This window comes from Humulus lupulus, chromosome 8 (genome assembly GCF_963169125.1).
Source record: "Humulus lupulus chromosome 8, drHumLupu1.1, whole genome shotgun sequence".
Classification (NCBI taxonomy): Eukaryota; Viridiplantae; Streptophyta; class Magnoliopsida; order Rosales; family Cannabaceae; genus Humulus; species Humulus lupulus.
The window spans coordinates 91,416,462-91,486,910 of record NC_084800.1 but is presented as its reverse complement, the minus strand read 5'-3'; the positions used below and the strand labels follow the sequence as shown (position 1 = coordinate 91,486,910).

The following is a 70,449-nucleotide window of genomic DNA, read 5'->3' as shown; positions in this document are numbered from 1 at the left end:
TCTACAAATCTCCGAGAATAGTCTGCTAGCCCGAGAAAACTTCTAACCTCTGACACATTCTTAGGTCTTGGCCAATCCTTCACAGCCTCTACCTTAGTTGGGTTTACAGTGACTCCATCTTTGGATACTATGTGGCTGAGGAACGCTACTTGTGATAGCCAAAATTCGCACTTCTTGAACTTGGCATAAAGTTGATGCTCCTTTAGTCACAGCATAGTCAATCTCAAATGTTCCTCGTGCTTGACTTCGTCCTTGGAGTACACCAAAATATTTTCAATGAACACTACGATGAATTTATCCAAGTAATCCTTGAAGACCCAATTCATTAGGTCCATAAATGCGCCTGGAGCGTTGGTAAGACCAAAAGACATAACTAGGAACACGTAATGTCTGTATTGAGTCCTAAAATTTGTCTTTGGTATATCTTCTTCCCTTACCTTGAGCTGGTGATAACCGGACCATAGATAAATTTTTGAAAATACAGTCGCTCCTCGAAGTTGATCAAATAAGTCGTCGATCTAAGGTAGCGGGAACTTATTCTTAATTTTCACCTTCTTAAGCTCACGATAATTGATACACATCTGCATGCTTCCATCCTTCTTCTTCCCAAATAGAACCGGTGCTCCTCGTGGAGAATGGCTCGGTCTGATGAAACCCAAATCTAAGAGCTCTTGTAACTGCATTTTCAACTACTTGAGTTCGGTAAGTGCCATCCGGTATGGTTCCTTTGAGATAGGCTTGGTTCCCGGTACTAGTTCGATTGTGAAGTCAATTTCCAGAGTAGGGATAACCCTGGTAAGTCATCAGGAAATATCTCTAGAAATTCCTTTATAATGTAGATGTCTCCAACCTTTAATGGTGTTTCCTGTGCCACATTCGTGACACTTGCTAAGAATGTGTGACATCCTTTCTCTATCATCCTCTGAGCTTTGAGAGATGAGATAAGCAGTGTCCGTAGTCCTGAAACATTTCCCATAAAACATACATACATCATAACACATAAAATCTAACCTATTTTCCTTACCAAAAACCAGAGTATTGGAGACAAGAGCGGGATTGGAAACTCCTAAAACCAAACAGTAAGATCCATAAGTTTTCTAAAGAAATGAGGATGAAAAGAAGATCTAAACCATCGAGACAAGAACTTACTGAAAACCTTAAGTTTCAAGAAACTTAAACACCTAACCAAAAGCCATTCCAACAAGTTAGGATTTGGAAGAAAATGAAAAGAATAAGATGAACTATAATGAACTAAACATGAGGATACAGAAAACCTTGGATAGATTAGAACTTCGATCTATACCTCAATATCGAAATATCACTCTATCTTACTTCCCAAGTGTTTAGAAAAGCTTAGAGTGGAAAGCGTTTAACCCCAAATCCCTGGTGTTTCTCTCTAGAACAAACTTAGCAACTTGGAGGCTCTGAAAGATGCTTGAATGATGAAGCAAATGGTTGAGTAAAATGTCCTATTTATAGAGTTCAAGGAGTAAAACTAACTCCTTTTAAAATGAATGTATAATTGAATAAAATTTGAATTTTCTGCTCAACAGATGCCAGAACTCAGTCAAAAATATTCAAGAGCAAGTCCAAGTTGTTGAGGGATGTTCCTTGCTCGGATTCCACGAATTTTCAAAAATTCCAAAGGGAGTGATATATCACCCCCTATAGGTGATATATCGCCTGCCCCATAATCCCAAGCCTCTGTGGTTTCATTCGTGCGAAGTTGACGTATTTTCCGTATCAATCATATGCGATATATCGGCCCCTATAGCTGCGATATATCAACATACATTGATATATCAAAAATGTTTTTGTACACTTTCAGTACACTTGAATTTGTTTAAACCACTTTGACTGAGTAAAATATGATCCTAACAGCTGAGGGAAGGTTCTAGACTTCCTATCTTTTATTAATTTATTCACCTAAAATCCTTAAATCCTTAATAAACATACATGTGACAAGTGTCACGTTCTTAATTATTTCATCTAAACCTTAGGTTATAGTAAATATCATTTCTAGGACCAGCTATATTAATAAAACCTTATGATAAAATCAATATTTCTAAACTATAGGCTAAGCTTATAAAATCCATAATTATCTCTATGAGTTTCCAACTAAATCCCGGCTTGAACCAATAACCACGAAAACTAAAAGACTAAGCTACTACTACTACTATCTAGCTACGTAAAACTATGAGATGCTACAGTAGTTCAGAAGACCAATGAGGCTATCGAGAAGATCAGAGCTCGGATGCTTGCATCACAGAGTAGACAAATGAGTTATGCAGATCTGAAGCGTAGGAACATGGAGTTCCATGTGGGATACTATGTCTTCCTTAAAGTCTCACCACTGAAGAGGGTGAGGAGGTTTGGGAAAAAGGGCAAGTTGAGCCCTAGGTTTGTAGGACCTTTTGAAATCTTAGAAAGGATCAATCAGGTGGCCTATAGATTGGCCTTACCTCTGGCATTGTCGGTCGTGCACAATGTGTTCCATATTTCGATGTTGCGGAAGTATGTATCTGATGAGACTCATGTACTTAGCTATGAAGATCTAGAGCTGCAAGCAAACTTATCCTTTGAGGAGCAGCCAGTCCATATATTAGACAGGAAGGACAAGGTCCTGAGGAACAAAACCATACCTTTAGTTAAGGTATTATGGAGGAACAGCAAGGTCAAGGAGGCGACCTGGGAGTTGGAATCAACCATGTGGGACCAATATCCCGACCTATTTAGGTAAAATTTTGAGGACGAAATTCCTGTAAGGAGGGGATAATTGTAATGCCCCAAATTCCCTAATATGGCTTAGTGCCTGGATTAGGGGTCCAGGAGGCAATAATTGAATTAATTGAGTGCTTATGTGTTATGGGCATGTTATTATGTGAATTATGTGAATTTTAATATGATATAATTATGCTTGCATGGTTAGGTGTATTAAATATGCATGTGGGCACGTTTCTTCTTAGAAGGACATTTCTTAATTTTGACTCGTTAAGGGTATAATTGTAAATATGTGTGATATATGATTGCGACCACATTATTATGTGGATATATTTTAGTTACTCGGCACGTGATCCTAGAGAGCTAGTTAGCAGAAAAGTCACAACGGGGCAAAATACCCGACTCGAGGTGAGCTTAGAGGTATTTTGGCAATTTGGTAAATTAACGGAAATTAATCGATGGATATTTTGGTTTGATAGATTATTTGGGATTGTATGAGATGATTGAGATTAGCAAGAATTATGCCAAATGACTAAAGTGCCCTTGGGTATGCCTGGGGCTAAATTTGGTGATAAGGGTAAATTGGTCTTTTGACCACCTAGCTAGTGTACTGAAAGGCCAAAGCTGAAGGGGAGGCTCATTCACGTTCAAGCATTTCTTTGGTTGGGAGCATTTTTTAGAAGAGCTCACTCAAGACACTCCAAGGCAAGGCTATGTATAGAATTTGTGGAAATTAAAGGCAATCTTAGAGGAGTGGAAGCTTGGGATTTGGTTTAGAAGCAGCTAAGATCATCCTCATCCCTAGGAATTCGAAATCAGAGGTGAGGTTTCCTCTGTTTTGGTATGTAAGCTGTGTTCTTGAGTTTTTTATGATTTTAATTCCTAGTTTAGTGTCTAGGGGTGTTTGGGTGGTTTGATTAGTGGGTTTTATTGCCTGGACTTATTAAATAGTTTCTATAGCTAGAGTTTTGTTAAAACCATCTGTATTGGTCAAAATTAGGGTCTGAAATTGCTGGAAATCGCTGGATTTGCGATTTGGGGAAGAACATCAATTCTGGGCATATTTTCGGGTTCTGGGGACCTAGCGCGACCGCACTAGGTTATAGCGAGACCGCACTAGTGTCCCAGAAAGAGGGAAATTAGATTTAATTTAGGGGCCTCGAGCTGAGGGGTGTGACTGCGCCAATGGTCCAAAAGCCCCAGTGTGACAGTCAGAATCCCATGATCCGTAGGGGGGAAGACCGGGTAAAAGCTGTGTAATCCCACACCGCTTGGGGAAGATCAAGTGTGATGATTCTAAGACTGTGTAGGTATGGGACTACACAGCTGAAGAGGGCTTAAATGGATTGATGGGTACTATCTATGCCAACAAGATGCATCTTCTTTGGGGTAGCCCATCACTTGAGAACTCAAAAGTTAAGAGTGCTTGACCTGGAGTAGTCTCATGATGGGTGACCTCCTAGGAAGTTTTCCCAGGAAGCGTGTGAGTGAGGACAAAGCACGCCGGAAAGAATCATGTGGTTTGTAGGGCCAATTGTCATTCCGGGAAGCAACCATAGTGACGTGGGGCATTACACCCAGATTTTTCTATGGGCGCAATCGCGCCAAAGCCCCAAAATGCTTGTTTTCTAATTTTTAGGGCTAGGCCTGGGGGGGCTCGGGAATTTGATTTGGGAGCTTGCTTGGGTACTCAGTGGAAATTTTTAGTGCCCCGTTAATTGAGAACCATGGTTTTAAGATTTGGAGTTTGGTTTGGAACTCGGGTTCTAGGGTTAAGTCCTGATGAACATATCCTTGTGTTGTGACTAGGGTTTCCGTCAGGCTCGAGTCAGGATCAGCGCTCGGAGTCATCCCATTGTTGGCACGAAGATCGAAGTAAGAAAACTGTACCTGATACGTGAAATGTATGATTGGGGCTTGGCCCAACTATTAATGTGATATGATTAGGGCTTCACCTGTTTGTTAAATGTAAATGTGATTAGGGCTCGGGCCCAACTAATGAGCAAGATTATAATTGTGCATGTGCATATCTACTTAGTATACTGTAATGCATTGTATCTACATGTATGATGAATGTATTATGTGGATGTTTGTTATGGCTAGGAGGATCAGTTTATTAGATGAGAATCTGTTTGTTGTATATGATTAAAGCTTGACGTCCTAGTCAAGGGTATATTTGGTTAAAAGGGGGCTCGGCTTATAAGTCGAGGGTTTCCAAGGCTTGACTTAGAAGTCAAGGATCTGTAAGGCTCGGCTTATAAGCCGTGATTGTCGTTATGCATGTTGAGTGCAAGCCGTTATGGCTAGGGAACCCAGGGATTGCCTCATGCACTTGACTAGCTCTGATGCCATATGAATAAATGGGAGTGCGACACGCGCTTGTGTGACCCTGTGGTCACTTTACTGTACATAGTGTATGCTTGGTTCCAATTATTACTGTTAAGCATGCTGTTATATTATGTGAATTGCCTGAATATGTTTTCTTGCTGAGTCTTTTGGCTCACGGGTTCTTTGTGGTGCAGGCAAGGGTAAGGAGAAGCTTGGCCATCCATGAGTTGGAGAGCGATAGCGGTGATGTGTACATATGCAGTCCGCTCGACCACCACGGCCGAGATATCACAGGGGAGCTAAGGTTGGACCCTGTTTTGCCGCTTAGGCCGGCTTATTTTGTAATCTCTAGGTTGTAACCAACTTTTAAACTTGTATTTTGGGATCCCATGTAAAGACTAACGTTTTGTTTAATGGAAATGTTCATGTCTTGACCAAAATTTTTAATACCTGAACCCTTAGTGGCTTAATCACATGATTTAGTCCAAATGACATGTTTAACGAGTCCAACAGTAATTTTAAACACATGTGGTAACAAACCCTTATTAGAAGGGCGTTACAATATGTTTCTTCGAAGCGCGTCTCAACTATATCGCAATGAAACTTTTCAAGAGAGCTTAACTTTTGAGCGACACTCTTCTGCTTAGGCATTTGAACAATTGACTAAGTTATTGAATCACTATCAATACCTCACGATAAAGCTCAACCTTTAATGACAAACAAAGCAACCCCAAAGATTAACAAACGAACCTAAGATGCCAACCCAAACTGCCTTATGATCTGACCAAAATTGTAACGTCCCAAATTACCTAATAAGGCTTAGGGCCTTGATTAGGGGGCCAGGATGACAAATTATGAAAAATTATGTGTTTATGTGATATATGTGTATCATTGTATGATTATGTGAGTTATATTATAATATGACTAGATATGCATGTTTAGGTGTATTAAATATACATGTGGGCCTGTTTCTTATTAGAAGGGCATTTTTTATAATTTGGCATGTTACGGGTATATTTGGAGTATATGTGATATATATGTGAGACCACATAATTATGTGGATATATTTGGGTTACTCGGCACAAGGCGATCCTAGGAAGTAAGTTAGCAGGAAAGTCACAATGGGACCAATACTTGACTCGGGGTGAGTCAAGGGGTATTTTTGGGTATTTAGTACATTACCAGGATATTGGGTAATGGGAATGAATATTCGAGGATATATTCAGTGTTAGTGAGATTAGGAGGGAGTTTTGGGGATTTTGACCATTTTACCCTCAGGGATGTTTTTGGGTACCCCGAGCCTTGGGGTTAGCTTAAGGTTACTTGAACCCTAAGTAACTTGTCATAAATAGAAAATGTGTTCAACACTCTCATTCTCTCTCCCATTCTCTCACTTGACGCTCGTTAGCGTTTTCAAAGGAAACTCGAGTTTTAGGGCTCGGATTCAAGCGAGGTTAGAGTCATAATGATTATAGGGAAGATTAGAAGCTTGATAACTCAGGGATTTAGCTAGAAACAACTTAATCAAAGGTAATTTAAGCTTTAAGTTTATGATTTTTGCTTTCCTTGAGTTTCGTAAGCTTTGATTAGATTTTCTGGTTTGATCAGTTTTTAATATGTTTGAAAGTTAAGTTTTGTTGCCTGGGATATACCGATGATGTTTTGGGATTGAATTGTGGGTTTGGTACGGTTTTCGGGTGAGTTTTGGGAGGATTTGGTTAGGAGAAAGCTGGGTTCGTGGGGCCGCACCGCGGCCCTGTTCTTGGGCGGCGCCGCCCTCATGAACCCAGGGGCCTGGGTGGTTCTCTGAACCGCTATTGCGCTACGTCACTTGTGGAGTAGCGTCACGGCCCGTATCCAGAGTGATTTGGGTTGGGCTCTCTATTTGTGGAGAGACGCAACTCTAACTGTGGGGCACCGTAGTGCAAATAGAGGATTTTTCCCAAAGAGGGTTTTGAGTTCTAGAACTCAAACCTAAGGGCTCGAGATCGATCCTACTACCCGATTTAGTAAAATTCGACATCCCAGAGGCTAGGACTCAATTCTGAAGCCTTTATTTGCTCATTATTTATGGGATTCTATACTTTGTTGTGACTAGGTTATCGCTAGGGGCTCGGAATTAGGTTTGTGCTCGAGGGTCTTTCTTATTATACATTACACTCGGACCTGAGATAAGAAAACTGCACCCTATACATGATGTACGTGATTAGGGTTTGGCCCGATTATTGAATATAGTCTTGATTAGGGCATGGGCCCCTGTAACTGTGCATGATTATGATTATGCCTGAAATTTTTTGATTGAGCATGTTGAATGCTCTGTATCTAGATATTTTCTATATGATATATGTGTGTCTGCATAATCTAACTCAAAAGACTTGACTTATGAATCAAGAACGGCAATAGTGCGCTGAGCATTGGTCCAAAGCATTGACTTATAAGTCAAGGGCAGCAATAGCACATTGAGCGCTGGTTGATATGGTTAGACCTAATCAGCAACGCATCATACACTTGTCCGACCCAATGGTTGTGGAAAAATTAAGGGCCAGGTATGTTGGCCCAACTCTAAGGCAGGTTATACAGAGGATAGGGCAATGGGACCTGGGGTGACTTATTAGTCCCATATCCTAGGGCTGGGCCCCAATATGATTCATCAATCATGTATTTTGGGCAACAGGCCCCGTTATGATTCATCAATCATTTAATTAGGGCAACTAGCCCCATATGATGTTGTAGTTATTATATGAATGGTATGCATGCATGAGTAGGGTTATTACTGCTAAACATGCTTATTATGATTTGGTAACGTGTTATTAACTGCTTATGAGCTGATTAAGTTTTCTCGCTGAGCCTTGGCTCATGGGTGCTATGTGGTGCAGGTAAGGGAAAAGGAAAGCTAGACCAACCATGAGTTGGAGAGCTTCGATGGCGACGTGTACATATGCAGTTGCTCGACCACAACGGTTGGGGTTTCTCAGAGGAACTAGGGTTAAACCCTATTTTTGCCGCTTAGGTCGACTGGTTGTAACTTTTGAGTTGTAATTACCCCTTTGGAACTGTAAACATTTATTATGGGATCCCATGTACAACTTAACATTTTACAAAATAATTATTCCTTTTATCTGAATTTTTTAACCCTAAATCGTTAATCACGTTTAGTTTCATGTTTATGGCCAAATGACTCGATAAGCGAGCCTAGCACTATTTAAAATACACAGTGTAACGGTCTTGGCTATCCAGGGCATTACAAAAATATCCCTAAAATTATAGTCTCAACTCTGACAAAAAGCAAACCTCGTATATCGATTAAGAAAGCAATACCACAAATAAACCCAGAAACAACTCACAAATTGCTCTCCATTAGGTGCTCAAACTCATACCAAATAGAGATCACAAAGAATACAACTCAAAATCTTGAGCAAATGAACTCAAAAATGAGAAACCCAGCAAGAAGAGTAGAGTATACCTTAAAGAGCCCTTGATGATAATGAATTGGCACAACATGTGCTAGATATAATGGTCGGACTAGTAGATGCATAATGATTCATGAAAAAATGTGGGAGCGGATGAGATGGGGATAGACTATGGGATGTCGGTTGATTGAGGCGGAGCTGGGCTCTTATGAAAGACGAAGGCAGAGCTGTCCTCGGGGTGACTAGATTTCTTGGGGTGTGTGCAGGGAGCGGGGTGAAGGCAGCCGTGAGATGGCAAAATCAGAGCTGGGGGAGGTCGAGCTTTAGGGAAGTCGGTAGTGCAACTGGGTGTTTGGGGTGGTAATGGGGCTTGGTTGCGGCTGGGCTCTTGCGAGGATGGGCACGCTCCCCTTTTGAATCATAAAACTTGGATTGTTTTTTATTCGCAATAAGTAGTAGCAATTGGGCTTCTAGATTTTCTATTCTATTATACGTAGGGTCATGTTATGCTATGGGGATCTGACCGAGTTTATTTTGTGCCATAAGTGTGTGGGCCCTGATAGGTGCCACGTATAGGTTAAGATCCATCTGAGTTGATCCTCGATTATTGTGGAGGTTCCCATCATGGTTATAAGCCAGCTCCTCCATATAATACGAACCTTTGAGTCTGTTATTCTAACATCCTCTTTGAGCATTCAAATGTTCGTGGTCCGTTATTTTGACATCCTCTTTGAGCATTCAAATGTTCATAGAGGTCTAGGGCAGCCTTGTAATTATTAGCTCGCCCCTATTCAAGTGATCCCATAGGTTGGGTTCCTATTGCTCGTTGGGGTAATTGTCATAGTAACGGGGCTCGATATTATATACACTAACCGACTTGCTGAGAGCTCGACTATCCATTTAGTAACTTCCTTCTATGAAACTTACAATATGTTACTGTCGTGGATTGCTGTCCACGTGAACCCTAATACTAGTTGCTCGGGACCTAGAAAGGTAACTAGCTTCCTGATGTGGCACATTTTGGTAAGGTTGGGGGTTCTCATCTGGTTGTGCCCCCTATCGAGCCAAATTCCTTTGTCTCCGAGTATCAGGTCTGAGATTACTAGGGAGATTAGTGTTGGACCTTCTTTCATCCTGAGCCACTCTTTGGGAATTGTCAACTCTCATTCTTCTTCCGTATTGCCTCAAGTTTTTTTGCGAGTTGTTAACTCTTGGATTTTGGAGGATGTTCTCGAGCTGAAGATGGGTGACGATAGATGTCATATAGGAGATAAGGGTTGTTGGACATTGTTATGTCCTACACCTTGAGTATTCCCCTGAGGTGCCTCTGGATGTGCGTCCTGAAGTGCTTATGGGTGCGTATCTTAAGGAGCTTGGGTTGGTGGCACATTCTCGCGGATTTCCCTAACATGGATGGTAGGTTCAATAGTCATGTTTTTAGGCCTATTTTGCTTTCAAGATGTTTTTTTTATTATTCCCGATGTTACCAATCATCTGAGTCGACCCTGTGTTCAAGTTTGTTGTGAAGTGCCTGGTATATAAGTGTTTCCAAGGCAATTGGCAAATGGCATTATTGCCAAGATTTCCTCATTTTTCTTATTATCCTCGACAAGTTGTGCCTGAAGTTGCCAGTTCTCCAATTCAGCTGCAAGGACATATCTAGTAGATCATATTGTTGAGGACCAGGTCGTTGGGGAGGTGTTGATAAACTCCCTTGATTATCACCTTGTTTTCCCTCAATCTACGGTCTCTTTTTTGCCCAGCACAATGTTCCCTCTTTAGTTGGGTTGAATAGAATGTACTCCTCGAGCATAGTCTATAAAGTTTGATTTCCTCCTTGAGGAGTAATCAGGTTTTCAGTGTTCGCAAATAATGGCACGGAATGTGTTTTTAGGAAGAAAAAGAAACGGAGTGAGTACTGCTTAATGCTCTCAATGAAAGCACAAAACCATTGACACAAATTTTCATTAACTTAGAAAAGAAGAGATATTAAGCAATAAAATAAACAAATAATGAACACTAAGAATTTTTTATGTAGTTAAGTAGTTAAAATCTACCTAATTCACTAGTCATTTTTATTAAGTGATTGATGTTACAACCATGAAGCTATTTTCCCAAACTTTTAGTATATTAATTTGTGCCTAAAATATAAATAATGATGGCTAGTCCTACTTATAGAAGACTTGGGTCAGATTCTTCTCCCATCTTCATGGGAGGAAAATACAAGATATTTGTTAAAAATACAAATAAGTAAGATTTAAATAAATATCAACTTAAAAAGTGGAATTAATTTGTGATGCAAAAGAGATATTTATTTCAGTATTTCTCTTCTGTTATGCGTATTCGAGTTGATTTATACGTGTAAGCTCTTTCCGAGCTGAAGTAATAGATACATTTTGAGCTAATTATTCATTGACTAAATGACAAATATTGACTAATGCCAGTGAGTTGTTATCTTGCCTTTACCGAGCTGTATAGTCACCATAACCCACAAGTTGAAGTTCTAAGGATTTTTCGTTGAGCTGATGATGTAGGAATAAATTATGAGTTGATTATTCTTCTCAAAAATCGGGTATAATAGAACATATCAACTACATGTAATCAATTGATGATAGGTAAGAATAGAGAAACAAAAATAAATTAGTGACATGTATTTTATCATTAAAGTATTTATATATTTTTGTGTAATTTTTAGGATAGTTAATTTTATTGAAATTATAATTAGTAATTATTTATAAAATTGCAGAGACAGAAGATAATTTTCACTATAGTGTCAAATTTATTGTATATTTATTGAATATTATTAAAAAAATTTGCTTTCAAATAGTATTGCTACATGTTATGCTAAATACATTTTTTTTTTCTTTTCAAATTTAACGTTGATATTGACATTAGAGTTGAAGAAGTCTTAAAATAAAGTTAATTGGTAGGAGTGAGGTTTCTTGTTAAAATTTTGAGGTGATATGGGAATCATATAGTTGTTTAAACGACACCACATTTGTTTAAACGACATTTTTTAGCAGAAGCGAGAAAGACAAGTAACGAGAACAAAACAATAACAATAATTATTTATTGTACTATAAAGTATGAGTCTACCGGAGAGAGCTAGCTTTCGTCGTCGTCTGGAGCCAAATAGCGAGATATTGGGTCTCTGTGTCTGCGATCGGACAAAGGTGTGCCCTCTTGAATTTTCCAATGGGTTCTTGAAACCCAATTCTCCATTATTTTCCTGAATGTTCTTTTCGTTATATGTATTCACAAATACATATCATTATCAACTTTTATGTATTTCTCTTCTACCCATTTGGGTTTTTCGTGGAAAAACTTATTTGCGATCTTTATCGTTTTCTTGGATAGAGCTTTTGAAGGGCTTGATTTGGATGTAGCTCTTGTAGTTTGGTGATTAGCTTTAATTTATTTGTTCTCGATTTATGATAATCGTGACAATAATGTTATTCTGAAATAGAAAAAAAGGAACAGTTTCTTTGTTTTGATGTAGCCTAATTTTCCCAACTTTTGTCTTCGATAGAGAAGGATTATGATGCATTGAAATAAAATGATTAGAATCAACGAACATTTTAATGGCGCAAATCACCAATCCCTACTGTTTTTTTTAGTTTTCTTTTACTTGTTAATTGCGCCCCCTCCCCTCCTTTAATGTAGAAGTTTAGATTTTGTATTAGTTTTAAGTAAAAATAATCCATGGAGTTTTGACAAATGGACGTTAGGCATTTGGTTTAAAAATTGGGAAAGGGATTCTGTCTTTTACGTAATTTATCATCTGGGCCTGGCGAAAAGGTTGCTCACAGTTAAGGGATAAAACTTGGATGAATTTTATGTCATTGACTTGTATGTGACGGTTAAAGTGGAGGTAACTGTTTGCTGGAGGAGGGTAAAGCATTATGGTCCTTCCAATGTTGGTTGAATATATAAAGAGGCTGACATTGGTTGATATTGCTCATTTTCCATGATTTTTCAATGTGGATAGCTTCATACTATTGTGGATTTTGGCATTGGTGGAGCATTATGTATATTAGGTTCTTGTTTGAATTATTATCTTCTCTTTGTTTTGTATTGTTTTTTTATTTTTATTTTGTTATAGGGACCACTTCATTTCCTTTTTGCAACTGTCAAGTTGAGTGGCTTATTTTCTACTTGTACTTCAGTTCAGAACCATGAACAAAACTTTATTTATCAGCCCAGTTGTTTTTATTTTCGGTATATAAAATTTATAACTGCTTCTTTGAGCGCCTAGGCTTCTTGTTAGAAACACTTGAGGTGCTATTTTTTTTTTAACGTGCTTATTTTTGCTGGCAGTAGCTGGATTCATCCACGCTAATACTTTCTCTTCTCTTTAAAGAGTTAGAAGTTGAATTTCCGAATTAAACTTGTGATTTGTTATCTTTGCTTATCACTGACCTATAATTTCACATGATTTTTTATTGCAGTAACTGCTGACAACTGTGTGTTCTTCCCACATGAGTTCAACTGTTTCAACATCTAGGGGAATACTTCCTCCAACAAGGGTTGGGACATATGAATCCCCAGAAAGAGGGCCTTCAGGTTCTCTTAGCCAACTTGAACCAGAGCTGAATGACAATAATGAGACAGAATTGCTCTCAGTATCCTGGAACCAGGATTATGGTTGCTTTGCTGCTGGGACAAGCCACGGTTTTCGCATATACAACTGTGATCCTTTTAAGGAAACTTTCAGGCGTGATTTAAAAAGTGGTGGATTTAAGATTGTTGAGATGCTATTTCGTTGCAACATTCTTGCACTTGTTGGTGGAGGAGCTAATGCCCAGTATCCCCCTAATAAAGTTATAATTTGGGATGATCATCAAAGCCGCTGCATTGGCGAATTTGCATTTAGGTCTGAGGTTCGTGCAGTGAAATTAAGGCAGGATCGCATTGTTGTTGTTCTAGAGCATAAGATATATGTTTACAACTTTATGGATCTGAAACTGCTTCACCAGATTGAGACTCTGGCAAATCCAAGAGGACTATGTTGCTTGTCTCATCATTCAAATACATCTGTGTTGGTGTGCCCAGGCCTTCAACGAGGACATGTTCGAATTGAACACTTTGGGTTGAATATGACAAAGTTAATTAATGCTCATGATTCTCATATTGCATGTTTTACATTAACAATGGATGGTCTGCTTCTTGCTACTGCTAGTGCAAAGGGTACTTTGATTAGAATCTTCAACACTATGGATGGGACTCGTTTACAAGAGGTAGTTTGTTTCACCCTGGATTTTCATTATTGTGAATATTGATTCTTACTCTAATTTATATCTTTTTGTTAGTTTGCCTTTTCTACACAGTTTATGTTTTCATGAGTTCTCCAAGTTTATGTTCTTTCATGGCACTTAATTTGTATTTTTCCCTTCTCTCTCTCTCTTTTCCCGCCCTGGTTATAATCACTAACAAAAACATTCCATAGCCCTTTTTACCCACTGGAACCAATAATATCTCATATTTGTACGAGCTTATCAAAGTTTTAAGAGTTTTAAAATGATGACGATTTCTATACAATTAGTTTCTTCAAGAGGTGTTGATAATTTTTGAAGAAGTCCTGTATTGATCTATTGCCTTCATGTAGGTACGTAGAGGGGTGGACAGGGCAGAAATTTATGGTATTACTCTCTCCCCAAATGTCCAGTGGTTAGCAACATCAAGTGACAAAGGTACTGTACACATATTCCGCCTAAGAGTTCGAGTTGTTGGGGGGGATTCATATGCCAATTCAAGTGGCCCCCAAGCGCAACATCTGGATCACCAGAATTCTTCAACTTCCCTTGATGCTCTTATTTCGTCAAACACTGGTGCCAATCCTGGTTCATCGCTGTCTTTTATGAGAGGTTAAATTGAAGTATCATCATATAGTTTCAAATACTCAAATGAATGCCACTATTTTATTGTATCATTTATGCTAATCTAATCTTCCAATATTTTTCCAGGGGTCTTACCAAAATATTTCAGCTCTGAATGGTCATTTGCTCGGTTCCACTTACCAGAAGACACTCAATTCATTGCAGCATTTGGATCTCAGAATACCGTCATCATTGTTGGCATGGATGGAAGGTATGGAGCTGTCCTGTTCTCTTTTGTGTACTCTTTTTATTGTGGTTGTTCCAGCTCTCCTACTTTGCCTGGTAACTAAAAAGTATTTTCCAATGCATTATAAGAAATCGTCCTGGAAGGCTTCTTAGGATTTGTAGATGAGATCATGTTGTGAGAATCTTTTAACTTAGTCTCTAGATTTGTGTCTACTAACAATTTTAGAAGCCACTTTCTTTCCTATTGGGCAGTTAAAACAGGAAAAATAAAAAAGTGAGAACACTTTCTCAGTTCACTCTCTTTTTGATATGGGAAACATCAAAGTTTCCAACCCTGCGCTGAAAGCAATGTTCTTATATTTATTCTTCTCATGTTGATGTTTAGGTTGTTGCTAGTTTAGATCTATCTCACCCGTTTTCCCATTGTTCTCAGTTTCTATCGGTGCAGTTTTGATCCTGTAAATGGAGGGGATATGTTGCAGCAAGAACACATTCGATTTCTGAGGACTGACAGTAGACCCAGATAGACATGTTCTCAAAACTGATTGACCTCTGCATTCTTCTCCTTCTCTGTGTATATATGTAATCTGAATTGAAGGCGTAAGTAATTGTAAAGATTACACAGTCTTTTTACTTTCGGTACCACTTTTCTGCTTACATGAAGGGTTTGTCTTCCCCATGCAAATTATTTTGCGGCCTTGCTCTTATCATCATTTTGTATAAAACTAAAAATGTAATAAAATTCAAACTGAACAATTTATCAATGCATTGTAAATGCTTTCGACTTTATTAACTTTGAAATGTGCACATAGAGTGCAAACAACCATTTATTTGTCAAAACACTTGAGTTACAGACAGTACACACAACTATCTAGGCAACAATTTTTAAGTTTTCCTCTTGCTATAAACTTACTACAAACACAAGAAAACTTAAAATTGCCTTTACGGTATATATAAGTGCACACCCCTCCTTCCCAATTTTATTTCTGATCAGCTCAAAGCTTAGATGTTATTGTTCTTCCGCCATCCATAACGATCATCACCTTTCCAATTACTTTCCTGTCTCGGATAGCAGAAAAGGCAAGGCTAGCCTGGTAAAACAAGAAATTGGGCAATTAGATAATTAGATAAAATCTCTCAGAGAAATTAAAATCTTTGCAGTAATAATGCATTCCTTTCTATTCAGATGGTCTTACTTTCATCACAGGCTATATTCACGCAAAATATCAAGTATGCTACTATTCCAACCAAAATAAAACCTAGGATAAGAGGCAGACATCCCTAATGCGATACCAAAGGCCATTTCAAAATGACAGACATCTCTGTTGCATCTCTTCTGAGTTGGCTTAGGTGCAAACAAGTGTTTACAACTGCTTTCAACGATGAAAACATGTTTGCTAAGTGAGTTATGCCTTGAAACGGAAACTACTTCTTTGCCAATCATTATGAAAGATGACAGAGAAGAAAAGGAAAACATTTTTTCACTAAAAAATGGGGGGTAATGCAATTCTTCTTTTCATAGTAAGACCTAGTTGGGAGGAAAATTATTATATATCAATGAGACTACGCCCAGTTCAAAATTTCCATTGTTGACCATTTACATAGCTGTTATGTTATCAATAAAGTTAAAAGGAGGGTAGAACCGAACAGAGTGATGCTGCTTTCATCATTCACGTACTTGCATTGTGATTAAAAGCCTAAAGCTTAAAATTGGGTTGGGGTTGGATTCCTTTCATCCTTTGCATCTCTAATTCTAAGGCTAAGCTTGTTATTCACCATAAACATCAGCAGTCCAACTCACCAAACGTGAAGTTCCAATGTTAAAATTTGGGGCACGACAATGTGTGGAGAACATGTTTGGAACAAAATTAAAGTTTCACTCATAGAAGAACAAAAATAGAGCAAATGAGAAGACATAGCATATGAAGAGTTCCAGACCTCTGATAGGCTGTAAGCATGAGAAATGTGGATTTTGATCAAGCCTCTCACTACCCAGGATAGTAGCTCCTTAATGGAATCTTCAAGAACACCTGGTCGATGTATTCTGTAGCTACCCCAGTAAAGTCCATGCACTGTCCAGTTCTGGTGTGGTGATAAACATAAATGGCATTAGACTGACAATGAAAGATGCAACGATTTAAATGAAAACAATTACACGTGATTACTAGCTTATAGCTTATTACGAGCTTAGACGGCAACTAAAAACATGCGGAACACATTCTTCTCTCAACATCACAAATTAAATTATCAGACTTGATTGCGCCTTTATTTTTTTATGAACAAACTTGACTATGTCATAAACCCTTCAATACCCTATTTGTACTCGGATTTCTTCTGCACTTGTTTTTCCCTATGCTTAAAAAGTTAACACAAAATTTTTGTAGAACAGGATACTAAATCAAGAGATAATTTTGGGATTTGAAATAAACCTTAACAAGAGCAATATTTGCAGGGATGAGAGGGACTTCTCCACTGGCAAAGCCTATGATCAAAATGTTTGCCCCCCAGTTTAACAGTTTTAAACTTTCTTTAGTAAGCTTGCCTCCAACAGGATCATACAAAACATCAACCCCTTTTAGCTTTCTGGCCTTGAGGAATTCCTTGACACTCTGAATAACATTCTCCTTACCCGAGTCCACTACATGATCAACACCCAGTGCTTTCAAATACTCCACCTTTTGAGCTCCCCTGGAAAACCACAGAGAACTCAAGTCTATGATTGAAGGTAAAATAGCCAGTTACCAAAACCCAAATGAGAAAATATTAGATTATGTGTAGTAATACTACTAGTACCTACCTAGCCACAGCTATAACAACGGCGCCACAAACCTTGCCAATCTGTACAGCTGCCAGACCAACACCCCCAGCTGCGCCAAGAACCAGCAACACCTAGAATACCTCATGCCATCACCACCTTTTCACTCTAAAAGCATACGCAATATAACACAATGGCTAAACTGTTGAAGTACCTGGCCAGCCGTCAAATTTGCCCTGTGAACAATTGCAACATGGGAGGTCCCAAACGCAACAGGCAAAGCTCCAGCTTCAATTAGATCACATCCCTCCGGCACCCCAATCCTTTTTCAAGAGATACATTCAACAAAATGATATATATACATGCCTATATATATTAACATGAAAAGTGGAACTGGGGTTTAAAAGTAAGCGAAACTCACAGATGGTTCTGATCAACGACGATAAACTGGGAGAAGGTGCCGAGGTTGGCGAAGCTACAAACTGGGTCACCCACTTTGAACTTGGAAACACCATGTCCGACGGCATCTACGACACCGGAGTAATCAGAGCCTGGGATGAAGGGGAGCGGAGGCTTCTCCTGGTACTTACCCAATATCTGGAGATAATTGGCATAGTTCAAGCTGGTGGCTTTGATCCTGACCCTCACCGCTGTTGGGGAGTCCAATTCTGGGATAGGATACTTCTTTTCCAATACAATTGGGCTATTGAGATCTCCTTCTTGCACCGTTGGGTCACCCAATTTCTTGCACAAGAGAGCATCCATCAGTACTGCCAAATATCGTATTCATTGGTAAGGAGAAGCCATTATTTAAATACACAGAAAGTTCTTGGAAACGATGTCGTTTAAACGAAGTAAATGACGGACCATATGCAATATATTATATATCTTCGGTCAATCGATTACTTATATGTGTTTTTGGCAAAATAAATAAATAAATAATAGATAACTTATCTGTTCGTGCAGCTTGGTTGTGCTGAATAAAATTAGTTGGGTTTTAGCTTAAAAAACACATAAACCCATATGAGGAACATTGCCATGGAGTTGGGGGTGTTACCCCACTTGGTCCACTCTGTCCCTGTTGAGTCTTCCAACTTCAAGGTTAAAATCAAGTTTTCAAGCACAAGCTTTCCCTCAAAGTTCATTAACCCAGATAAGAAAAGCCAAGTGGGTCTTCAATCTTCTCGGGTTGTTTTTGCTTCTGCTTCTTCTGTTAGTGGCTCCAGTGCTGATTACTCTGGTACACTTTTGCAAAAGAAACTTCTCACTTTTTCTCTTTTTTTAATTTTATTTAATCTTCTATATGGAAATTAACAAGTGGGTGATTTTTTAATTGTAAATTTTGATGCTTACATTAGATTCCACTGGGCAATTGTTGGGTGGGAAGACAAAACAGAAGGTGAAGACTATAGGTGGAATAGATCAAGATGAACTGGTCGACCCTTCTCATATAGCTGATCCAGATAGTTGTTTTTGTGAGTTTAAAGGAGTACAGATACACCACAAGATATGTGAACCTGAATCTGTGTCAGATAAGTCGTTGCAGAGTCAAAATCTGTCTCAACCTATCAAGAAGATTGGTCTTCCTATGATTTTACTACATGGGTTTGGAGCCTCTGTGTTCTCGTGGAACAGAGTCATGAAGACATTGGCAGATTTCACTGGCTCCAAAGTTCTTGCCTTTGATAGACCAGCCTTCGGTTTGACATCAAGGCTAAACTTTTGGGAGCAATCAGCTTCTGGCAATGCCGATACAAAACCTTTGAATCCATACTCCATGGCGTTTTCGGTGCTTGCTACTTTGTACTTCATTGGCTTTTTAGGAGCTGAGAAAGCAATCATTGTTGGGTTTGTATTTCTTTCTCTTATAATCTTTTCTGTTCGTGATTAGTTAGCTAGAAATACTAGAATTTGCATATTCTCCTGAATTTAAAGATTTGTTTTCTGAAAATATGAAGAAACAAATTGACATACCAGGCATTCAGCTGGTTCTCTTGTAGCAGTTAATTCATATTTTGAAGCACCAGAACGTGTTGCAGCTCTGATCCTTGTTGCTCCAGCGATCTTGGCTCCTCTTACTGTGCCAAAAGTTGAAAAGGGAAACCAAATGAGAGAAAAGAACAAGAAGGAAGCAAACTCAAACAGCAGTAGTCAAGGGAATCCATTTATCCATCTTCGTAATATATTCTCCAATGTCACTAAGATTGTTTTGCAGGCAATGATGAGAGTAGTGAAGGGAATGGCAGATATGCTCAACTCTGTATATAAGAAATTTTTGTCAGCTATTCTGCGCTCTGCTTTTGGTGTGATGTTGGTAAGTTTCTCTTTAGAAGATCATATATTTCAAACTAGCTTTTAGCATATCACAATTCACAAGTCTTAAACTAAGTTAATGTCGTTTTCTTCTAGTATTCCCAAGTTCTGTATTGGCATTGTTTGGACAGAAGATCTTTGGCAAAGTACAATGAGCTTACTCTAACTACGACTTATCACATGTTTCTTAGATAAGAGTGATAATAGACAAATTTGGTCGGGCTGCTGTTAAGAATTCATGGTATGACCCAAAGAAAGTCACTGAAGACGTCCTTAATGGTTATACAAAGGTGATTATCATCAGCTTCGTGATTCATTTATGATCTTGACTCTGAAAAAGTATAATTCTTAACCGGGTGTTGGTATGCAGCCATTAAGGATTAAGGGCTGGGACAAGGCACTAGTGGAGTTCACTGCAGCAATGCTTACTGATACTGAACCTGAACTAAAACCACCACTTACAGAAAGACTCCGTGAAATCTCATGTCCTGGTAAAGTCCCTAACTCCATATACTTTAATGCCAATGACTCCGGTGTGGGATAGTCTAGCTTTCTTTAGGACTAAATAAAGGTCTAAAGAATGTAAATATATGAAGATTACAATTTGCAAGGATAACAAAAAGGAAAATTAACCTCTCACGCCCAAATCTGAACATCTTTTATCAATTGCTGGACTCTTGATTATATATCACTTGACTTAAAAGTATATGTGTTAGTGATGAAACTCGTAATTCTCTTCTTGAAACCCAGTTCTGATTCTTACGGGTGACAACGACCGACTTGTCCCCTCATGGAATGCTGAGAGACTCTCAAGAGCGATACCCGGTTCCTACTTTGAAGTAATCAAGCACTGCGGCCACTTGCCCCAAGAAGAAAAAGTGGATGAGTTTGTATCAATAGTTCAGAAATTTCTGCAAAGAGCTTTTGGTAATATTGATTCTCTTGAGGGGGCAGCAGTATTGTGAGCCTTAAAGTCTTCTATTTGTCTTTCTTATCCAACCACATTGTACTGTATTCAAAATCAAAAGCAGGCTCGAAGGCCTTTAAAGAAAAGAACTTCTGGAATCATACCATTGTAATTGTTTCTCATTCGCGATCATGTAATATAACAGAAAGAAATTGCAATTTTCTTAGTTTGCAAAATTAGATACCAGATGATAATAAGCATCCATTAACTTTCCATTATAAGTATCTCTGATTTGCAGTCATGGAGCAAAACTCTTGTAAACTTTCATCACAATAATTAAAAAAAGACACTGATGAAACATAAAAACTAGCATGAAATTGTCCAAATTTGGAGCATTTTTCCTAGTTCTATAAAAACATAGCTACAGAGAAGCTGTTTCACAAACTTGGTTAGAAAAGAGGGTCAGTTGCTACGACAAGAGTAGGATCCTGTAAACCAGAAGGAACATCAAACCCGGACATGAAATCATCCCCAAAGATCACAGCACCAGCTGCCAGAGCTCCAGCACCCATTCCCATTGCAAAACCAGGCCCTCCACCACGACCTGGGGGTGCCCCAGTTGATGACGACGGCATGTTAATATAAGTCTCTTGCAAACGATCTGGTCTTGGAAGAAAAGTAGGTATGTAACCAGCATTTGAAGGTGGTGGAGGTGGAGGTGGTGGCGGAGTTCTTGGGGGCTGGTAGCTTGGTCCAGCTGCTGGTGGGTAACTTGGTCCAGCTGCAGGTGGGTAACTTGGTCTGGTTGCAGATGGGTAACTCGGCCTCGTTTCTGGTGGGTAACTCGGTTGGGTTGCCGATGGGTCGGAGTAGTTTGTAGGCAATGGCATTGGGTGTGTGTAAGGGGAGTTGGTTCTTGCTTGATTCTCTGGTCTGGAGAATGAAGCTAAGGGAATTTCTGTTGGAAAAGCTTGTGCAGAACCATCTCCAATAGCCAAGGTGAAAGAATTACCGTCCTTTATATGTCCTTCGTTTCCTCCTACATACAAACTTTCAGGTTAATAATGCTCTAGAGATTCTTCTAGTTAAGGACCATGTTGCCATAAACAGAGATAAGAAAGATTAAAGGTTACATATGAAAACAAACTGTGATAATGAGAAGAAAAAAAATGGGAAAGCAAGTTAAAGCTTGAAAAAACAACGTTAACATCCTAAGGATTCGGCATACCAATATATGAATATGGCTCTTCTCTGTCCTCAGAAATACGTATTGAAACATCAACAAATCCTTGAGGTTTGTTGGAGTTTCTTTTGCGCAACTGGTAGCTACCAACTTCATCAGTTCCAGGCCTTGAAACCTCAGAATTCTTGTCATGATGCTTAGCCAGGAATTCTTTCAAGAGTATGGTTGCTGTCCCTTGAAGTCTTTCTCTGAGGAAAATTGGCTCTCTGCTGTAAACTTCAACATGTAGAGCCAGATCGTTGAAGTTGGATTCTGAAACATCTATGCAAACAGCAAACTTGGTTCTCCAAACCGGGCTTGCATTCCCTGAGGCATCGATTTTCGAGCAGTACTTGTTTTTTGGATCAATCCAGCCAACTGCAAACCACTGGAGCTTCCATAGGGAGGAAGAACGCCGAAGCCCCCGAGCAGAAATGAGGCATACTTCGACCCAGAGTTTTCCCATGACAAGCAAAATGAGAAGAAAAAGGAGAGAATAATATAGCCCAACTGTCTTGTATAGGGTGCTTCTTTGGATAAAGTGGAAATGTGGGTAAAAAGAAAGGAAGTCTGTTCTGTATCATCAAGAAGGCTACTTTACTTTTAGTGGGATAATTTATATACCAAAGCACCATTAAGGGGTAATCTCTTTCTTAGTCACTTTTTCTTCCAGCAAAAAGTGCATCACAGGTAGGCAAGAATCGACTTCTGAAAGGATAGCGTACACCACAGCATTATCACGGCATCAGGGTTAAAACAGTAAAAATATTAAATTTTCAATTTTAAATGTGAACATGATATTGAGTATTGACTTTCCACACATATAGACAAGGCCAAACATGTTTACAGTAAGCAACTTTTTTCGGCCATATTTAACTATAACCATCTCTGTAAAGTGTCTATTTTGTTAATGCCCAGATAAAGAAAACAGGACTTAAATATTAAACTCTATTTTTCCATTGTGAGCTGGGTGAAATTCTCTTTTACTGCTTCTCGTAGTACCCAAGGATAAACAGTCAGCTTCAGCTTCACTGGTTCCGAAAACGCAGAGTACATTTAAGCGGTGGCACTAACAATAGCTTTCGACCAAAACGTTTGGTCATATGGTTGCCTTCAGAACTAGCTGAAACAGTCCTTGTATACATCATTGTAGTTGAGCTCAAAATGTCATCTCCAAATCCGCAATTTTCAAAGAACTGCCTGAAATTGTTTTAGGAAAAAATCATTACTAACAGCTAAGCAGTCTACTGTATGTGTACATAACAAATTAAAAAGTTCATGACCGTGCTTTCATATCAGTTGGAAAATTTAGACCAATGTCAAGGGTCCTTTGGCAATTTTTCTGACTCATTATTATGAGGATTGAAAAGATTTGAAATGACAAAATAGTCTTCCCATTATCATGATCAAGGTTTAACAATCAAAGTGGGTTCTGGTAACTGATACATATATATATATATATATATATATATAGAATAGCAACCTCTCATTCTCCGAGCAAAGCGCTGCTATGTCATAAATGTCCCAACTTGTGAGCATTCTGCAAGAACAGAAAATTTATATAAATTGGATATTCATTTGCTTACATTTAGATCAATACACTCAACATCACTTAATCAAAAGCCATAGCAAAAACACATAACACACCAGAGTTCATAGCACAATCAGCAAAAAATGTTAACAAATTTAACAAACAAAACATAAGAAATTCCAAAAGATCAAACATAGAAATAACCCCACCCACCCCACAAGAAAAAAAAGTTGGAATAGAAGAAATAGTGATGCCAGACCTTATGATTCTTTGAACAATCATCTTGCCAATTCCCAAACCTCGTAATGGAGGAGCAACCTGAGAAACAAGCACTGAAGCTCATTTATAAGACTAACACCACAAACACACTCAAACAAAGACTCTATATCTACATTATATAAACACACACACACATATATATAATACCATGACATCATAAATCGAAGCAGTCAATCCCATATCAGAAACGGCGCGCCCAAACCCAATCAACTCGCCATTCTGAGGAGTAACAGGTTCCATTACCGTCTGCAAAAAATCCCCGATACCCATAGATGAAGAATCCTCCGAAGCAGACACAGAAACTATATCCTGAGATTTGCAGAAGACGGAAACGACAAAAGAGCTGTGAGAGAGAGCCACCCGGAGCTTCCGAACGTCGACTATATGGCCGGTGTCGGAGCAAGATTCGTCTGCATAGGCTGGAAATCTATGGGTGGAGAGTTTGCAAGCGCCGAAGAGTCCCCGGAGTTCATCTGGGTTTACGTGGGACGGTTTAGTGGATATGAATATAGGAAGTGACGTTTGTGGTAATGAAAGTGATTTTGGTTTGTGGGTTTTGGGTGTGGTGACAACCCATTTCAATTCCATGGTTTTACAGGAGAAGCTCTCTAGTACTATTTTCATGGTGGCCACTATCTCTATTCACTCCTGGCTAAATCTTGTATAAATGCATTTGGGTGTCTCTGTTCTGTAAAGACTGTAATAGTATTATCCTTTTCTACTAAAAATTAACATCACTTTAAAGTTTTTTCTCGTCTTTTTTTTAGTTTTCTCACCAATTTCTACCCATAACGAAATTCTATTCGTGCTCCAAAATCAAACTTTCTTGTCTTTTATCCATTTCAGGTCTTTTCTTTTCTTTTCTTTATCTTTTTCTCATCTTATATAAACATCCTATATATATATATATTTATATTAAGCTTTATTGGATATAGTTTTATAGTTTTTTTTGCCTCAAATTTAGGATTAAGACACTATTTTCTTTAGTACAAGCAAATTAATTTTATCGATTATTTAACAATATAAATTAAAAATATATATATTATTTTTTAATTACAATATTTTGCATTAATCATCACCCCATCTTTTTGTACAAGAATCTTTGAAATTACTATTAAAGAGAAATTGTGTCAATAAAAGGACATAAAAGAGGTGAGAAGAGTGTTTCTTTTTTATTTTCTTTATAACCATTTCCAACGTAGCAATAAAAAAAATTACCAAAAAAAATATAAGGGAAAACAATAGATAATTGGTGATGATAATAATAATAATAATAAAAAAAAAAAAAGGTGAACAATAGATGATTGGTGATAGTAACCAAATATATATATATATATAGGACACTTATAATGATTATCCCTCATTAATGATTACTTTAATATTAAGATTAATGCTCAATATTTATAATTGTTAATTAATATTACTAAAAATAAATTTTGATTTTTTAAATTTTTTTGAAAAATTACCTGATTACATGGCAATCATATATTTATTAAATTAAAGAATTAAAAAAATCGTATTTAAGCATTATATATGAAAATTCAAAATTAATGTAGAAATTTTTTTTTACTTATTGGTGAGTTGTTATATTTAATCACTATATTGCTACATCATCATAATTATTAGTAACAGAAATATTATATATATATATATATGATAAGTTTTATCACTGAACCTTATATTTCTCATAACCCATATATCTCTCTTCTCTTCTTACATATATCCATCAGTATATATATATATATAAATGTTATGATATGATCCTATTACAAACTAGCCCAGCGGTCTTCTCGCACCTACACAATTAACATATCACCTAAATATAAAAAACGGTTACAATTGTTACAATATAAGGAACTGTTACGAACTTTAATAATATTATATTCCCTAAATATTAGGAACTGTTACCCAACAGCTCAATGGTCTCAATACCCCCCTCAAGTTGGAGCATGAGGATCGTGAATGCCTAACTTGCGAAGGAGGAAGTCAAATTGTGCTTTGCCCAAGGCCTTTGTAAAAACATCCGCTAGTTGTACCGTTGTAGGAACATATAAGGGACAAATAGTTCCTTCTGTCACCGCATCACGAACAAAATGACAATCTGCTTCGATATGCTTCGTTCGTTCATGAAATACTGGATTTTGAGCGATATGTAATGCAGATTGACTGTCACAATATAATCGCATCCCTTGGGAATGATTAACTCCCAAATCACCAAGTAACTGTTTGAGCCATTTTAATTCACATGTAGTTGTTGCCATTGAGCGATACTCAGCCTCGGCAGAAGAACGAGATACGGTGTGTTGTTTCTTAGTTTTCCAAGATACCGGAGAATGACCAATTAATACCAACCATCCAGTCAAAGAACGACGCGTAAGTGGGCAACACGCCCAATCCGAATCACACCATCCCTCTAGGGTCAATTTACTATCAGACCGAAGGAGAATACCTTGTCCCAAATGTTTCTTCAAATATCGAACAACCCTTAAGGCTGCCTCCCAATGTTCTTCATGAGGTTGTTGCATAAACTGAGACAAAATATGCACAGAATAAGCAAGATCATGTCTAGTCACAGACAAATAAATCAATCGTCCTAGAAGTCTTCAATAGGGTTCCGGATCATGAAGAGGCATACCAGAAGCCAATGCTAGCTTATGATGTTGTTCCATTGGAAAATCTGCAGGCTTGGCGCCTAATAAGCCTGTTTCTTCAATGATTTCCAACGCATATTTTCGCTGGCATAGATAAATCCCCTCTGGATTACAGGCGACCTCCAACCCCAAAAAAAATTTTAAGATTCCCAAATCCTTCATATGAAAGCATGAACTTAAGTAAGCTTTAAAGAGTTTTAGGCCGGTACTATCATTCCCTGAAATAATTAAGTCATCCACATAGACTAGCACATTGATCTGTATTGCTCCCCTGCGTAATGTAAAGAGTGAGTAATCTGAATAGGATTGAACAAATCCATATCGCTTCAATGCCATAGCTAACTTAGCAAACCAACAACGAGGAGCTTGTTTTAAGCCGTACAATGACTTCTTCAATCTACAAACCAAATTTGGGTCAGCGTTTTTAAAACCAGGAGGGACCTTCATATACACTTCTTCATCCAAGTCACCATGGAGAAAAGCATTGTGTACATCCATTTGATGTACGTCCCACTTTTTAATTGTCGCCACTGCTAAGAAGGTACGGACAGTCACTATTTTTGCCACCAGGGCAAAAGTTTCATCATAATCGATTCCTTCTACCTGATGATGTCCAAATATAACAAGTCTTGCTTTCAACCGTTCGATGCTCCCATCAGAATGATGTTGGATTTTGTAGACCCATTTACTTCCAAGTGCTTTCTTCCTGGGCGACATTTTCTCCATAACCCATGTCTGATTCTCTTCCAAGGCGCGTATCTCATTTCTCATAGCATCACGCCAACCAGAATCTTTGACAGCTTCCTTAAAATTTTTAGTTTCTTTTGTTGCTGTCATAGCTGCAACAAAATTTCGATGTCGAGGAGAAAAACGTTCAGAAGATACAAAGTAAGTAATAGGATAAGGAGTACCTGAGGCATGTTGTTGGGCAGATGAATTTTCTGATGACTTTACTTTTTGAATTGTATGAGTGACAAAATCCTTGTAGCGGCTCGATGGAATCTTGTTTCTCATCCCTCTTCTCATTTCTGGTTCCACATTGTCCTCCATTGCATGAGCCACCTCTGGCTCCCCTGGCTCCACAACATCACCCCATCCATGTCGTGGGTGGTGGTTGCCTCACCATCCACACCACTCACACTTACACCACACAACCCCCCCTGGAGTTCTGTATGCTCATCTCCTTGCAAGGTCGCAGATACAACCCCATCTTCATGGGATGTATCAATATCATCAGCCGTATACTCAATGGGAGAAGAAGAATGAGTGGGGTCATGTTGCACAGAAAAAGGAAATTCATGCTCATAAAATTTTACATGTCTAGAGACAGTATTCTCTTGATTCCAAATCATATAATTTCCATCCCTTTTTGCCATAGGGATATCCCACAAAGATACACTTTTGACTTCTACTAGCAAATTTATCCCCGTTGCGACGTTGATTATGGGCATTATAAGCAACCAAAAATTTTCATGTTCTCAAATTTAGGGACTTTACCAAATAATTTTTCATAAGATGTCATATAATTAAGCATACTAGACGGAGTACGATTAATTAAATAGCACGCTGCCAACACACATTCTCCCCAAAATTGCATTGGTAAATGACCCTGAAATCGAAGTGCTCGTTCGACATTCATAATATGTTGATGTTTTCTTTCAACTCTCCCATTTTGTTGTAGAGTACCTACACTTGATGTCTCAAAAACAATCCCTTGTTTTAAAAAATAATCACGTAGACAATTAAATTCAGTGCCATTGTCACTGCGAACTCTCTTTATTTTCTTATCAAATTGTCTATCAACAAATGCCACAAAATTCATAAACATAGTCTCAATCTCTGTTTTATTGCATAATAGATAAACCCAAACTGCACGTGAATAATCATCAACAATTGTCAAGTAATATTGTGCCCCACATGAGGAAGGAGTTCGATAAGATCCCCACAAATCACAATGAACCAATTCAAACAAACTACTTGTAGTATTCTCACTTAAAGGAAAGCTATTCCTATGCTGCTTAGCACGTGGACAAACATCACATGTTCTTTTATTTGTGCTTCTACCAAATGAACTTACTATAGGGAGGAACTTTAACACCTTGTCCGACGGATGGCCCAAGCGTTTATGCCACAAATCCATTGACGAAACCCCTTCCACCGCCAATGCACGCAGCTTCGGAACACCCCGGAAAAAGTAGTCCATCAGTCCGTTCACCCGCTCCAATCAACTTCCTCGTCGTCCAGTCCTGTATTACACACAATGTATTTGTAAATTGAACGATACAATTAGAGTCATCAATAAGTTGTGTGACAGAAATTAAGTTGCAGGTTAATTGAGGCACAAATAAGACATGATCGAGCCGCAATCCACCATCTAAGATCACATGGCCCTCCATTGTAGCAATTGCATCTTTCCCATCCGTCAATCCCACTGGTATATTTGTAATTTTTTTCGCATGATTCAGACAATTGAAATTCCCTGTGACATGGTGTGATGCTCCTGTGTCTACAATCCAAGAAATGCCATGCTTACCATGAAGACGATCCTTGGTTTTGGAAACGGTTAAAGCATCAAGAATTTGTTGCCACTGTCCCGGAGTAAGGCCTGAGATACCTGCTGCCTCAATCGAGTTTGGTGGAGCATGATATTGCCCACCCTTAGCACCGCTGCTACTGGTACCCGCTACTGCTTTATTCGCGCGCACAAGTGCGTTGTGGGTGCCCCTGCCACGCCCACCAGAACAACCTGCCCCTCTTCCTGCTGTTGCGCCGCCACGACCCGGTCCACATCCACCCCGAGGACGATCTCCCCACCACTCAAGGAACCCATGAAGCTGAAAACAAGAGTTGTCGTCGTGGCCTTCTCTGTTGCAGTGAGTACAGAATTTGTCATAATTATCTGCAATTTTAGATTTACCTCGCGCATCGGGTGTAACTTGAAAAGCCATGATATTGTCACGGTTTTGATGAGTGGAAGAATCTCCGCACAGCAGCCGTTCATCTTGTATAATTCATTGGTATGATTGATCGATGTTGGGTAGTGGATCTTGAGAAAGCAAATTGGAGCGAATCGTTGTATAAGCTCCATCTAGACTGATAAGAAAATGATGTAGGTAGTCTTCGGCAAGCAAATCAGTCACTTGTTTGTTGATATCACACGTACATCCTCCACATGTGCACGTTGGCTTTTTGATATAAGTCACAAGTTCATCCCAGATACGAGATAGACGGCCAAAGTAGACCGAGACCTCTTCATCCTTGCCTTGCTTGCATTCTCCCAGAGATCCCTTTAATTGACATATACGAGTCCCATTCACAACACAGAAACGCTGCTTGAGATGAGTCCACAAGGATTGCGCATCATTGTAATAAGAAAGAGTAGAACACAGTGAGGGCTCAATCGTGTTGAGTAACCATGCGACGAGCATCGAATGGACTACGGTCCAGTCTTCCAGTTTCTCAGGTGTTGTTGGTTTTGCTACTTTCCCTTCCACAAAACTATATTTTCTCTTTGCTTGTAACGAGGTTTGAATGGCCCTTGCCCATTCATCATAATTGGAACCGCGTAATTGGATCGGTGTAATCACGTTGCTGGGATTGTCACTCGAACCCAGAAAAAAATTCAAGTCGACTTACTTCTCGCCTTTACCACTGTTGTCACCAATCTTCTCAGCCATAATCTCTTATGGTGCCGGATCTGTAAAAAAAAAAAAAATTGTTTAGTATTCCCTCCGATCGTTTCTCGCTCCTGATACCATGATAAATTTTATCACTGAAACCTTATATTTCTCATAACCCGTATATCTCTCTTCTCTTACATATATCCATCAGTATATATACACATTATGATCTATTCCTATTACAAACTAGCCCAGCGGTCTTCTCACACCTACACAATTAACATATCACCTAAATATAAAGAACTGTTACAATTGTTATAATATAAGGAACTGTTACAAACTTTAATAATATTATATTCCCTAAATATTAGGAACTGTTACACAACAGCTCAATGGTCTCAATAATATATAAGGGAGAACAATAGATGATTGGTGATAATAAACTCGCCTGTTGCGTGTTGTCTCATCTCTCTAATTCGAGTCATATATATTAGTCAAAAGCAATAGCTTTTAAACTAAAATTATATCAAAGAGAAACATAACAACTCAACACAATTGTAAGAGAAACACAACAACTCAACACAATTGTAAGTTCATCTCATAATTTTAAATAAGAAGCTCCAGATGAAATATTGTGTACTCCAAAGAAAACAAAGCAAACACACAACGGAAAAAAAGGAAATGCTTAATATCATAAATGGCGATGTTTGTTAAGTTTTACATCTTTTATTCATTGCTCAGTTCACAATTGATCAGCTCTTAGCAACACCTTAACGCTCCATTCAAGATTTCTTCCCTTACCTCACCCCTGCGAGGGTGCAGCTTGATCTGCTGAGTTTACCTGGTTTGGCTTTTGTTGCATCTGCATTGGAGAAGCAGAGATGGGAGGGGGATGCAACTGCGTTACCTGCTCATTAGCAACATCAGTTCCTTGACCTCGCCACTGTGACGATACAGTTTTACCTGCTAAATCCACTTGATGCGGCATTGACTGCATCTGTATCGAAGAAGCGAAGATGGGTATTGGTTGAAAGTTCATCAACTTATTATAGACAGACGCACTTTGATCTTGCCATTGTGAGGGTGTAGTTTGATTGGCTAAATCAACAAGAGGTGGCCTTGGTTGCATTTGCATTGAAGAATGTACAATGGGCGGTGATTGCAGCTGCATTGGTTGTCGCCAACTCCAAGTTTGTTCTACCTGCAATAGCTGACCTCCATTACCAACAGTTTTGAGTTTATTTAACCCACAAGGGAAGTTTACATCTGAGCTTGGTATAAGGGGAGCTTGGTTACAGTTTGACTCAGTTATAGGTGGGGAAAACAACTGCTGGTGCGCAGATGGCGGAACACCATGACCTGTAGCACATAGAGTGCCTTGTGTCATTGGACCTGTTGATATTGTCTGGACATTCATACCCTCATTCATAGCAGTAGGGATGGAATTTCCACCATTACTCTCCGGCATTTGGACATTCACACTATTATTCATAGACGGGATGAACTGGATAAGGTTGGTGCAGACATTCAATGGATTTACGATGCACAAATCTTCACCTACAAGTAAGTGAGTGGAGAAGAAATCATTACCAGTTCCTTGATTAGCCATATGCTCCTGGAACACATTGCCCCCAACACTCAAGGATTGAGTTGTTTCGCCAATGATCTCACCAACAGTTTCCAGCATACTTACAGAGTTCATGGCTGCCATTGGGACATTTTTACACTCACTAGTAGCACTTGGGATAAATTGTTTGCTCTCTGCACCAGAAAAGTATAAATTACCAGCATCTGTTAAGGCAGGGGAAAAATTAGAACACTGAATGGATTGGTCAGATATGTCATTCTTCGAGGAATTCCCCTCCTTGTTCGTAGATTTGAAAAATTCTCTGTGTGGGTCAACAAGAAATTGCTTGGGCTTTAAGGAAGCTGCTTCTGCCATCTGGAAATGTTTTTCTTTATTCATAGAAAAGTTCATTTTTTCTTGATTACTGCTTGTGTACCTTGTTGTAGAAACCTGTGGGGATTCACTTCGATAGGATTTGCTTTCCCCTTCAATCACAACATCCATGAATTTTTCGAGCTGATCAGCTGGAATTTTCTTGGAATCTGAACAAATTGCCTCTGCCACATGCAAATTCTTACCCTTGTTAATAGATCTAGAAAAGAACTTGTCTTGGTTGCTGCACTCATTCAATGTTGTAGAAAATTCACCTTGAGAGAGTTTGTTATCCCCTTCTCTTATAGCTTCCATAAAGTTTATGCCACCTAGAGTACTTTTGGGAGTTGAAGAAATTGCCTCAGCCATATGGAAATGCTTGATACAACTCGAGATGATTTTTTCTCGTTGGCTAGGGCTCAATGTTTTACAAAAATTACCCTTTCTCATAACATCCATTAACTTTTCACGTTGATCAGTAAGAGTTTGCTCAGGGTTTGAAGTACTTGCCTTTATCATCTGGATATTCTTACTCTTGTTAATAGAACTTGAGATAAATACATTGTCATTACTCTTGTTAATAGAACTTGAGATAAATACATCGTCGTTACTGCCTGTGTTCCAAGTTGAAGTAGGGATCCCATCTTGATAAGAATTTTTCACCTCATCTCTCACAAACTCACTGAATTTTCTTTTCTGGTAGCTAAGATTTTCCTTCAAATATGAAGAACTCAAGTCTGTCTTTTGAATAACATTATCATTGTTGATAGAATTTGAGATATATCTGTTGGATGTGTTGTATGCATTGCTTCCAGTGAAGTTAGGACCACTAATTTCTAGGTGAATCTCATGCTTTTGAGCTACATGGATTGGTTCCCCACCACACGCACCAAAATGAACATGTCCTCTGTTAACAGCACTGTTGTGTCCAGATGCCACATTAGGGACTTCAAACTGATGATTTAAATCTTCAGTGGAGGTGCACCTATGTAACTTCTTCCCAGAAATTATTTCAGCATAAGACCCTATATCTTTAGAAAATTGCGCCAAACTGTCGTTGTATCTGATGTTATCTGGAATAGTCTGCAATATCAAGACAAAGTAATCAATATGCAAGCAAAAGTAACATTAATTAGAAAACAATTCATTTCAACCTTACAGAGATGCTCACATCTATATTTGCAAACAAATCAGCACTAAATTTTGCAAAATAAGGTACATTTCATAATAGCCAACTTAGAACTCATCTTATTTCTCAAATTTTAAACCTTTCAATTATTTATTTTAAAGAGTGAACAAAGAATTTACTTGCCTAATTTCATTGGCTTAAAATATTTTTAAAATCATTCATAGCTTGCGCAAATATGCATGTGGAAATCCCTTCTGCTTCCAAATTAGGCTGATATTCATGATGTGGGATAGTCTGAATGTACATGATGTTGTTCAAACGAGAAGGCCTTTTTTGGCCATTTCTCCTAGCTAGTGTGTACTATGCAGAAAGGAGAACGAGTTTGGACTATGTTCATCAATTGTCTGTGACTTTTCCTTGAAACTGTGGTACAGATTATTAAACGAAAATGGACTGTTTTTGGGAATCCCTGCTGACTGTCAAGAAATGCTGATGTTCTATGTTAGAGAAAGTAAGGAAAGACAAGTTCTCTGGATCACTGCTGTGTCGACTCTATTTTGGGGTTTATGGTTGGAAAGGAATAAGAGTATTTTTGAAGAACAAACCAGCAATGAGGTCTATGAGAGAAAACCAGATCATGGGTGACCCTTTGGTTGCATAATGTTAAGAGTTTCAAAGATATTCCCTTCTTTGTCTTATTGAGAGAATGGAATGTCACTTTGTAATTTGTGTTCTGGTATTCTTTCCTGCTTTTAGTTTTTGTCTTTATTGCTCTTAATTGTATCACCTTTCTGTGTTGGTGATTTATGTGGATCATCCAGGTCCTTGTATTTTCTTTTAAATTAACACAAGGAGGTTTAGTTTCAATATATATATATATATCCATGAGGAAAGATAAAACTCACCTCCATAGTTGTAATCAAATGTTCCGGGCTCTCATAAATTGAACGTACAATTGACTTATTCTCATTGAGAAAAGACTCCAAATTCCAATTGTTTACATTTTGTTCTCCTCCAAGTCTTTCTTCCTCACAACCTATCCACCAGAGGGAGAAAAAAAAAACAGAATCAGTTTGAAATTGTATTAAGTGCACTGAGAAAAATGGAGTAAACATTTTTTAATGTCAGCTGTAAGCATTATATGCATATTTATAATAAGTAATTTCATAACACTAGATTCACATGCATTTAAACTTCTTTTGATGCGTTTACACAACAAATGCTTATACAAAATAAAAAAGGATTGATAGTCTCTCTTTAGCAATCCATGCTGTCTAAACTTCATCACTTTGATAAGCATAAATTTATGATATTGACTTGTCACAAGCAAGATAATTATCTTGTTACGAAGAACAATCAACCTTTCAAAATTATCCTGCTGTTTGATTGATCGCCAGAATTTGAAATCTCCATCTCTCTTTTTATTGCCCTTCCACCTCGTAGCCTCATTTTGGAAATTTCGCTTTCAAAGTTCTCAGGCTCAGTTTTGAGAGCAAAAAATAACTTTTGTGTCAAATTCTTAATAGCTCGAGCCTGAAAACCAAAATTCAAAATTTTATGTGAGATATGTATTATTTTATTATTAAGGCGGTTGATGCACATTTTAGATTGTGAAAAACCAATAGCACATAAAAATGTTTTTTAATGGACTAACCTGTCTATAATATACTGTAGTCGAAGCGTTGAAAACCATTGCATTGTTGGATACCAAAAATACATCATGCTGAACATCAATGAAATAAGCAAATGATCTTAAGAGGGTTGCAAGAAAATTTATTTGGAACTCAGAACTACCAATTTCAGCATCTAAATTTAATATTTTTCAAATATGTATGTATTTAATATATCATGCTGAACATCAATGAAATAAGCAAATGATCTTAAGAGCGTTGCAAGAAAATTTATTTGGAACTCAGAACTACCAATTTCAGCATCTAAATTTTATATTTTTCAAATATGTATGTATTTAAACTTTAGAAAGCAGAATCTAAGTAGGAACAAACCTCGAATTCCTCTAGTGTCTTGTAGCTTCCACCATCAAGTTTTCTTGAAATTGTCCCAAAATCCATTGGCTCTTTTATGGTATCATAATATCCATTGACCTTTCAAATTCAATGTTAAAAAAACTATTATGAACTGTAATAATAACAAGCATTGGCATATAACAACAAATATAAAGTCACCAGATACTGACCTCATCTGGGTTTACTGGCTCTGCAAATATTTCGAAGGAGTCCCTCCTACAATTTAAGCAAAAGAAAATCTTGGAACATCATTATTTGTCATGAAGTGGCAAAGAAGAAGTTAACCATTGGAAGAATAGTATAGCAATTTATGTCCTAATCTAATTAATTAGAAGTACAAACCATGAGTCACATCAAAAACACATATAACAAGTCACGTTAAAAATTTACCTCTTCAAAATACTAAGTAATAGTTCAAGCTTGCTTTTTTTGGATGCATCAATTCCAGGTCCAGTTGATGTAGCAACTGATTATTTGAAAGAAAAAAAAAAGTAGATTGCACATTCTGTGAGGACCTATGTTATTATAAATTATTACATAATATATAATACTTCAATACACATCTTAGACCAAAAAAGAAAAGAAAAGTAGGGGGTTACCAGAATTTGTATGATGGTCTTCATTGCCAGAGTTTCCAACCTGTATTAAATCTAAATTAAGACATTTACAACGATGAAACCTAAGGCATACTTGTAGCAAACTTACCCCACAGATGCAATTGAAATTTTCCAGAAAATTAATGAGGAAAAGGAAAATCTATGAGATAGAAATGTTTCTACAATTATTCTTAATTAAATAAACAAAGATAACGTTGACATTTCTTATGACTATTAGGGTATTTGCTATTTAATACCATTTATTCCTTTAGAAGCTTAAACTTGTATTTTAGAAGTAACGAGAACAACAAGATTCTAATGATATCTTTCATTAATTTTTATCTTACATGAGTAGAAACATAGAAATAATAATGATTCTAAAGAGTAATGATCTTCCACATTAATTTTAATTTTTTTATTTTACTTTAAAGTGTTAGAAATACTAGTTTTCACAGACATTTGCACATATCTACGTCCTACATGTATAAAATTATATTTTAAAAAAATATGTTTCACATATGCCTAGCTAACCCATGAAATAGGTACAACATGTAAATAAGTCTTCAGAGAGTGAAAAATGTTAATACAATAGATGTAAGTTTACAATATCACATTGTGACCCGGACAACGAAGTTTTTTATCACTCAGCAAAGTGTATGAATTGTGAGGTCCAATATCATGTCATCAAAGTTTTAGACGCATCAAACAATTAGCAGTGGCCAACACAGAAATAAAATCAGACTTTAAATATGCTGATATTTATAACTAATTATCAAAACAACAAATAAAGTTTTACTTTCCTCAACATGCTCAAAAAATGATGTTTGTTCAGTTCTTACTGAAGGTTGTGCTAGAAAATGAACCAATGGTATAAAAAATTAAAAGAAACATAAAAGGCATCTTCCAAACCTGATATGCAGCTGTGTCCATAATCAAATCTTGGATAGATCTAGTCTTGACCTTTTTTTTTCCTCGCTTTAGATTAAAGTCCCTATCTCCAGTACTCAAATCCTCTATTGCCGTCTCACAAGTCTGATTATCCTCATTTTGACTATTTGTTTGCTGAGATCTTTGCGCATTGAGTTCATATATTCGCGCACTTCTTCTATGCTCACTGGTTGACATTAATTCTATAGATTTTGTAGCAAATCAACAGCATAACTACCTTTGTCAACATCAGTAAATGCTTTATTATTGTTATATAAATATTAAATCAAGTAAAGAAAAAATCCCCTTCAAAAGAACTTAACTAAACCAACAATCTATTTATGAGCAAACAATCTAACCAAATCAAAGGCAAACAAAGAGTGCCCTTTAGCAAATGATGGAAGCAAGCAATGGTCAATATACACACATAAGCTATGATGATCTATAAAACAATATTTAAATTTCTCAGATTTTCTACTCCAATACATTCCATTGGAGATCACTATATGCTTATAGCATTGATAAACTTTGAACATTTTGGTACATTTGCAGACAATTAAATGACATAGAATGAAAAGCTACTCAATAAAGAAAAGAAAAGAATAGAACATTACCAAGATATCCTTGACGAAGGCGAACAAGAACTTAAAAGATCTGCGCCTCATAAAATGAAAAATAAAACTCCACCAATGTTGCCCTATTGAAGGGTTTGAACCTTTTGAAGGCTTTGTACAAAGTATTTCAATAATTTGCACCCATTTAAGGAAATCTTGGTGGAAATCCATAGATAGGATCGAAAATTTATGACTAATATGGTGCTCCAATGCACGATGCATTTGAATGACAATTGTACGCCGGGTGAATTAATGTTGTATCACATCTGGCAAGAAAATATTAGGTAAATTACATCGTTGAGATTAAAAGATAAGAAGTTTAATTCAATAAATTTGTTTTATATTACATCAATAGAAGTGAAACTAAAAAAAAATACATATTAACAACTTTTCTCTAAAACAATGTAGTATGTTGTAACGAGCAATTAATTATCCTTCCGCTTAATTCTAAAACAATGTGCCTGCACCTACTGAAAACCAATTTTCACTTAACAACTTAAATCAATTAGTATGATTTTTGATGAAATGTATAGTTTATAAGTATGTGATTAATTTTAACAAAAAGAAAAAATAAATTCTTTTTCTCCACATATAAGTCAAATGTTAAATATAATCAACATAAGAAAACTACATATACCTTCAATGCTTATGTTAAATTGTTGAACTAGATTAGGAAATCAGGCATTTTATGATGGGATAGTAAATTGCTTAGTATTTCTCACTAACATACATGTTTCTTCATAGACTAATTTACTTATGTATTTCATTCCGCCATTTATATATACTTCCATGTATGCAATTATACTCAAATCCTTGAATGTGCAAATTTTGCTTAATAATCATGGCCCTTTAAATGTACCCAAAAAAGATGAGATATACAATGAACACAGGGAAAGAAAAACCTACAAAATTCTAAAGGAAAAAAAAACAAATTGCATCATTGTTTTTCTTTTATTTTTGATGAGAGGGTGGAAAAAATAATAAGCCAATATTAAGTGGTAAAGTGATATATTGCATAGCATATTCTGAAGCATACACAACAATATTTGAAATTGATATGCATTTTAAACTAGAATAATAGAGTTATTGCATTCAAACCTGAAATCATATTTGATTGTTTGATATAAGCCAACTGGTATTGGTTTCTATAGAGATGAAATTTTGAAGATAGTCCTTTTCCACAATGAATTGGAAGAAGCCATTTGTGGATAATTCGTTGCATCTCCAACATTTCTGTAAAATCACGACAAAACATTAGAAACCCGCATGAGTTATTCGAAAAAAAAATTGGCTGTCTAGTTTAAAGGTTCTACCTCCCAAATTGGCTCTATCATTAATAAGAAAAATAACAAAAATTTGAGACCCAAATGTCTCATAGAAATAATCTTAGTTTCTGTAGTTGGAAAGAGTTATTGACCCTAAAAAACTCGAAATGCATTAGCGTATTTTGTCTTGTGAATTCAAAAACAAGTTTCCCCATCACTCGAAGAAGAACAACAACAACAACAAGTTTCCCCATCACTCGAAGAAGAAGAAGAAGAAGAAGAAGAAGAACAAGTTTGCCCTACACTACTTGTGTAGATTTGTTCAAAAAAAAATAAAGAAAAATGTTGTTGAGCCCCCCTGAAGAAAATCACGAGCTTATTGTGTTCTTAATTGGGAAATAACCATATATATATATACCCTTTTTTTTAGTATTTTTTTATATTTCCGGTAAATTTTTTTGTTTCTCATTTTTTTATATATATATATATATATATTTTTTTTTTAATTTGAGGTAAAAATTTATTATTATATTCATTTATACAGTTTTCTCTTTATTCTCTATTTCCTTTTGCTTTTCCTTTTGGTCTCCGACCAAATTTTTTATGCAACTTCCTTTTTGTTTTTCATTTTCTTTTCATTTTCTCTTTCTCCGATAGTTCTATATCTCTCGACATTCTGATTATCTTCACAATCAGAATCACCCGCTGTTTATTCAATTTCTCAAGTTCCTAGCACTTCTCGTGAGGGTGAGGCTCAATCTTTAGCTACGGCTTCGATTCCTCGTGAGTGTTTATTGTATTGGATTTTATAAACAGTTTCATTATATACATGCATATGGTAATGATTTGGGTTCTGTTTCATATGATCTGTGGTTTAGTTTTATAAAAATCAATATTATAGTTTATTTAGCTTATTGTCCATTACATGTTTGATGAAATGTCTCAATGAACATTACCTTAACCCATAAAAGTCATTTTCTTTTAGTTATGATACTCATGAGAGATGGATTGAGTTTTCTTGTTAGAACTTGTTGGGAAATACTTGACATTAGTTTTATAGGCAATATGTTCATTAATGTTGATCTGAATTTTAGCATCACTATTATTTTTTTTTAATTGAAACAAGAGTTCTCTTTTTAATAAAGAGTTGAATATAAAAATTTATCTTCATAAGAATAATTATTGTTTTGTTCACTCTCATCCTTTAAAATAAATTAATATGATTAATCAACTATTATCAGGTAGGTTATACTTAATTAAGTATGGTTGTGAATAAGATTTGAAAAAACTGATAACATCTATATATGGCTCAATTTATTGTATTATAAATTGATATATACATGAGCTTAAAAGTTAGAAATTGCTAATTAAAGACGCTGAGCATAGAATTTATTTAGTGATTACTTTCACATACCTAAGGAAATACGAAATTATTTATGATTATAGCATTCCTTTATACACACAAAAACACATGTTCAGAAACTCGTAAAATCTTCCGTGTTTTCAATACTCTGACCTTCAACAAACTCATAAGAATAATAACTAATGGTGACCTATATAATATATGTATAATTGCATCATTTGCCCCAATCACGTATGAAACTCTCTAGTATATTGTTGATTACATTCCCTAGTCACATATCAAACTCGCTCTTTTCCCCAAAAAAAGTCAACTATGTCAGGCAAGTTATTAACTAGGCTTTATCATTTTAAGCTCATGACCTGTTTTAAATACTCAATAATAACTCTCTTTTCTGGCCCCATCAAAGATGTCTCTATGTTCCTCTGTTTTGGGTTTTTGCTTCTTTGTTTGCTTGTTGTTTTTTTTTTTGTTTGTTTAGTGTATTGGGCTTTGTTTTGGTTCTATTTATGTTTTAGCTTAGTTGGTTTAGTGTTCTAAGTTTGTTTTGAGATTTTTTTTTTTTAATGTTGAATAATGGTGTAGTGTTCTATCATCATTGTCTTCAAAAGCATTTGGCTTTTGGTATTATTGGTTCAGTTTTGTTCCTCGTTTTAGATCGTTCAAGGTTACAGAACTTTTGATGGTGTCATTGATTTAGTAAGGAGTATCATCACCTGATTGTAATATTTTCAATAGGGGGTTCATTGTATTATATATTTGTTTGGGATGTATATATTAATACGAATATTGTAAGTTGGATCAAGTTGCAAAACACTTTATTTATTATTTATATAAATATACATTTATAAATTTAAAGTTTATTCTTATGAGGTTGATTAAGGTTGCAGTTGCATTTTTTTAGTTGCATATAGCTCAAAGATGTTTTTTTGTTCTCGTGATTTTTTTTTGCAGGAGTACATACTGGGATTATAAATCATAGTTCATACCAAATTTTCCTCTTCCTCCTCCTCTTCCTATGGTTTTCCTGCTTCTTAAAAAAACAGCCCTCAAAATATAAAAAAAAAATAATAAGAAGAGGTCATTGAGTGGTAAGGCTAAAGGTAAAAAGGCTATTAAACAAAAAAAGCCAAAATTGGCAAATGCTGATCATATAATTCAATCGCCATAGGTATATTTTCAATTTCATTATTCATTCATTTTATATTATATTTTTATTTAGTTTTGTTTAAATATTGTGTTATTTAGTTTGCAACATATTGATTTTAGTGATTTATGTTTCTTTTTGTTTTATTGTTGTGTGTTTAAAGTTGCAATAGGTTGTGGGTGGTTGCATCTGGTTTTGTTTAAAGTTGCATTAGGTTGCAACAGGTTGATTTTAGTTGCTTTATGATAACTCTACAAAATAGAGTTATTTTACCATTTTTTATGTGCTAATTGTTGCTTAGTTATTGAGTTCTTAATTGTTTTATTAAGTTTTTAAGTAATTTTACATTTATTAGTCTTATTGTAATTTTCTAGATTTTTATATGTTTTTATAGATATTTTATTATAATATGTTGTATGTTGTAGTTTAATTATTTGAAATTAATATTGATAAGTTATGAGTAAAAAGATGCAATTTTGAACTTCAATGTTTAAGTAAATTAAGTTTTAATTAATATTTTCATGGAAATTTTGTTGTATATTTTATTATTGAAAATATTTAATTTTAATTTAATTTATGTTTGTTTTATAGGAAATTTGTTGTAATTTATTTGCTTTTGAGAAGCAAGGAAAATGAAGGAAAATGTGGCATTTTCAAATAAAATAAAAGAAGAAAAAAAATGGCTTTTTTTCCAAATGCCCACCAGGCCCACGCTAGAGCCTAGCACCCAGGCCCACGTTCAGCCTTCCATCAGCTCCTCGAGCCTGATGCACCAACCGGCTCCAGCAGCTTCACCACCCGAAGACTTCCCAGCCGTGCATCTCCTTCCGCCTGGCCTCTGATGCACCACCCAGCCAGCTAAAGACTTCCTCATCACATGCACCCATTCGCCCCAATCCAAACCACACGGGCCTGCCTCCTTCACCCATCTGAAGCCCAACTCACCTGGCCCAAGCATCCCAGCCGAGCATCACGTGCTGCACATGCCAGCCGCCTGCCACCAGCAACCAAATAGCTGCATTTTCCCATTTTGAGCCTAAAATTGCATAAGTGTACCATTTGTCCCCTATGTTCAAAATGCCAACTTTTTACCATTTTCTCTACACATTTTCACCACAACATCATCATTACACCTTATAAATTACTTCTACATACCATATTTATTTTTTAATTAATCTAATCAATTTAATTAATTTAAATTGATTATTTTAATAATCTCATTTTGGCTATAAATATGGTATTTCAAGACCATTTGGGGTGCTTAATTTTTGGTTACCATCTTCTTTTCTCTCATTTTCTCTCTACCATTCTCTCTTCCATTTTGGGTTTTTCAAGAGCATTTTGCAAGTATGTATGTCATTTATTTTGTAATTTCTACTATAGTTATGTGCTTCTAATCTTTTTCATAAGATTATTAAGATCATGATAAAGCAACTCGTAACTAGGTAATATTTATGTTGTATGTTGATTTCCCTTGTAATGCAACAAAGTTTATGGATTTTTCTTCTTCATATATTTCTTTCATCTTAAATATCTTGTATTTTAGATTGTTAGACCATATTTACACTTTGTTCTTCATTTTTGCAAAAACATAATATTTTTTGTGTAAGATGTGTCATTAAATTGTACACATCCATGCTTAGAACAAAAATATTATGTTTTGCCTTATAAATAATGTTCATTGATTTATTTGTTATTTCATTAGATTGATTTACACTAAATGCTTTGAAATTATAATTTTGAAAAGTGAAGAAAAATCATATATTTTTATAAGTAATTTGTGCTTAAAATTATAAATCTATTTGGAAAATGATAGTTTGTATTATTTTAACTATCACTAAAACTTGGGAATCAATATACTAATAAATATTATTAAACATACATTTTGTGGATTTTAGTTTCTTAATAATCTTTCCTTTTACTACTTATTTTCAAATCATTATTGGTTTATTTTTATTCTCTTAAATAACTTTATTTTCAATCTTTTATTTTATGTTCATAATATTAAAACTCATTAATCTTTGGAGCTAGGTTAGAATTTATTAATTTTGGTTTAAAATAGTTTTTTTTTTTATTTTAAACAACTCATTTGGTTTCGATCTCGTGCTTACACGAAAATTATTCTATAAATACGATTCGTGCGCTTGCGAGTATAAATATTTAAAACATACTCATTTTGGATCCATCAAGTTTTTGGCGCCGTTGCCGGAGAGTTGCAAGAGAAAAGAAACGAAATTTATCTCAAGGTTAGTAAATTCTTCTACTAGTTATTTTAATTTTTGCACTTAAAAAAAAACTACTAAAAGATATATATTCATATAAAAACAAACAAAAAAAAGATAAAAAGAAAATTTGGGACGGTTCTACCACCCATAAAAAAAATATACTTATATTTCTATATTTATTGTTTTTTTTAGTTGACGACACTTGTGCCTCCTATCTATCTTTTTATTTTTTTTAGTCGATGGCACTTGTGCCTCCTAAGTTTGTAATAATTTTGTTGTAATTTTTATTTCTTGTATTTCTTTGTTAGTTGACGGCACTTGTGCCTCCTAACATTTGTTGTAATTTTCTTTATTTATCTTGTTGTAATTTTTATTTTATTTAATTTCCGCAAATTACTAGTTGATGGCAATTTTGCCTCCTAGTCTTTTATGTTATGTTTTAGTTGATGGCACTTGTGCCTTCTAATTTTTACCTTAATTTTGTTATGGATGATGGCATGCTATGCCTCCCTACTCTTGCCTAAATTTTAGTCTTATTTAATTTTTGCCTTATTTTTCTTTGTCTTTTATTATATTTTAGTGTAATATTGTGAAAAATACTTGAAAAAAAAAAACCTAAATCTTGTCCTTTCACCATAAGCAATTTTTGCTTAAAGGAAATTTGAACAAAATTCTCAATCCGCCTCTACTAATTAACCTCGGGGAGTTGTTAGTAGTACACGAGTAAGTGGAATCAAATAGGCCTGGGGATAAGTAAACAATAAGAATTATATTGTTGTGAAATCTCTAAAAATTTTAAGTATGCTCTGTGGTTGCGGTTTTAACTGATCTTCCACATCAGAAAATTGCTTGTTTGAGATTATCCTTGTTGCCTTGTTTGTGAAAATTGTATGCATCATTGGGAACGTAACTCTAAAAAGCGATTAGTAAAAAGACGTTTATCTTTGTTTGAAATTGAAAATGTTAGTAAAAATTTGAGCATCATGGAACCTATTGCTAATCCTGTTGATGAAAATGTTGCGCCTGAAAAAACTTTACTTGAATATTTTGCACCTATTTCATCTAATGCTCCTTCATGCATTGTTTTACCTACAACTTCTGCTACTCATTTTGAGCTTAAACCAGCAATCATTCAATTGTTGCCATCTTTTTATGGGTTAGATAGAGAGGATCCTTACATGCATGTCAAAGATTTCTTAGAAATTTGCTCAGCATTTAAATTTCAAAAAATTTCTGATGAGTCGGTCAAACTAAGATTGTTTCCTTTTTCATTAAAAGACAAATCAAAAGCTTGGTTAAATTCCCTTCCCACGGGGTCTATAACTACATGGGGTCAACTTTATAATAAATTCTGGCTGAAATTTTTTCCTATGTCTAAAACTGATAGTCTAAGAAGAGAAATCTCCGAGTTTTTTCAAAAAGATAATGAAGAGTTTTATGAATGTTGGGAAAGATTTAAATATTTATTATTAAAATGTCCTCATCATGGTTTTGAAAAATGAAGACTTGTAAAATATTTTTATGATGGTTTAACTCCCTCTAATCGTCAAATGATTCAATCTATGCATATTGGAAATTTTTTAAAATTTCAAGGACAAGAGGCGTGGGACGCCCTTGAAGATTTATCTGTCAATTCACAACAATGGAATTATTTTGATCCTAGGTCTAGGTCAACTAATTCACCAAAAAGAGGAGGAAGGTATGAAATAAAAGAAGAATTAAACTTAAGAACATCCTTAGACAAATTAGCGAGAAAAGTAGAAGCTTTAGCCATAAGCCAAACTATAAACTCTCCAATACAACCAAGAAAAGATGTTTGTTCTATATGTTCTAGTCCTTGTCATAATGCCCAATCATGTCCTTCCTACCAAGAAGCATTTTCTGAGGAGGCCAATGCACTTCATGCTTATGGGAAACCAAATGATAGCCCATTTTCATCCACCTACAATCCAAATTGGAGAAACCATCCGAACTTTTCATTGAGACAAAACCAACCCCAAATGAATCAAGGGCACCAATACAACACACAAAACCAAACTCATGCCCCACAAAATCAACCATATCCGCAACAAAGAAACAATTTATGCAATCTACTCAACAAATCCTACAAAATCAGTCTCAATCAATTACCAAACTCGAGACACAAGTAGGACAACTCACCACTGCTTTAGCTGATAGAGAAAAAGGAACATTCCCTAGTCAACCTATCCCTAATCCAAAAGGTCAATATGAGATAGGAAAGTCTAGTCATAATGGAGAAGTCAAATCAATTTCAACTCTTAGGTCCGGAAAGAACATTGTCAAACTCGATTACATACCCGAGGTTGAAAAAGAAAAAGAAAAAGAAAAGAGTCAACCTTCTAGTTCTAATGCCAATGACTTTTCAAACAAGGAAACTCCAATCCATCATTTCATTCCAAAAGCCTCATTTCCACAAAGATTACTTCCAATTAAAAAAGGCGGCCAATATAATGACATCTTAGAAGTTTTTAAACAAGTTAGTATCAATATCCCTTTTTTAGATGTCATTAAACAAATTCCTGCCTACTCTAAATTTTTAAAGGATCTTTGTACTGTTAAAAGAAACATTAATGTTCCTAAAAAGGCGTTTTTAACTGAACAAGCTAGTTCCATTATTCAATATAAGAGTCTTGTTAAATATAAAGATCCTGGGTGTCCCACAATTGCATGCATTATTGGTGATCATTTTATTAACAAAGCTTTACTTGATTTGGGTGCTAGTGTGAATTTACTGCCTTATTCTGTGTATAAGCAACTTGGTCTTGGTGAGCTAAAACCTACATCTATAACTCTTCAATTAGCCGATCATTCTGTGAAAATTCCTAGAGGCATTATAGAGGATGTTTTGATAAAAGTTGATAAATTTTATTTTCCTGTTGACTTCATTGTTCTTGATACTCAACCTGTGGAAAATATGCATGCTCAAATTCCTATCATTTTAGGTAGACCATTCTTAGCTACATCTAATGCAATCATAAATTGTCGTAATGGTGTTTTGAAATTATCTTTTGGAAATATGACTGTTGAATTGAATGTATTTAATGTTGTTAAATCTGTTGAGTGTGAGGAAGTGCATGAAGTTAACATGATAGATAGTATTTGTGAAGATGATGGAAATGACTTACTTGAGTTTTGTGAAAAATACTTTGGTATAAACTTGCATGTTGATGACTCTAATGATGATGTGAATTATTTGGTAGAGCCTATACCCTTAAATGAAACCAAAGTTGAACATTTTTCACCCTTAGATCATGTGTCAATCAATTTTTGAGTCTCCAAAGTTAGACCTTAAACCTTTACCAGAAAATTTAAAATATGTTTTTCTAGGAGAATCTGAAACTTTACATGTTATCATAGTATCCGCTTTAGATAAAGAACAAGAAGATAAATTGTTAGATGTCCTTAGAAAACATAAAGAAGCCATAGGTTGGACCATTGGAGACATTAAAGGAATTAGCCCATCCATATGTATGCATAGAATCCATCTAGAAGATAATGCTAAAACCTCTCGGGAATGTCAAAGAAGGTTAAATCCAAATATGAAAGAAGTAGTTAGAGAAGAGGTCATAAAATTGTTAGACGTAGGTATCATTTACCCTATTTCTGATAGTCAGTGGGTTAGTCCAGTTCAAGTTGAGCCTAATAAGTCTGGGATCACAGTTGTTGAAAATGAGAAAAATGAATTAATCCCTACTAGAGTACAAACGGGGTGGAGAGTGTGCATAGACTATAGAAAGCTGAATAATGTTACTAGAAAAGACCATTTTCCATTACCTTTTATTGATCAAATGCTTGAACGATTAGCTGGTCATGCATATTATTGCTTTCTTAATGGGTATTCGGGATATAACCAAATCCCCATTGCCCCAGAAGATCAAGAAAAAACTACATTTACGTGCCCTTTTGGGACTTTTGCCTATTGTCGCATGCCTTTTGGATTATGTAATGCACCTGCGACTTTTCAAAGGTGTATGATTTCAATTTTTTCTGACATGGTTGAAAGATTTCTTGAAGTATTTATGGATGATTTTTCTGTGTTTGGTTCTTCCTTTGATGAATGTATGCACCATCTTTCACTTGTTTTAATTTGTTGCAAAGAGAAAAACCTTGTTCTTAACTGGGAAAAATGTCATTTTATGGTTAAAAAAGGAATTGTTTTAGGTCATGTAATCTCTTTTGAGGGAATAGAAGTTGATAAAGCTAAAGTTGATCTTATTTCAAAACTTCCCCCACCTAAAACTGTGAAAGAAATTAGATCATTCTTAGGCCATGCCAGTTTTTATAGAAGATTTATAAAAGACCTTAGCAAAATTTCTCAGCCTTTATGCCATTTACTTGGAAAGAAAATGCTTTTGTCTTTGATAATAATTGCCATGTTGCCTTTGAAAAATTAAAAAATTTGTTGACTACTGCACCCATTATTCGACCTCCTGATTGGAAAATACCTTTTGAAATAATGTGTGATGCTTCTGATTATGCTATAGGTGCTGTCTTAGGACAAAGACTTCAAAAAATACCTCATGTAATTTACTATGCAAGCAAAACTTTAAATGATGCTCAATTAAATTATTCCACAACCGAAAAAGAATTGCTTGTTGTTGTTTTTGCATTGGAGAAATTTAGATCTTATTTGTTAGGATATAAAATTATTGTTTATTCTAATCATGCTGCATTAAAATATCTCTTATCAAAAAAAGATGTTAAGTCTCGTTTGATCCGTTGGATCCTGCTTTTACAAGAATTCGACTTAGAAATACGTGATAAAAAGGGATCTGAAAATGTTGTTGCTGATCATTTATCTAGACTAGTAGTTGAAACTATACATGATTCCACTCCTATCACTGAAACTTTTCCTGATGAACAATTGATGCATGTTTCTTCCTTGCCTTGGTATGTTGATATTGTTAATTATTTGGTCACTAAAGAAATACCAGCTCATTGGTCTAAGCATGATAAATCTAAATTTTATTTTGAGATGAAAAACTTTATTTGGGATGATCCTTACTTGTTTAAATACTGCCCTAATCAAATAATTAGAAGATGCATTCCAAATTGTGACCAATCTAAAATCATATCTTTTTGTCACGATCATGCATGTGGAGGACATTTTAGTGGTAAGAAAACAGCTGCTAAAGTTTTACAATGTGGTTTTTATTGGCCTACTATCTTTCATGATACATATGTTTATTGTAAAGCTTGTGAACGTTGCCAAAAGTTAGGAAGTTTAACTAAAAGAAACATGATGCCTTTAAATCATATTCTTATTATTGACATATTTGATGTTTGGGGCATTGATTTTATGGGACCATTTCCTAACTCTTTTGGTAATCTTTATATTCTTGTTGGAGTTGATTATGTGTCTAAATGGGTTGAAGCTATTGCATGCCACACTAATGACAACAAAGTTGTGCTTCAGCTTTTGAAAAAAAATATATTTTCCCGTTTTGGTTCACCACGTGCTATCATTAGTGATAACGGTACACACTTTTGTAATAAGCCATTTGAACAGATGAAGCAATATGGCATTACACATAAAGTCTCAACACCATATCACCCACAAACTAGTGGTCAAGTTGAAGTGTCTAATAGGGAAGTTAAGCACATTTTAGAAAAAACTGTGAATCCAACTAGGAAAGATTAGTCCTAAGACTCACTGATGCATTATGGGCGTATCGTACCGCGTACAAAACACCCATTGGCATGTCACCCTACAGACTTGTGTATGGGAAGGCGTGCCACTTACCTGTTGAGTTAGAACATAGAGCCTTTTGGGCAATTAAGCAGTTAAACTTTTCTTTAGACAAAGCAGGTGAGAAACGAAAGCTTCAACTAAATGAACTAGACGAAATTAGGAATGATGCATATAACTATTCAAAAAAGTATAAGGATCGTATGAAATTTTACCATGACAAAAATATTTTGAGAAAAGATTTTTCTCCAGGTCAGAAAGTTCTTTTATACAACTCTCGTTTGCATTTATTCCCGGGAAAGTTACGCTCTAGGTGGCCCGGTCCTTACATTGTTCATATTGTTTTTCCACATGGAGCTATTGAAATTGAAAATCCTAAAAATGGTGATATATTTAAAGTTAATGGACAAAAATTAAAACCATTTTTAGAATTAAAAACTGATGAAGTGGATGAGATCCTCCTTGAGGACCCTGTTTACCATGCTCTTTGACTCCTATTTGATCTTGTTAACTTGTGTTTTATTTGTTTTGTTTGTTTTATGTGTGATTTAATTTTTGTTTGTTGTATCTTCTACTCTCTTAGCGGTGCACCATATCGAGGTACGACCATTCTAAAATCTAAACTCTTGTCAATTTTAATTTATATTTATATTTTGACACATTGAGGACAATGCTTAAATTAAGTTTGGGGGTATCGAGTTTATATAGTTATTATCATTAAGGAGAGTATGATTTATTGTGTTTTTGTTTTGCGTTGTTTTTAATTTTTATGTTTTGTGTTAATTTTTGTTTTTATTTATGTTTGTTTGAAAAAAAAAACTTTATTAATTTTTGTGTTGTTTTGTAAAAGTATATATATTGTTGTCTTGTTAAAAAAAAATAATAACAACAATTTTAAAAATCCTTTTTAATTTTCATTTTCATTGATAAAAAAAAAAAATTGGTGATATTTTTCATTTTCAATGATAAAAATCTTGATTGAGTTTGAGTGTAGCTCTCTTAAAAATATGAATAATTCTTAAGCTTTGTTTTTAATTATAGGGTCAATTTTGCTTGTAACAAAAATTACATTTTTCATAACAAGAACACTCTTATTTCCTATAAGTTTAAGTAAAAAATAATTTTAATGAAAACCTATTTTCTAAAAGCAAAATTGACAATTTAATTAATTACATAAGCTTAACTTTTATTCATAATAATTTTTTAGATTTATTTTCATTGTGCAATTTTTGAGAAAATCCTTTTTATATCACCAATAAAAAAAATGTGTGTTTTAATTTTTATTTTGCTTGAGGACTAGCAAAACTTTAAGTTTGGGGGTGTGATAACTCTACAAAATAGAGTTATTTTATCACTTTTTATGTGCTAATTGTTGCTTAATTCTTGAGTTCTTAATTGTTTTATTAAGTTTTTAAGTAATTTTGCATTTATTAGTCTTATTGTAATTTTTTAGATTTTTATATGTTTTTATAGATATTTTATTATAATATGTTGTAGTTTAATTATTTGAAATTAATATTGATAAGTTATGAGTAAAAAGATGCAATTTTGAACTTAAATGTTTAAGTAAATTAAATTTTAATAAATATTTTCATGGAACTTTTGTTGTATATTTTATTATGGAAAATATTTAATTTTAATTTAATTTATGTTTGTTTTATAGGAACTTTGTTGTAATTTATTTGCTCTTGAGAAGCAAGGAAAATGTGGCATTTTCAAAGAAAAGAAAAGAAGAAAAAAATGGCTTTTTCCCAAATGCCCACCAGGCCCACACTAGAACCAAGTACCCAGGCCCACGTTCAGCCTTCCATCAGCTCCTCCAGCCTGATGCACCAGCCGGCTCCAGCAGCTTCACCACCCGAAGACTTCCCAGCCGCGCACCTCCTTCCGCCTGGCCTCTGATGCACCACCCAGCCAGCTAAAGACTTCCTCATCACATGCACCCATTCGCCCCAATCCAAGCCACACGGGCCTGCCTCCTTCACCCATCTGAAGCCCAACTCGCCTGGCCCAAGCATCCCAGCGGAGCATCACCTGCTGCGCGTGCCAGCCGCCTGCCACCAGCAGCCAAATAGCTGCATTTTCCCATTTTGAGCCTAAAATTGCATAAGTGTACCATTTGTCCCCTATGTTCAAAATGCCAACTTTTTACCATTTTCTCTACACATTTTCACCACAACATCATCATTACACCCTATAAATTACCTCTACATACCATTTTTTTTTTAATTAACTTAATCAATTTAATTAATTTAAATTGGTTATTTTAATAATCTCATTTTGGCTATAAATATGGTATTTCAAGACCATTTGGGGTGTTTAATTTTTGGTTACCATCTTCTTTTCTCTCATTTTCTCTCTACCATTCTCTCTTCCATTTTGGGTTTTTCAAGAGCATTTTGCAAGTATGTATGTCATTTATAATGTAATTTCTACTCTAGTTATGTGCTTCTAACCTTTTTCATAAGATTATTAAGATCATGATAAAGCAACTTGTAACTAGGTAATATTTATGTTGTATGTTGATTTCCCTTGTAATGCAACAAGGTTTATGGAATTTTCTTCTTCATATATTTCTTTCATCTTAAATATCTTGTATTTTAGATTGTTAGACCATATTTACACTTTGTTCTTCATTTTTACAAAAACATAATATTCTTTGTGTAAGATGTGTCATTAAATTGTACACATCCATGCTTAGAACAAAAATATTATGTTTTGCCTTATAAATAATGTTCATTGATTTATTTGTTATTTCATTAGATTGATTTACACTAAATGCTTTGAAATTATAATTTTGAAAAATGAAGAAAAATCATATCTTTTTAGAAGTAATTTGTGCTTAAAATTATAAATCTATTTGGAAAACGATAGTTTGTATTATTTTAACTATCGCTAAAACTTGGGAATCAATATACTAATAAATATTATTAAACTTACATTTTGTGGATTCTAGTATCTTAATAATCTTTCCTTTTACCACTTATTTTCAAATCATTATTGGTTTATTTCTATTCTCTTAAATTGCTTTATTTTCAATCTTTTATTTTATGTTCATAACATTAAAACCCATTAATCTTTGGAGCTAGGTTAGAATTTATTAATTTTGGTTTAAAATAGTTTTTTTTTTTATTTTAGATAATTCATTTGGGTTCGATCTCGTGCTTACACGAAAACTATTCTATAAATATGATTCGTGCGCTTGCGAGTATAAATATTTAAAACATACCCGTTTTGGGTCCATCACTTTATGTTTTTTTGTTTTTTGTTTAATTGTTGTGTGTTTAAAGTTGCAACAGGTTGTGGCTGGTTGCATTAGGTTGTCGTTGGTTGCTGCTGGTTGTCGTTGGTTGCATTAGGTTGTGACTGGTTGCATCATGTTGTGTTTTAAGTTGCATTAGATTGCAACAGGTTGATATTGGTTGCATTTGGTTGAGGCTGCATGTGGTTGCATCTAGAAGATTGTGGAATCATGAGATTGCATCTAGTTGATTGTGGCAACATGTAATTATTATGTGTTTAAGGTTGCATCTAGTTGCATCAGGTTCACTTTAAGGTTACATGTAGTTGCATCAGGTTACTTGCTTTACTTAGTGGTAGCATGATGTTGCATATATTTGATTGTGGCAGCACGTTGTGTTTAAGGTTGCATGTAGTTACATCAGGTTGCTTTATGATCTTTTTATTGATTAAATATGACTATATGCTTTTATTTGTGTCATCATGTAAATGTATCTGGTTGATTATGGTTGCATTAGGTTAATGTGCTTTATTGCGACTCATTATTCTATAGTTTTATTTTATTTTCATTATTTTCTTGTACTTATTTTGTAGGATATGCAATTCATTGTTCCTCCTAAAAATCATCATCGAGCGAAATGTCATGCCCTAATCAAGCACAACCAGATTACTGCTCTTCATCAGTTGTTATCTTCAAAACAAATTTCTGATATGAGAGTGAGTCTGAGTATTCAGGTCGATATGTTGCACCCCGCAAGGCTCAAGCAAAGAAGAAAAAGGAAACGAGAAAGGATAAAGACAAATATATTTCTTAGCTTTGTTTATGATGTAGACATTTATTAGTTTTTTAGTTTTTTGAGAAGGAACATGTTTCTAGTATCTAAAGTAACTTTAAATTTCTTATTTGCCAATTGATCAAATATCTTAAGCAAGAAAGAGACTCAAATGTTATTTTTTTCTTATATAACTGAGGCAACTTAAGGAAAAATTAAATGAAGGCCAATGAAACTCAAATAGAAGCCCACTGCAACCTCATGCAACCTAAAGCAACACATGGCTAGCCCAAGTGCAACCCACTACAACTCCTAATGTGAGTTATTCATATGAAAACGAATTCAACCACATGCAATCTAAAGCAACACATGGAAAGTCTGAGTTACCTCTATGCAACCGAATGCAACTAAATGCAATTCTTAATGCAACGTAAAGCAACCCACATGCTTTAGGAATCTTACATACACGCCCAATGCAACCATCTACAACCTTATATACACGCTCATTGAAACTAATGCAAGCGTAACCTACCCTAATGCAACCCAATGTAAATTCAAATGTAACCCAATGCAAAATAAATCATTAAAATTTAACCAAGTGCAACCTCAAATGTAAGCCCAATGCAACTTAAAGCAGCCTGCTACAATCTTAAATGCAATCTAATGCAACTCAAAATACCTAGTAATATTTTGTAAATTTAACCCAATGCAACTGCCTAGAAATTTCAAATGTAACTCCATGCAATATTGTACTTGTTGCAACAAAAGTTGCACATGTTTCAAAACTGGTTGAAACAGACATTGATGAGGTTGCATAGATTGCTCTAATTTTGCATCTTATATGCAACCTCAAATGCAAGCCTATTTCAACCTAATGCAGCTAATTTAGTTACCTTAAATGCAAACCCACTGCAACCTATTGCAACCTCAATTACAAAGTCATTGTAACTCCCTTCAACATCAAATGCATACCAAATATAACAAAATGCAACCTAACGCAACCCAATGCAACCATCAACAACCTCAGATGCAAAGCAATAAAGCTACTTTAAATTTCTTATTTGCAATTTGATCAAATATCTTAAGCAACTCAGTAAACAAATAACTAGCAACCTATCTTTTAGCAACATAGTCAACCAAATTGATCAAATTCAAAAATCTGTAAGCTATCAAAACAACTGTGTATAAAGCAATTTTTTAAATTGTAAAGAAACCATATAAATCAATCAAATCATCTTAGTTTTTCAAGTAAAACATAAAGAAAGTGATTCAAAACAATTGTCTAGACCTACAAAATCAACTATGCATATTGATTTGTATCATCTTATTTTGTACCAAAACAATTTCTTTGTTTTTAAAAAAAAATAAAGCAATGATGAATGAATATGTATCAGTCTTCGATTTTTATTCTAGGATGCCTCTCCTTCTGCTTGTGCAACTTCATCATACAGTTGATTTTGTGTTGTTGTACTCCTATTTGAGAAGAACGATTGCCTAATTGAGTTGATCTCAGTTGTGAGGCACAATGGATATTTTGTTAAATCTATTTCCTTTTTCTTCAAGTCCATGTAGAACATCAATTGCGAATCATCAACAATTTTGAAAGTAGGTGTTGACGCGGTTCTTCGCCAACAGGTAATTTAAGAAAAGAAGAGAAAGGGATTAGTGCTAATAATGAACTGAAACAGATATGTGATCTTAGAAAATGAAACGGTGACTCAATGCACGGTTTTTTAAGTGGTTCAAAGGTTAAAATCCATCTACTCCACTAGTCAATATTATTGCTCTATTCTGGGTATATGATTACAGGATATTTCTTACAAAAGATCATCCAACCAACCCCTTATCAACTCCCAGGGTCCCCATATTTATAGGAGAAGGCACCTGGGAGTTGGTAAGAAGGTCATCCCGTGACCTTCTTATCTATCATGTCAACTCTGTGACATTCATGATTAATTCCTAAACCTGACACATAAGTGTGGTCAAATCAATAGGTAAGGAGATAATGGGCCGCACGGCCCAACCCAGTCGTGGGTGTCTGAATACGCACGTTCCTGCTGCGTGTCCGAGAAGTCAGGGCATATCAGACATGTGATGTCTGATATATGCACGTTTACCTTGCGTGTGTTGACTTTACAAAGGGTCATAGCCTCCATCTTCAGCTCGTACCACGAGCTGGATACTTAACTCGACCTTCGGCCTTCAGAGTCCAGGCTCAAGTCTTAGGCAATCTTGGCGAACCCTTGGGTTGCCCCGAGCTAAGGAGGTACGACCTTATGACGGAAGCTCCGGTCTTGGGGAGGTCCACGAGATAATCATGATTAGGCCGCAGCTCAGCTTGCTTATCAGCCCGTGGGAAAATCAGGGCGTACAGTAGGGTATCCTTCTCTAACTTGAGACTCGATTTTTAAAACTGTTGATTCTGGTTGCAACTTCAACTGTTCACATATTATTCCAACCAAGTTGTTGTAGGTGCAACTATTTGGAATGAGTAGACCACAAACTTCGAAGTTGATGTAGTTTCTTCTGTTTTCATCCCATTGCCCACTGTGTTGGATTACAATTGCAACGCTATCCATTCCTGCAACCAAATTAACCTAATAAACGACAAATGAAGTGCATATTATTTTTTATTAATATGGTAAAGAACCCAAAACAATATCCTAAGAATCCTAAAGCATTTTCAAAGAAATTCACTGCAATCTCAGCTTCAAGCCCATGCAACCTACTATAGCTCTATGTAACCATGAACTGCAATTTTAAATGTAACACAACAAACCACTTCAACTACATTAATCTCATTATTAGCAAATTATACAATAAATATATGAAACCAAATGCAAAATATATCAACTTAAAAACACTCATCTCCAGCCTCAAATAAAAGTCTACTGCAACCCCATGGCATCATAAAGACTACATGCAAGGCCAACCCCAATGCAAGCCCAATTCAACTTAAAATACAAAACCCAATGCAACTTAAAGCAACCCAAATTATAAAATGTAATGCATCTCACTCAACCTGAAATGCAATCCAATGTAATGCTTTGGAACTTATAGAAACACATGGCAACATATACAACCCTATGCAACTCCAATTAAATTTCAAATGCAACCTAAAAATAACCAAAATGCAACAAAGGTTGAACTTCATGTTGTCAAAGAGGTTGTAGATGTTTCAAAAGAGGTTGCAACAAAGGTTGCATACAAGAGAACCTCAACTCCTAATCTGAGATATTTATATGCAAACGAATGCAACCTAAATCAACACATGCAACCAAATGCAACCTGATGCAATTCTTAATGCAAATTAATGAAACCTAAATCAACCCACATGCAAGGCCAAATAACCCCGATGAAAGCCCAATGCAACTTAAAATGCGAACTCAATGCAACTTAAAGCAACCCAATACAATCTTAAATTCAATCTAATGCAACCAAAAATAATTTTAAGTACTTATTTTGTAAATTCAACCCAATGCAACTGCCATTCAATTTCAAATGCATTTCAATGCAATGCTATGCAATATTGTAGATGTTGCAACTAAAGTTGCACATTTTTCAAAATTGATTGCAACAAAGGTTGAAGATGTTGCATAAAAGGTTGAAGATGTTGCATAAGAGGTAGAAACTTTGCAACATTGCAACTAAGGGAACATGTCAACAAATGGTACATCTCACTTTTAACCTTAAATGTAAACCAATACAACATCATGCAACAAAGAAACATATGGCAACCCAATACAATTTAAAAATTGCAACCTAATAAATTTTTCAAAAAATGCTTCATTCAACACGTAGGAATTAAGTGCAATCTAAAATGCAACACAACAACTAATGCAACCAAATGCAACATATAGCAACCAAATGCAAATTATAAAACAACCCCATTATTTGCAAATTATAAAACAACCCCATGCAACCAAATGCAACATATAGCAACTTAAAAAACTAATTATTCAAAATTAATCATGTTAAGCAACCTACCTTTGCTGATTGAGACTTAATGCCACCTAGATTTGATGGATCTTTTGTATTTTGAATTGGAATTTACAGGATTGGACAAGTGTGATTAGCTTGTTGATTTGGATATGACGGGAGCAATTTCTAATTGCAAATAGAGCTCACATTGTGTTGTTGCCTCAAATGAAAATGGAACTGTATAATTGAAATAGAAACTCTAAGAATATATAAATAATAAATAAAGTGTTTTGCAGCTTAATCCAACTTTCAATATTCTTATATGCAACTTACGTTTTGCTGAAACTATATTTTAGTTGGTTACAATTCACCACTATATTCTAAACATCCATTAGCAACTAAATGCAACCTGAAATGTAAAAAGAAAAGACACATCAGTAAGAACAGAGCATCATAAACTTCCAATTAATCAAAACAAAGAAGAAAATATAGCTATCTAACATAATGCAACCCAAAAATGCAACAAACAAGTAAAACCCACAATCTTTCCAAAGAAATTACCTCTGAATTCAAGTGAGATTCTGACATTAAAAAATAATAATTAATTTTGGTTGCTCAATTTTTATTGAATAACAATATAGTACCTATAAATGGACTGTAGCAACTCCTAAATTTGGATGTTAGATCATTTTTGCAACTTTCTTTGTAGAATCTGAAATGGAAAATTGAACCATTAAAGAGATTCTAAAATGTTAAGAAAAATTGAAAAATAGAAGAAAAACTAAAACAATATTAAATTAAAGATTACAGAATACCCATTGTTTCACATGTTGTTTGATTTGTGCAATTTCAGTTTTCTTTTCGTTGCATTTTTTTGTTGGGTCTTGTTTTCTTCAGCTGCTCCGGTTGGAATACCCATGGTTGCTGTGGAGGAGAAGCTTTTGTCTCGGCTGGAGTGGAGGAGCAGAATCATGGCTGGAATGGAGGAGAAGAGTCTCGGCTGGAGTGGAGGAGCAAAGTCACTGCTGGAATGGAAGAGAAAAGTCTCGCCTGGAATGGAGGAGCAAAGATAGTATTTCTGGTTTTTTTTTTTAAAAATTGTATTTGTTTTTTTCATTCTGTAAATTTGAAAAGACTTTTATTAGTTACCGTATAAACAAAAAAATCCCTTCTTAATTTTCGTGGGTCCCACTTATTTATAATAACAGAAAGAGAATGATATATAATATGGTGGAATTTTATTCCGAGCCACGTGACTGTACTTTTTATTCTATTTTTAACTATAAAACATAACTGTGTTCACGTAGTTTTTGTAATAATTAAAAAAATTTATTAGGAAGATTGTCTGGTAAATAATCTTTGTCACCATACTCGTACAACATATATTCTTATATGGACACGTGGACTCGTCTTGACCCTAATTTTTTTTTATGATTGTATTCATTGTATTACAAAAATTAAAATGTTGAAAACAAAGTTCAAACAGCTTGTCATACTCGTAATTTTATTCATATATTTATTATTATTATTATACACTTTGCATGTTTTTTTTATAAAATTTTTATATTATGTATGAAGAAATTTATGTTTTGTGCAATGGTTATTTTGGTCGATTACCCTTCATTTGTAAAAATTAATTTTTACACTTCGTGTTTTGTCAAAAAGTTAAAAATTAGATCGATCGATTATTTGAACACTCTATTTTGACCGATTACATTTTTTGAACTTTTATTTTTTAAAATTAACCTTTGGACCGCGTATGTATTCAAAAGATTCAAAATTCTTTATAAAATGTAAATTATATATGTACGCCCTGGTTTTCCCACGAGCTGTTAGCAAGCTCAGGTACGGCCTAATCATATCTTCCACGTGAACATCCTCAAGACCGGAGCTGCCATAGAAAGTTCCTACCTCCTCAGCTCGAGGTAGCCTAAGGGTTCGCCAATATTAGACTGAGTGTGGACTCTGAAGGCCACAGATCGAGGGAAGCATCCAGCTCTGGTACAAGCTAGAGTTGGAGGCTGTGACCTTTTATAAAGTCAACCACGCAAGGTAAACGTGCATATATCAGACATCACGTGTCTGATATATCCCTGACTTCTCGGACACGCAGCATGAACGTGCGCATTCAGACACCCACGACTGGGTTGGCCCATGCGGCCCATTATCCCCCTTACCTATTGATTAGACCACACTTCATGTGTCAGGTTTAGGAATTAATCATGACTATCACAGAGTTGACATGATAGGTAAGAAGGTCACGGGATGACCTTCTTACCAACTCCTAGGTGCCCTCTCCTATAAATATGGAGACCCTGGGAGTTGCAAAGGGTTGGATTCTATTGTGTAAGAAATACTCTGTAAAAGAATACCGAGCATATAGCAATAATATTGACTGGTGGAGTATAAGGATTTTAACCTTTGAACCACCTAAAAACGTAATTGTGTCACCAGCCCATTCCTAAAAAAGATCATTCATCTATTTCGGTTCAACATAAGCTCTAATCCCTTCCTCTTATTTTCTTAATTACCTGTTGGCGAAGAACCGCGTCAACAATATATAATATGTTTTATGTAAGGGTTCACACCATTTTGAACCTTATTTTTTAGCCGATTACCCAATTATACCCTTTATTTTTTAACAAATTAACTTTTAGACCTCGTGTTTTGTCAAAACGTTAAGAATATGAATATATATAGATAGATTATTTGAACCATATGTATTTTGGTCAATTACTTATTTGGACCCTTTATTTTTAAAATGGTAAAATAAATTATTAAAATTTATCGAACAAAGAGTTCATATTGAATTTTTAGAAAAAATATTTGACTAAAATAGAGTAAATCGGAATATATTTTCTTTTATATAATTGTGTTGTAGTTTAATTTTTAAATTATTTAAATATATATGTATATATGCATGCATGTTTCGTTTTAATTATAATATATATTTTTAAAAATATCTCATTTAAAAAGATATTTAAATATCTCTATTTAAATTAGTTAATTAATGTATCATTATATATAGATAGATGTTTAGAAACAAAGATAAAAGAAAATATATTTAATAGTAATTAATGTATTATTATATATAGATAGATATTTAGAAATTAAAATAAAATAAAAGAGAGTTAATTTTTTTTTTAAATAGAATAAAATATATTGTTTTTAGAAAATGTTGAATAAAAAAATGAGAAAAACTAAGAAAATATATAGAGTGATTTAGAGCAATTTTAGAGTGTCTTTATATAAATATATAGATTTATAATATTTAAAAGAATTAGAAAAACTAAGAAAATGCATCATCTTCTTAAGGCTCTCCTTTATATAAATATATTGTAAAAATGTATTTTTATAATATTTAAAAAAAAAATACAATATGAGTACGGAAATTATAATTTTTTTATAATGATAGAAAATTATAATTTTTGTAAACACTTAGTAATGTTAGAATTTTATATGGACTAATATAATTACAAACATAATTCCATTATCACAATCATTTTCTAGAGTGCCTACGAATAGTTAAAGACCATAATGGGATGGTTAATATTAATCTAATTGCAATTGAGGCACATGGTAGCACCCTAAAGACTATAGGTTGGCCCATTAAACCATAGTCCACCATATCTAATAATATAAGCCCAATAGGCCCAATATACCCCTTTGGGTAAGAAGGCATACGAGACATATATATAGAACATATGTGTTGTTGGGTAAAGTGAGATGTATGTGGTTTTGGTAAGGGTTGCTTTCCATAAGTTCTCTCTTGCATTGTTTTTCTAATATTGTTTTGTGTAGATCGTGAGATATTCAAGGATGAACATTGGAGACTCAATGTCAGGTATGTTTCATCTCTATATATTCAATTCAATGCTCTAAATAAAATGTGTTCCTGGATTGTTGTATGAGCATGTAATGTTGATTTGAATCTGATTTATGGATTTAATGCTCATAATATTGTTCATAATTTAGCAATTGCTATCAAGAGCCAGGTCTTTTGATTTTAGAGCTTATTGTCATATACCTCATTTTTTTGTCAATTTTTTTTTTACAATGAAATTTCGAATTGGGCTATGAAGAAAATTAGTATATTAATCATCAATGGGTTCATATCATTTTTTTGACAAAATTTTGGGGAATTTCTTGAGTGTTTTCGGCCATGTATACCCATTTTTTTTCAAAAAAAATTTCATAGAAAAATGTATATATGATTGTTGGTTTTGAGAGTTTTTTAACCCAAATGGAGGCTGGAAAGTGATAGAGGATGAGATATGGAGCAAAACCCCTCAAACAGAGTCAGATTTGGTGGCCGGAGATGGCCTCCGACCGGGTCACGAACCGGGTCGCGTAGACCCGAGAAGCAGACCCACGGGTCAATTTTGGGTGACAGAGACGATAAAAACGACATGTCGTTTTGCCTCTGTCAGGCAAAAAATGACATGTCGTTCGTACGGACATAGCCTCCCTTCAGCGAAAAACGACATGTCATTTGACGTGTGAGGGTCGATTTTTATAGTGACAAACGACAAGTCGTTTTGTCAAACGACAAGTCGTTTTTGGTAAACTACAAGTCCTTTTTTGGTAAACTACAAGTCGTTTTTGGTAAACTACATGTCGTTTTCTGAAACTTTTTTTTTTTTTTAAAGCCTTTTTTTTGGGGCGCGTGAGGGGTCTTTTTTTGGCCAAATTTTTACCATTTCACTCCTATTCTCATATCCTACTATTTGTATATGTTTATGCACAAGATTAATTCATAGATTTGTTTTCATAATTGTATTTATATTTAATCTTTTGTGGCATAAATCTTATTATATAATGTCAACAATTATTGTTTATTTTCTTTCCTGTCGTAAGAATAAGCATGTAAATTGTTCAGTAAAGAGGAACATTTAAATAATTATTTATTTGAATTTTGTGTTTTTTCCTCCAAAATTACATTAAGATCTATATAAGAAATTAATTATCCTATCGATAATAATTGCTTAGTAAGGATGCTTAATATGGTGAAGAAAATTTATTAAACATTATGAATCACAATTTATCTATCCTTTCGATAGTAAATTAATGTATTTGATTATAATGTTTAATAGATTGTTCTTACCTGTGTATGAGTTCTATTTTATGTGTTTGTCTAATAACTCTAGCATACACAATGATCATTTGTTATTTTGCGATCATATATTGATGAGAAAAGAGCACAAATGACATGGTTTATCATAACATGTATTTAATAGTTATTGCTCTTGTTTCTCATTCAACTGTAAGCATTCCTAGATCTCCTGCCGTCTTGACGCTGAATGCAACCAACCACAAGCAGTGGATTGAAAAAATCACGATGAACTTGACCTTCATGAAAATGGACTTGGCCTTGAGAATTGATGAACCATCTAAGCCTGCTAATGATGCTACTGAGAAGGATAAGAAATCTTATGAGGACTGGGAACACTCAAATCGTTGTTGCTTGATGCTTATGAGATATCACATGGACGAATTCATTCGTGATAGTATTCCCAAGTCTGAAAATGCAAAGGATTTTCTTGCTGCCATTTAGGAAAAGTATAAGAAATTCTCAAAGAATGAGAAGAATGAACACTTGAATATGCTGCATCACACTATTTACGATGGTTCAGGTGACATTAGGGCTCACATTGACGAGCTCATGGGCCACTATCATAAACTTAAGGCCATGGATATGGACCTTGGTGAGGATTACATTGTGTGGTTGGTGATGGAGAACATTCCATCTCAGTTTGATTCAATCAGATCAAGCTACAATGCTCAGAAGGAGCAATGGACTGTTGGGGAGATGTCTGCTATTCTTGCCAAGGAAGAGGAGGACATGAGAAAAGGTAGGGCAAGAAGTATCTCCATGGTGACAAACCCAAACAATCCTCACAAGAGAAAGTTCACTTCCAATAACTCTGGTAACCAAAGACCTCCCAAGAAAAAGGCACTTAGTCCTAAAGGGAATGGACAGTCCAGCTCATCCTCTAATGGTCATAAGAATTTGTTTTTCAAAGGGAAGTGCAACTTTTGCCAGAATTTTGGGCACAAGAAAGCTGATTGTAGAAAGCTCAAAGCTCACCTAGAGAAGAAAGGTAATTGTCTTGTGATGGTTTGTTTAGAATCCAATATTATTGATGTGCCCTCAAATTATTGGTGGTTAGATACTGGAGCCACAATTCATGTTACGAATTCCTTGCAGGCAGTGACAAGTCGAAGAAGACCGAGTAGTCTGGAGCAGAATGTGTGTTATATTATTTCATATAATATAATATTAGATTAAATAATGTGACAAAATGTGATTTGTCACACAAATGTGATTTGTCACACCTTGTAACATATTATTGAGAGTCACAAAATTGGACACATGTGTGTGTCCAAATGTGACATATTTTGGAGTTACAAAATCAGTTACAAATTTGTAACTCCCAAATATTACCCAATAATGTGTATATTATATGTTACACATTTTGAGATTGGATTTCATAAAGCCATATGAGAAATGGCTGATAGAGATGTGATTTTAACTCCCATATTGTGTATGGAAGTTACAAAATCAAGTGGGAATAAATTGGAACGTTTTGGAAAAAACTGAAAAATTCGTTGCTGAAATTGACTGAGCGCCGCGGCTCCTGGAACGAGCGCCGCGGCCCTAGTGGCTGATAGTTTCTTTGAATTTCGGTTTTTATCCAATTTTGAACGTTCCAACAGCCAAGTAACTCCCAAATCTCTATTTTAATTCCATAAAACATCCAATTAAACATTGGTAACAGCCATGGGGGTTGGTGGAATTTGAAATTCAAAGGGGTATCTCAAACTCTATAAATAGGAGCCTAATGCTCACTTGTAAGACACACCATTTTTCATCCACAAAGCACTTGGCTGAAAAATACACCTTGAGGATTGATTATTCCAGAGAGCTATTTCCTTGAGAGATCCCTTAGTGCTTAGAGAATAGGGGGAAATAAGCTTTTGGACAAAGGTCTTGAACCTTGTTCAAGTTGGTGATCCCCACTACTCTACACTTTGGTTGTGTGAGAGTTTGTTTGTGTTTTCATTCTTTTGTTCTTCTTATTTACTTGTATTGTTATAGTATTGAGTTTGTAATCTTCTTCTTCTACATCTTTTTATTTACTTGTATTTTGAGCAATTGAGTTGTAATACTTATTTAATCAATATTATCTTGTCCATTGTATTTTTGCATAGAGTTGTATATTTGGTTTTTCCATATTTCCATTGAGCAATAATATATATTCTCTAACAATCAAAAGCTTAATCTTCTCTTTGTTTCAATGGAAGGGGAGACCATCAAGATCATGAACCAAGACCTAGTGAGGTTGGATAGGTTTGATGGATCCAATTTCACTAGGTGGCAAGACAAGGTGAGATTTCTTTTGACAACACTCAAGATAGCCTACATCCTTGAGTCATCCTTGGCACCTCTAGCCGAGCCATCCGACAAAGACACTCCCGAGGAGGTGGAGAAAAGAAGGAAGAGAGAAGAGGACAACCTTCTTTGTAGGGGTCATATCCTCAATGCCCTATCCGATAGGCTATATGATCTCTATACCAATACCAAATCCGCGAAGGAGATTTGGGATGCCTTAGAGAGTAAGTACAAGGCTGAGGAAGAAGGTACAAGAAAATTCTTAATTTCTCAATATTTTGAATTTTCTTTCATTGATGGGAAAACTCTTTTACCTCAAATTCATGAGTTACAAGTGATTGTGAACAAGTTGAAAGTTCTCAAGATTGAGCTTCCCGAGGCCTTCCAAGTTGGTGCAATAGTGGCAAAATTACCACCAACTTGGAGGAGCTATAGGAAAAGAATCCTCCATAAGAATGAGGATTACACTTTGGAAGAGATCCAAAAACACATTAGAATTGAAGAGGAATCGAGAATAAGAGACAAGGGTGTGAATGAGTCTAAAGATGAGACTTCCAAGGCCAATGCGGTTTCACACAAGCATCCAAAGGGCAACAACAACAACAAAAGGGGTAGTGGGAACCCTTTAGGGCCAAAGAAAGATCATGGACAATTCAAAGACGTGAGAGGTCATTGTTTTGTTTGTGGAAAACCCGGGCACTATGCTAGAGTGTGTAGGTACCGAAAGGACCCACATGAGAATGAGGTAAATGCTATAGAAAAGGAAGAAGAGATCCTAGCATGATTACCATGTTTATGTGCCTTATTGGGAAAATTGTTATTTTGTAATAAAGCTTGTACTCTTGAAAGCTATCAATAAAATTAAAGTATTATTCTATGATGATTCTTTATTTTGCTATGAGACATTTGTGTGAGACATTAACAAAGTTTCAAAATGAACTTGTTAAAATAATAAGTAAGTGTGTAGACCTATTATTTCATAATGTGATTATTTGTTTGAGAAATTCTCACATTACACTTGTGTTCACATTTTATTTTGTGAAATATATAAAAGAAAGCAACTAAGTGAAAGTTACTTTCAAATAAGTGTGCCTTGCTTTAGCAAGTAAATGAATCAAGATAAACATTGAGGTTTTTTATCTTGATCTATTGAGTGTTTATCATGAAGCTTAAGGACTCATGATGAACTTTGAGAATCATAGGTCTAGATTTATCTTGGAGGATAAATGACTTATTAGAAATGAAGAGATTTCTATTTTAAAGTGACATTTTATTATCACTATGTGAAAAATGTGGGGGTGATGCTCCAAAGTTAATCAATTTATTGTTAATTAATTGATTAATTCGGTCATCCTATCAAATAGGTGATTTGGAATTCCACATTCTAAATCACATTGGCTATATGTGTATAGAATGAACAAATCTAGACATGTTGGTGTCTAAAGTCGTTGTTTGTAATATTTTGATTCAAGAAGGAATCAATTTAAAAATAAAGGAGAATTTTAGAAACAAAGAGGTTTCTAGAATTAATATTCAAGGAAAATGTTTATCTTGGATATAAAACTATAAAATAGTGGGGGTGTTGACTATGGTCAAAATCACTATTTTAAAGGGGTAACTATTTTAATCAAACTATGACTAGCAACAAAGTTTGAATAAAATAATGTGAGTGTCTAAGTATGCATACATGAGAAAATAAATGATTCAAATGGAATCATTTCTACATCTCAAGGGGTGGGACTTAGACTCCCTAAAGAGATTCACGGTTGATGGTAACCTATCTTAATACTAGTCACCAAACTAGTATTAGGTTCAATAGGTAATAACAAGTCAATCAAGTAAATAGATAGTAGTACTCAAATTTTGTCCCATCTGAGATATGAGTACTAGTGTGTTACCAAAATGAGGGTTAAAACCGAAAGGTTTTTTAATAGAACTCAGTCTTGAAAAGACAAGTATTTTAGGGTAACAAAATACTGTAAGAGTTCTACCTATATAGACCTAGGGGTGGTGCCGCCCCTCATGAGAATTGGGAGTCATTCTCAAGAAAAGTCTATGAATGGAATGTGCACATGGCCATTAACGGTGCAAAAGCGAGACATTGAGGTCTCAAGTGAACACAGCAAAGGTGTGTGTGTTATCACCGGTTTGTTATCAAGGGATAGTGGTTCAATGCTTCGGCAACCAAAATTTCAACAAACTTTGTGATAATTACACTAAGGTAAAATTCAAGTCGAAAGACATTTTACTTTATGTACCAATGCAAAGGTTTCTATAGAGAGTGATTATTTAATCAAGTGGGGGAATATTATATTTTAATATAATGTTTGATTGATTAAATAAGTGTTACAAAAGTGATTATTTAATCTAGTGGGGGAATGTTATATTATTTCATATAATATAATATTAGATTAAATAATGTGACAAAATGTGATTTGTCACACAAATGTGATTTGTCACACCTTGTAACATATTATTGAGAGTCACAAAATTGGACACATGTGTGTGTCCAAATGTGACATATTTTGGAGTTACAAAATCAGTTACAAATTTGTAACTCCCAAATATTACCCAATAATGTGTATATTATATGTTACACATTTTGAGATTGGATTTCATAAAGCCATATGAGAAATGGCTGATAGAGATGTGATTTTAACTCCTATATTGTGTATGGAAGTTACAAAATCAAGTGGGAATAAATTGGAACGTTTTGGAAAAAACTGAAAAATTCGTTGCTGAAATTGACTGAGCGCCGCGGCTCCTGGAACGAGCACCGCGGCCCTAGTGGCTGATAGTTTCTTTGAATTTCGGTTTTTATCCAATTTTGAACGTTCCAACAGCCAAGTAACTCCCAAATCTCTATTTTAATTCCATAAAACATCCAATTAAACATTGGTAACAGCCATGGGGGTTGGTGGAATTTGAAATTCAAAGGGGTATCTCAAACTCTATAAATAGGAGCCTAATGCTCACTTGTAAGACACACCATTTTTCATCCACAAAGCACTTGGCTAAAAAATACACCTTGAGGCTTGATTATTCCAGAGAGCTATTTCCTTGAGAGATCCCTTAGTGCTTAGAGAATAGGGGGAAATAAGCTTTTGGACAAAGGTCTTGAACCTTGTTCAAGTTGGTGATCCCCACTACTCTACACTTTGGTTGTGTGAGAGTTTGTTTGTGTTTTCATTCTTTTGTTCTTCTTATTTACTTGTATTGTTATAGTATTGAGTTTTTAATCTTCTTCTTCTACATCTTTTTATTTACTTGTATTTTGAGCAATTGAGTTGTAATACTTATTTAATCAATATTATCTTGTCCATTGTATTTTTGCATAGAGTTGTATATTTGGTTTTTCCATATTTCCATTGAGCAATAATATATATTCTCTAACAATGTGTACATGGGAGACGATACAAAAGTCCAAATCGAATTTTTGGGGATAGTTAGATTGCAGTTGAATACAGGACATTTTTTGGAGTTACAGGATGTTGCTTACATACCCTCTTTTAGGAGGAATTTGATTTCTGTATCTATTTTGGATAAGCTTGGATATAGTTTTCTTTTTGGAACTGGAAAACTCACTTTGTATCGTGACTCTCTTTTGGTTGGAAATGGAACTTTATGTGGAAATTTATATAAACTTGATTTGCATGATGTTACTCCTATTGTTTCTACTTCTCTTAATACTGTTGTTGGTTCTAAGCGTGCAAGGTTAGATTTAAAATCTTCTATGTTGTGGCACAAACGTTTAGGCCATATCTCTAAAGATAGAATGCAAAGGTTGGTGAAAGATGGGGTTCTACAAGGTCTAGATTTTTCAGATTTTACTGCCTGTGTTGATTGTATTAAAGGAAAGTTAACAGCCAATGTTAGAAAAGGTAAAACAGATAGGTGCACATGATTGTTGGAGTTGATCCATACTGATATTTGTGGGCCTTTTGTTCCGCCTGCTATGGGTGGTTATAAATACTTTATCACCTTCATTGATGACTTTTCCCGGTATGGCCATGTTGAGCTCATTCGTGAAAAATCTGAATCTTTAGATGCGTTTAAGATTTTCAAGACGAAAGTTGAGCTTCAAAAGGGGAAGAAGATCAAGGCAGTTAATTCTGATAGAGGTGGAGAGTATTATGGACGTTATGATGAAAGTGGAAGGAACCCCGGGCCTTTCGCTAGGTACTTACAGGAATGTGGCATTGATGCAAGATATACAATGACAGGAACACCCCAACAGAATGGAATTGCTGAAAGGAGAAATCGCACTCTTCTTGACATGGTGCAATGTATGTTGATTCATTCTAGTTTGCCAGAGTTTTTATGGGGTGAGGCATTAAAGACTGCAGCTTATATCTTGAATCAAGTGCCCAGCAAGTCTGTCCCAAAGATGCCTTATGAGCTATGGTCAAGTAAGAAACCAAGCTTGCGTCATTTTCATGTTTGGGGTTGCAAAGCAGAAGTGAGGCCCTATAATCCACAGTCTAAGAAACTTGATCCGAAGACCATTAGTGGCTATTTTGTGGGCTACACCATTGGATCAAGGGGTTCCAGATTTTATTGCCCATCTCACACCACCAGGGTTATAGAATCAGATAGGGCTGTCTATTTTGAGTATGAATTTGATTCAAGTCAAGGGTCAAGAGAAATTGTTTTCAGGGAAGAACGCATTTTTGTCCCTGTACCTATCGCTTCCGCTCCTATTGATGACCCTGTGATTGAACAGATTCCGGTAGAAACTCATGATGAACCTCAAAATCAAGAACAAGGTGAAAATCTTGATATTGGGGATGATGAAGCTATGGTGAGAAGATCACAGAGAACCCGCAGGTCTGCTATTCCTAATGACTACCTTGTTTATTTACAGGAACATGAGTTTGATGTGGGAGACACTTTTGAGCCAGTTACTTATCAAGAAGCTATGAATAGTCCTCAATCTGTGTTGTGGATGGATGCAATGAAAGATGAGTTGAATTCTATGTCACAAAATGAAGTTTGGGAGTTGGTTGAATTACCCAAAGGTTGCAGACCCATTGGATGCAAATGGGTGTATAAGATCAAACGTGACTCGAATGGGCAAGTGGAAAGGTATAAGGCTAGGCTTGTGGCTAAAGGCTATAGCCAGAGAGAAGGTATTGATTTCAAAGAAACCTTTTCACCTGTTTCCACCAAAGATTCCTTGCGAATCATTATGGCTATAGTTGCTCATTTTGATCTAGAACTCAATCAAATGGATGTGAGGACTGCCTTCTTGAATGGAGATTTATTTGAAGATGTTTACATGACTCAACCTATTGGTTTTGAGAAGTCTGGCAAAGAACACATGGTTTGCAAGCTCAAAAAGTCTATCTATGGGCTTAAACAAGCATCAAGGCAGTGGTATCTCAAGTTCGATATGATTGTCACTGCAAATGGCTTCAAGGAGAATGTAGTAGATCAATGTATATACATGAAGGTCAGTGGGAGCAACTTTATTTTTCTAGTATTGTATGTTGATGACATCCTGCTTGCATCTAATAATTCTGATCTGTTGTCTGAGACGAAACAACTTTTGTTTAGCCATTTTGATATGAAGGACCTTGGTGAGGCTTCCTATGTGCTTGGGATTCAGATTCTTCGGGATAGGGCTAATGGTATTCTTCGTTTGTCTCAGAAGACTTACATTGATCGGATCTTGAAAAGATTCAATATGCATGCATGTTCTCCTGGGAAGGCACCAATAGTGAAGGGTGACAAGTTCTCAAAGGCTCAATGTCCACAAAATGATAAAGAGAGAGATGAAATGAAAGTCGTTCCCTATGCATCACTGGTTGGTAGCTTGATGTATGCTCAAGTATGCACACGTCCTGGTATTGTTTTTGTTGTCGGCGTGTTGGGTAGATACTTGAGTGATCCTGGTCTTAGCCATTGGAAAGCGGCTAAGAAAGTCATGAGGTATCTTCAGGGTACAAAGGATCATATGTTGACTTACCGGCGAGCTGATACTCTTGATATAGTTGGGTTCAGTGACGCCGATTATGCAGGATGCGTGGATGATAAAAGGTCCACTTCAGGCTACATTTATATGATGGCTGGAGGAGCTGTTTCATGGAAAAGTGTCAAGCAGACACTCACAGCTTCTTCTACGATGGAGGCAGAGTATATGGCGTGTTATGAGGCTACTTGTCAAGCAATATGGCTGCGGAATTTCATTTCAGCATTGAGTGTTGTAGACTCTATTTCGAGGCCGCTGAAATTGTATTGTGACAACTTCGCAGCAGTAGCTTTCTCTAAGAACACTAGGAGTACTTCTCGCTCAAAGCATATTGATATAAAGTACTATTTTGTTAAAGAGAAAGTCGCTGAGTCCCTCATTTCTATTGAGTACACGCCTACCACTAGCATGTTGGC

General features: G+C 35.4%; 7 protein-coding genes, 1 long non-coding RNA gene and 1 other non-coding gene across 13 annotated transcripts; 3 read left to right on the top strand and 6 right to left on the bottom strand.

Annotated features, from left to right (window-relative positions):
• Positions 1-11,475: 11,475 nt before the first annotated feature.
• On the top strand, positions 11,476-15,310 carry LOC133798105 (autophagy-related protein 18c-like). The gene is made up of 5 exons (XM_062236299.1): positions 11,476-11,632; positions 12,908-13,696; positions 14,065-14,323; positions 14,423-14,546; positions 14,955-15,310. The coding sequence occupies exons 2-5, from the start codon at positions 12,938-12,940 to the stop codon at positions 15,046-15,048; spliced, it is 1,236 nt and encodes a 411-aa protein (XP_062092283.1). The 5' UTR covers positions 11,476-11,632; positions 12,908-12,937; the 3' UTR covers positions 15,049-15,310.
• On the bottom strand, positions 15,286-18,279 carry LOC133798107 (uncharacterized). Its single transcript, XM_062236301.1, has 6 exons — positions 17,698-18,279; positions 17,491-17,599; positions 17,319-17,410; positions 16,951-17,209; positions 16,460-16,603; positions 15,286-15,612 (listed from the first exon to the last, which is right to left on the bottom strand). Exons 1-6 carry the CDS (start codon positions 18,039-18,041, stop codon positions 15,517-15,519), a joined length of 1,044 nt encoding a protein of 347 aa, XP_062092285.1. The 5' UTR covers positions 18,042-18,279; the 3' UTR covers positions 15,286-15,516.
• A 20-nt stretch (positions 18,280-18,299) lies between these two features.
• Positions 18,300-20,717, top strand: LOC133798103 (uncharacterized). The gene is made up of 6 exons (XM_062236298.1): positions 18,300-18,516; positions 18,635-19,124; positions 19,254-19,590; positions 19,781-19,879; positions 19,960-20,080; positions 20,340-20,717. The coding sequence occupies exons 1-6, from the start codon at positions 18,300-18,302 to the stop codon at positions 20,552-20,554; spliced, it is 1,479 nt and encodes a 492-aa protein (XP_062092282.1). The 3' UTR covers positions 20,555-20,717.
• A 20-nt stretch (positions 20,718-20,737) lies between these two features.
• On the bottom strand, positions 20,738-22,324 carry LOC133798106 (U1 small nuclear ribonucleoprotein C). The gene is made up of 2 exons (XM_062236300.1): positions 21,725-22,324; positions 20,738-21,535 (listed from the first exon to the last, which is right to left on the bottom strand). Exons 1-2 carry the CDS (start codon positions 22,182-22,184, stop codon positions 20,946-20,948), a joined length of 1,050 nt encoding a protein of 349 aa, XP_062092284.1. The 5' UTR covers positions 22,185-22,324; the 3' UTR covers positions 20,738-20,945.
• A 167-nt stretch (positions 22,325-22,491) lies between these two features.
• LOC133798108 (GCN5-related N-acetyltransferase 3, chloroplastic) lies at positions 22,492-24,314 on the bottom strand. Its single transcript, XM_062236303.1, has 4 exons — positions 23,676-24,314; positions 23,509-23,567; positions 23,202-23,258; positions 22,492-22,918 (listed from the first exon to the last, which is right to left on the bottom strand). The coding sequence occupies exons 1-4, from the start codon at positions 24,150-24,152 to the stop codon at positions 22,747-22,749; spliced, it is 765 nt and encodes a 254-aa protein (XP_062092287.1). The 5' UTR covers positions 24,153-24,314; the 3' UTR covers positions 22,492-22,746.
• Positions 24,315-27,938: 3,624 nt separating this feature from the next.
• LOC133798102 (uncharacterized) lies at positions 27,939-30,243 on the bottom strand. The gene is made up of 2 exons (XM_062236297.1): positions 28,713-30,243; positions 27,939-28,425 (listed from the first exon to the last, which is right to left on the bottom strand). Exons 1-2 carry the CDS (start codon positions 29,125-29,127, stop codon positions 28,391-28,393), a joined length of 450 nt encoding a protein of 149 aa, XP_062092281.1. The 5' UTR covers positions 29,128-30,243; the 3' UTR covers positions 27,939-28,390.
• A 132-nt stretch (positions 30,244-30,375) lies between these two features.
• LOC133798101 (uncharacterized) lies at positions 30,376-38,659 on the bottom strand. Of its 5 annotated transcripts, XM_062236296.1 has the most exons (13): positions 38,342-38,659; positions 38,127-38,261; positions 37,029-37,294; positions 36,397-36,617; positions 35,491-35,530; positions 35,282-35,357; positions 35,062-35,107; positions 34,871-34,969; positions 34,522-34,590; positions 34,229-34,400; positions 33,773-33,903; positions 32,014-32,821; positions 30,376-31,923 (listed from the first exon to the last, which is right to left on the bottom strand). In XM_062236296.1, exons 4-13 carry the CDS (start codon positions 36,610-36,612, stop codon positions 30,602-30,604), a joined length of 2,979 nt encoding a protein of 992 aa, XP_062092280.1. In that variant the 5' UTR covers positions 36,613-36,617; positions 37,029-37,294; positions 38,127-38,261; positions 38,342-38,659; the 3' UTR covers positions 30,376-30,601. The 5 variants fall into 5 exon arrangements, with proteins under 5 accessions (XP_062092280.1, XP_062092277.1, XP_062092278.1 ...); XM_062236293.1 differs by having other exon boundaries at positions 30,376-32,821; positions 36,397-36,652; XM_062236294.1 differs by having other exon boundaries at positions 30,376-32,821; positions 36,397-36,648.
• Positions 38,660-38,836: 177 nt separating this feature from the next.
• LOC133798100 (uncharacterized) lies at positions 38,837-42,294 on the top strand. The gene is made up of 3 exons (XR_009875773.1): positions 38,837-39,076; positions 40,608-40,824; positions 41,392-42,294. It is a non-coding gene; the product is annotated as an uncharacterized LOC133798100 (long non-coding RNA).
• Positions 42,295-44,410: 2,116 nt separating this feature from the next.
• On the bottom strand, positions 44,411-44,517 carry LOC133798877 (small nucleolar RNA R71). Its single transcript, XR_009876093.1, has one exon. It is a non-coding gene; the product is annotated as a small nucleolar RNA R71 (small nucleolar RNA).
• Between the last annotated feature and the right edge of the window lie 25,932 nt (positions 44,518-70,449).

Excerpts from the sequence above, each read along its gene's own strand:
- LOC133798105 (XM_062236299.1), top strand. The coding sequence starts at position 12,938 with ATGAGTTCAACTGTTTCAACATCTAGGGGAATACTTCCTCCAACAAGG. Across the intron at positions 13,697-14,064 it reads ATGGGACTCGTTTACAAGAG|GTACGTAGAGGGGTGGACAG; the intron begins GTAGTTTGTTTC and ends GCCTTCATGTAG. Across the intron at positions 14,324-14,422 it reads ATCGCTGTCTTTTATGAGAG|GGGTCTTACCAAAATATTTC; the intron begins GTTAAATTGAAG and ends ATATTTTTCCAG.
- LOC133798107 (XM_062236301.1), bottom strand. The coding sequence starts at position 18,041 with ATGGATGCTCTCTTGTGCAAGAAATTGGGTGACCCAACGGTGCAAGAA. Across the intron at positions 16,604-16,950 it reads CAAATATTGCTCTTGTTAAG|AACTGGACAGTGCATGGACT; the intron begins GTTTATTTCAAA and ends TCACCACACCAG. Across the intron at positions 15,613-16,459 it reads ATGCTTACAGCCTATCAGAG|GCTAGCCTTGCCTTTTCTGC; the intron begins GTCTGGAACTCT and ends TTGTTTTACCAG.
- LOC133798103 (XM_062236298.1), top strand. The coding sequence starts at position 18,300 with ATGAGGAACATTGCCATGGAGTTGGGGGTGTTACCCCACTTGGTCCAC. Across the intron at positions 18,517-18,634 it reads CTCCAGTGCTGATTACTCTG|ATTCCACTGGGCAATTGTTG; the intron begins GTACACTTTTGC and ends TGCTTACATTAG. Across the intron at positions 20,081-20,339 it reads CCGTGAAATCTCATGTCCTG|TTCTGATTCTTACGGGTGAC; the intron begins GTAAAGTCCCTA and ends CTTGAAACCCAG.
- LOC133798106 (XM_062236300.1), bottom strand. The coding sequence starts at position 22,184 with ATGGGAAAACTCTGGGTCGAAGTATGCCTCATTTCTGCTCGGGGGCTT. Across the intron at positions 21,536-21,724 it reads AGAGCCATATTCATATATTG|GAGGAAACGAAGGACATATA; the intron begins GTATGCCGAATC and ends GTTTGTATGTAG.
- LOC133798108 (XM_062236303.1), bottom strand. The coding sequence starts at position 24,152 with ATGAAAATAGTACTAGAGAGCTTCTCCTGTAAAACCATGGAATTGAAA. Across the intron at positions 23,259-23,508 it reads ATTGTTCAAAGAATCATAAG|AATGCTCACAAGTTGGGACA; the intron begins GTCTGGCATCAC and ends CTGTTCTTGCAG. Across the intron at positions 22,919-23,201 it reads CTTTGCTCGGAGAATGAGAG|GCAGTTCTTTGAAAATTGCG; the intron begins GTTGCTATTCTA and ends AAACAATTTCAG.
- LOC133798102 (XM_062236297.1), bottom strand. The coding sequence starts at position 29,127 with ATGGCTTTTCAAGTTACACCCGATGCGCGAGGTAAATCTAAAATTGCA. Across the intron at positions 28,426-28,712 it reads AACCAAGGATCGTCTTCATG|GACTGGACGACGAGGAAGTT; the intron begins GTAAGCATGGCA and ends TGTGTAATACAG.
- LOC133798101 (XM_062236293.1), bottom strand. The coding sequence starts at position 36,612 with ATGTCAACCAGTGAGCATAGAAGAAGTGCGCGAATATATGAACTCAAT. Across the intron at positions 35,108-35,281 it reads TTACTTAGTATTTTGAAGAG|GAGGGACTCCTTCGAAATAT; the intron begins GTAAATTTTTAA and ends CTTAAATTGTAG. Across the intron at positions 33,904-34,228 it reads CAGCAGGATAATTTTGAAAG|GTTGTGAGGAAGAAAGACTT; the intron begins GTTGATTGTTCT and ends TCTGGTGGATAG.